This window comes from Crocuta crocuta, unplaced genomic scaffold (genome assembly GCF_008692635.1).
Source record: "Crocuta crocuta isolate KB4526 unplaced genomic scaffold, BGI_CrCroc_1.0 scaffold3, whole genome shotgun sequence".
In the NCBI taxonomy this organism is placed as follows: Eukaryota; Metazoa; Chordata; class Mammalia; order Carnivora; family Hyaenidae; genus Crocuta; species Crocuta crocuta.
The window spans coordinates 14,515,439-14,587,527 of record NW_027529934.1 but is presented as its reverse complement, the minus strand read 5'-3'; positions in this window follow the sequence as shown (position 1 = coordinate 14,587,527).

Here is a 72,089-nt window from a genome sequence, read left to right as displayed (position 1 = left end):
CCTATCAGCAGTCACTTTCCATTCCTCCCCAAGCCCCCACCTTTGGCAAATACTCATCTATTTCCTATCTCTATGTATTCACCTATTCCCCCAATTTTTGTACAAATGAAATCATATAATACATATGACATATAAATATTGTACAATTTACAAATTTCAGTATTTTCCACCAGTGTGTGGATTTTCCTTTTACTTTCTTGATAGTGTCCTTTGAAGTACAAAAGTTTAAAATTTTGATGAGGTCTAATCGATCTATTCTTTTGCTGCTTAAGTTTTGGTTGTTATACTTAAAAAGCCCTACACTTATATCTAAGTTTTCTTCTAAGAATCTTATCAGGTTTAGCTCTTACCTTTAGGCTTCTGATCCATTTTGAGTTAATTTTTGTGTATGGTATGACACAGGGGTCCAACTTCATTCCTTCACATATGAATATCCAGTTGTCCCAGAACAATGTATTGAAAGACTTTTCTTCCTCCAAGAAATTGTACAGGCACATGTGTCAAAAATTGAGTGACCAAAACAATATGGCTTGATCTGGACTCTTAACTCTATTCAATTGATTTATATGTCTGACTCTATGTGAATACCACAGTGTCTTTATTATTACAGTTTTGTAGTAAATTTTGATTATGAGACTGACGCACTGCCCACTGCACTAAGAAGATGACTATTTTTGTAGTAAATTTCAAAATTAAGACATGTGAGTCCTCTTTCTCTTTGTCAAGACTTTATGGCTATTCTCAGTCTCTAATTTCCATATGATTTTTCAGATTCAGCTTGTCATTTTCTGTAAAAGTACAAAAAAACAGACAGCTGGGATTTGATAGGAATTATGTTAACTATATGGGTAAGTTTGGGGAGTATCATCATCTTAACAGTATTAATTGTTTGATACATAAATATGGAACATCTTTCTATTTAAATCTTTAATTTCTTTTGATGATGGTTTGTGGGTTTTGGTCTTAAAAGTTTCACATTTATTTTGGTACATTTATTCCTAAGTGTCTTATTCTTTTTTGATGCCATTATAAATGGAATTGTTTTCTTAGTTTCATTTTTGGATTATTTATTATTTGTGTATAGGACTACAACAGATTTTCATATATTGGTCTTGTATCCGGCCACCTTGCTGAACTCGCTTATTAGTTCTCTTTTCCTGTGTGTGTGTGTGTGTGTGTGTGTGTGTGTGTGGCTTCCTTAGAATTTTCTATATACTAGAGCATATCATCTTCAAATGTAGTTTTATTATATCCTTTATTCTTAATGACTCTTCTTCAATGCATTCTTGTTCTTGTTGCCTCCTGTGGGAGCAGGAGAACTTCTTTATGCTCTTACTGGAAGCATCTGAGAAATTTATCGCAGAGACATATTGGCCTATGGAAATAGATATCACCCTTAACACTATCTGTGGGCACACAAAGGCATTCAAAAGCTAACATGGTAAAAAGGTGAGCATAACCAATAATCTGTGGTGTTTGTTCAAAGCTCTTAGCTCATCTCCAAAGTTCTTGGCTGCCTCTATTCACCAGTAGCAGTAATTGGATTAGCATTAATGAATGAGAACTCACATATGGCCCCCATACTCGCCCCCATAGCTATTTAGTTCATGTATCCTTTGTGCCAGCACTAGGATTGCCAATGAAAGAGATGAGCTTTTAGCAGCTGATCAAGTCTAGTTGTTTAGTCCCTTACCCATAGTAGATGTTCTCTGCTGGTTCTTAATATGTAGTTCAAAACCTTTATGCTTCCCGTCCACTTCCATAGATCCACCCACTTGCCTTTTTCACAGACAGTCCTTGTCTCTGATAGTCTAATTTTTCTCCTTCCAGGCCCTTAACCAACTAACCAACCATGTCATTCACCATTGCCCATGAGTTCATCTATATTTTTACCTCAGGTCAGTTCTTCCTCTACACAAAATGGATGACTAATTGCACTTAACATAAAAACTCTGCTCACTGGGAGGATTTCCCCCTGATCACTATCCATCACAGCTTACCTATAAATAAAGCTTGGCCTTCCTACTTATCTGTTATCTCATCATAAAGGCTCTCCATTAAGCCACAGATGTGAGCTATGGGAGATACACTAGTGCAAACTGACTGATGGCATGGGGCTCTGGGCTACCTGCTTGATTAGCTTACATGTGCTCTCCAGCTCTGCCCATTTCAAATCTTGGATGTACATTATCCATTTTAGAATGCATTGCCACAGATCTGGACCCACCTTGTGACTTGTGGGCTTTGACTGAACCCAGTTCATGATGGATAGCTCTGGCCATAAGATCCCTTGTGTCTCAGTCAGAAGTTCTGTACTTACCAGAAGCAAGTAGCACAGTGGCAAATGCTTTTTGATGGTGATCATCTTCTGCTTTAGATGGCAGGGACTTTCTCCAGAACCCCAGAAATCTACACTGTGATTTATCGACTGGGGCTTCCCATCAACCCTGCACACTATTTTCTCCCACCAAAGATGGCTCTAGTACCATAGGGTCTCCTAGGTTATATGGCTCAAGTGTCAGATCACTTTCTCAAACCTGGTCCTTCTGCTGGGCTCTTTCTAGCTCTGGATGCTACTCAAAGTTCACAGCCTTTTAATGGTTACACAGCATATGGGTGAGAGCAGTATTTCCAGGCATAGAATATTCTCCCTCCAGAACCTGAAGAGACTATTATTCTCAGTAGTTGGAAGTGTAAAACGAAATTCTTTGTTGTTTCATTTGGAAGGGATGTTCTGGCATTCTCCAGAAATGTAGATCCCTAAGAAGTTCACTAATGTGCTGGGGTCCTGAAGCTTTAATCTCTACCTTCTGAAGCACATGTATTTTGCCAAGGATTCTACATAGTAGCCACTTCTTTTTCACCTGGTCTTATTATCATGGCATTGTCAATATAATGGACCAGTGTGATGTCTGTGGACTATGAGGCATTTCTTCCCCTTGACAGCCATATTATGACAGAGGACCAGATCATTAACAAAACCTAAGACAAGACCGTAATTGTATACTCTTGTCCATATCATGTGAATATGAACTGCTTTGGATCTTCTTTCCACATAGGGATGGAAAAGAATGTACTCACCAGATCATGGTCATTTAATATGCATTGGACGCTATATTCATCTGCTTTAGTAAAATCACATCTGGCTCTGCAGCTACAACTGGGGACACTACTTGATTAAATTCACAGTAGTTATTCACTCAGTCATGATTCATTCCATTTTTATAGGGACTATTCTGGTGAATTAAATGAGGATTTATCTTAGATCATCACCCTTGTATTCTTTGAAAGTAGCACTAATACCTACCATTCTTACCAGGTTAAAATGTTATCTTTTTATTTACTATGTTGGCTTGGGGTGGAGGCATAGTTACAGAGGTTTCCATCTGGCTTTCTCTATTAAATTTCCTATCGTACAGGTTAAGGAATCAATACCAACTCTAAGGGTTTACGCCAAACTCCCAAGTATGTCTACTCCAATTATACCAGCAAATGACCATCAGGTGGGTCTGTGAAACCAGTGGACCCACTGTGAGGCAGACCTAGGATTCCAGGATTACATTAATTTCCTGGCCCCGTACAGCCCTACTGTATGGCAATACTCCCCCCAAATCTATATTCAACTTTAACTGGAGGGTTATTATGAAATATTGAGTCCCATATTAGGTGTCAATGCTAATTCTGACTTTTATCCCACAGTCATTGAAGATTTTGGGTAGTGCCTTTTCCTAAATGGGCTGTTGCTTGAATGAATGGCTGTAGTCCACTTGGATAAGGACTAGAACATTTTCAATGGAATACAATTGCTATGGAGTTGCAGGATTCCTTTTCATAGGACTCCAGCATCTCTTTCTGCCCCAGGTGTTCTGAGTCTGAGAATTGACTGAAGTTTGGAAACTTGACAAAGCAGCACGAATTTTAACTTGAGAGATCTCCCTCAGCCTTCTTATCCATTCTTGATATCGTTTGCCTATATAAATTAAGAAATATTCCCTTTGCTCATCTAACATGTCCCTGGAAACACCATTAATATCCATTAATGGTGTTCCATTAATATCACCATAGCTCTTTGAAAGTTAGATTCTCCCTCTAGCCAAAGCCAGATGCCACTTGAATTTTGCCACATACTGTGATACCTGTGGCCACCTTGCTTTATTCCAGTAATTGCAATTCCCTTGTTTCTGAAAGTTGAGTACCATCACCTGGACCTTTATTGTTGGAGGATCTAATCAGGCTACTAGAAAGCCTAGTTCTGTATTAGCCTGTCGTATCATCAGTCTTAGCCTATAGAGAACAGCTATCACTGAGCGGATCCCATGTTCACCAGGTGATTCCTAAGAGTGTCCTTAGGTCCTCCCAAGGAACATACTCAACTCATAGGTTTATGGCCTGATATAGTATATGCACTCTGGTGTGCCAAATTCTTTGAGCTGTCTGATCTCTTGCTTCACCGTCTACCATGGCAGTTCTGGCATTTCTACTTCACATAGTGTAGGTCTTTGCTTTTTCCAGATTCTAACAGCCCTTTAGCAACAATCATTTCCAACGCCTTTGCTAAGGCATCAAATCATATAAAGAGGAGGCTATTCCCATATTGATAAACTCTTGATTATCCAGCCTTATGTTCCACTCCTCTTGATCAGGTACTCTAGGATTCAGTCCCATGCATATGCTACCAGCCACTACAGGGACATGTTAGCTATGCCTTGTAACAACTTTGGTATATATGCTCCTTCCATAAAATTCTCAGTGCATCCCTTGTCTGGTGGTACTGGAATTTGATCTTCCTTATTGGATTGTTTGCCAGCGGAAGGTGTAGGAGATATTTCATTAAGCAGTAAAGTGGTGTCTTGTAACGTGCATGCCTTATTCGGGGTCTCTGTTTCATCTTCAAGGAAGGGGAGGGCTATGATCTAGCAAGGCTGAGGGGAGGAAGGGACTTTTGAAGGTCCAGCAAGTCAAGGTACTTAGCTGCGTCTACTCAAATTGCCCTATTCCAAGTCTTGGCACCCTACTACTTTCCCATTAGGGACCTGCACTTGGCATAGGAGGCTTACTGAATCTGAGAGTTCAGTCCTATCTGAAGCTCTACTACTTTAATGATTAAGTCCTGAGCCTAGTTGTCTATTCTCCTGGTACTCTGGCTACAAGAGATTAGGGTTTCCCTAAATGCTGTTAAGGCCTTCTAGCTTTCATATTTTGTCTGGAAATGATGATTAATCATCTGAGCCTGTCATTATTTATCTTTCAAAAATCAATGGTGTTCATCAAATCACCCAATCCCCTGGTCCTTATAATTACCATCTCCCTTGTCCCTCTCACTCACAAGAAACACTGTACCAGGCCATGTATCCCTTTCCATGGATATCCTATATCAATCTACTGCTGATGAAAGTTAACAGTTGCACAGAAATTTCCCTGCTTTCAATAGCTGCACTGCTACAATATCTCACGGGCGAGTTCTACTCCACCTACAAGCAGTGGTGGGGTTTGCACTGTCAGAGAGCCAATGACAAGCCCATCTTTAAGGTCCGATTTTGAAAGCCAACTTCCTAAAACTGTTTTATCTATCAAATAATTCTTAGGTGAGAATTGGCATGCAGAAGGTTTACTGGGGGAAAGTTCTTGAGGTATACATATGTGAGGAAGTGAAGAGGGCAAGTTTGCACAGGAGGAGAAACTCACTTGTAATGAGGTTGTCACTGAGACTGAAGCAGATTCTAAGGGGAGTCCTGGATTCTCTTAAATTGAGGCAAGAGGGTTAGGCCTTTAAATCTCCAAGCAGGTAGTTACTGGCCATGGGCTACCTGGGAGACATGCAAGAGGGAAGGCCTAACTTTGGGCAAGGCAGTTCCTACTGACAGACTTAGCTGTGAGCTGTGAGTAGTCAGTAGACATTCCACAACATCTGTCACCATGACCATCTCTATTATCACCCCAGCAGGACCACTGCCTGTCTTTCACAGTCTTACCAGACTGGAATTTCCACACCTTCACAGATGATATTGCCTACTCTGGATTTGGGATTGCTTTTTAAAGCAAAAAGAAAACACTCTCCTGCCATAGTACCACTGTACACAATCCACTAAGCTTTTGGCTGGCAAGTGGAGGCTATGGGTGACAGCCTGATGACAATTAGCAGTGGGAAGACTGGCCTAGCCCTCTGCTCTGCTGGCGCTCCACTTGCAGAACTTTCCCTTTCTTTGGCTCACAAACTGACACAATAAGTCTGGAATACAAGAGAGAAAAAATTTAGTTTGGCATTACAACTTCTTGACCATGACATTGTCCTGATTAATAATCACCTTGAAACTCGAGGTCATCACCCTCTAATTAATGTTGCCCCTCTCCTGCAGTATCCTGACTCTCAAGCCTCCAGGGTCAAGTCAGAGCCCCAAACAGTCTATCTGAGTCTCATCAGAGAGAGACTGTGGCACTGACTACACGTTCAACAAACCTTTTCCCTATTTCTCCTTGACACATTGTCTGTATCTGCCCGCCTCTTGAAGTTAAGTAGAGCCATGTGCTGAACTCTGGAAAAAAGATCGCATACCCACTCCCAGACCTGCCCCGTGGGATGCTCCCACATGCAATTCTCCTCTTTCCTTCCTCTCTTGTGAGAAGCCAAGCAAGATTTGAGGAGTGAAGATTGGAGGCTTAAGGTGTAAAGTACAAGTGTCCTCTGATGTCTGCTGGGAAGAAAAGCTGTCCAGAGGAGCTGTTCCTCCAAATCAGACTGTTACACAAAGAATCATTTGTTGTTATCCCGGTGGAATTGGGGGTTGTTTGTTACAGCAGTTGGCTTACTCTAATACAGGGATAGCAAATTAATGTGAGTCAGAGGGGACCCAAGGGAACCCGAGATGTGCTTCTCACCAGCTCCAGGCACTAATTACTTGGTTACTTTTTTTAGATTCGCAGCACCCACCCAGTGACTTCAGCTAACCAAAATATTCATTTTGAAAATAAATAAATATGCATTTGAATATTACCTTGGTGGAAATAAGAAGAGTCAGAACTTCCCTATGATCAGAAGGGTCTTAATGAAGCTGTGTAGCCTGTTACTCTTTTTTTTTTCTTAAATAGTTTATTATCCAGTTGGTTTACATATAACACCCAGTGTTCATCCCAACAAGTGTCCTCCCCCTTGCCCCTCACCCCACTTCCCCTCTCTCCCACTCCCATCAGCTCTCAGTTTGTTCTTTGGATATCGTGCATGGAGTTCCCATTAGGTAGAGAACGACCCATCTTTTCTCTGCCTACCACAAGTTTTTCTCCACAGCATGAGCCACTCTGTCTAGAAGGCCGTATCCCACATCTATTCAGAAATGCATTTCCTTTTTCTTCCAAGCAATACAGAAACTGTCGATCCGTGCACGGGGGTTTGGCCAGGGCCACTCCCCAAGACAGCATGGGCACACCAACCTAAGGCAAGAACTGTGGGCTCTGGGGAAACATTTTTGCACTTATCCATGCCAGCCTGGAACTCCACAGTGCTTGCACTCCTCCAATTAAGCTGTTCGGTTCTCAATCATCTGGAGCCCCTGCCAACTGCTGGCTGCTGATAGTCAGAGTGGCTGCTGCCCGGAATGTCAGCGGTTCTGCTTTTGTGCCCCTCCTGGACTGGCTTTGCCCCACCCTTCCTCCCAGCCTCCCCATGCCAGCAAGCTACTAACCTCCCTTCACCCAGGGGACATTAAGAGGGACACTTGGGAAGGTGCAGTGGGGCTACTATGCAATGATTTCTTTTGGTGTCTATAGTCTACCCCTGGTGTTATGCCATTCCAGTGCTTTGAACACCACCTTATGCAAGTGGGGTGTCCATTTTTGTTCCTGGAGATAGCAAACAGCTTGGGTAGTGGGCAGGATGCCTGCTGAACCTACATTTCCTGCTGGCCTGAGCTGGTGCTGTACATATATGATCTCAGAGGATCTTCACATCACCCAGGAAGATAAATGCTATATATTGATTTTTACAAACAAAGACGTTAGGAAAAGCTAAGTCACCTGACAATCTATCAGTTTCTTTCCCTCTCTTCTCATTACCAACACTCTGCATTAGAAATATGTCACCTGAAAAAAGAAGTGTATCATCTTCCCTTGACCTTGTAAAAACCAGCCTCTGTTTTTTAGTATCTAGATTCCTTCCTCTAGACATGTGTTGTTCAATATTATACCCATTAGCCACATGTGGGTACTGAGCACTTGAAGTGTGGCTAGACCAAATCAAGATGTGCAAATTACTAGAAGTGCAAATTAGACACCAGACTTTGAAAACTTAATACAATAAAGAATATAAAAGATCTTATTAATATTGTTTAATATTGATTACATGTTGAAATGATTATAATGCTTATATCTGGCTATAAGTCAAATAAAATATGCTATCCAAATCAGGTTTTCTTTTCCTTTTCCTCTTTATTTGTTTAAGATAACTTATTGTCAAGTTGGCTAACATGCAGTGTATACAGTGTGCTCTTGGTTTTGGTGGTAGATTCCCATGATTCATTGCTTATACCCTTTCCCTTTTTTAATGTGGCTACTAGGAACTTCAGAGCTACATGTGTGGCTTGCCTTTGTACCTCACAGTATCTATGACTTGGATAGTGCAATGTCTAGAGATTGACCAGAATGTTCTGTTAGAAGCACAAACTGATCAGGACGCCTCCTGCTTCCCATAGCCAGTAGGACAAACCCCAAGGTCCTTAATATGGCTGGCAAGTCCTTCCATGTTACATCCCTCATCTCCCTGTGTTTCCTGAGTCTCCACATTTCATTTTACATTCCTGCTAACCTCTGCATGGGGGTGCTTCCTCACCCTCACCACTGTGTTTCTAGCACCTCTACTTGGTTCATGGTCTTCCCTCTGCCTGGAATGCCTTTCTCCCTGAGAGCCCCCTGAAAAACAACTTCCTGTCGGTCTTCTCAGATTTGACGACTGTTTCAAGAACCTTCTCTAACCTCGCCTCTTGCCCCAGGGCCACGACTAGGGTAAGATAGGCAGGGCCCCTATGGTACAAAATTTAAGGAGGTGCTTCTACAAACCCTAGAGTAACACCTCTTTACATCTGGCACCCCAGGTGCCTCTTCTTGTGATGTCCCTGTGGAAGTCTGTGGCTACACTTCAGCAATGTCTTAGAATTATCTTGCATGTGATTGTCTTGAGGGTAGGGACTATGCCTTATTCACTGGTGAAACTCTGGCAGCGTGTTTTCTACCAAAACATTGATTGCGACACTCAAGAAATAAAACTGTTCTGAAGGAGCACTCTGTTTATCAGGCACTGTGCTATGTGTTGGGGATTCAACAATGACATAGTCTATGACCTTAAAAATCATTACAAAGCCTTGTTAGGTACCCTCTGCTTTCCTACTTCAAATAGAAACTTCCAACCTTTGAAATACTGACAGCCTGTGCAGTCAGCTGAAGTAGATTCTCAGACCCCATCCCAGAGTGTCTGATTCTGTAGCTCTGCTATGGGGCCCAGATGTGCTATGATCAGATTTAAAGAAACATTCCTCTACTACGCTCATTTGGCTTTCATTTGACTATTATTGAGTGCCTACTCTGTGTAAGCCTTTGTGTTAGGGGCTGTCAAGGAAACAAAGATAAATCAGGAAAGAATAATGTCTTACAGACTCCTATAGTTTATGGAACGTCTCCATATGCACAATTTCGTTTGATCAGTGGATTAAAGATTATCTCCCTTTTTGAGATAAGGCCTATTTGCTCAAAATCACACATATGTAGGTAGTCGGGACTAGGATCAAGGTCACCATGAAAAAGCAGTGGGGAAGAGGATCAAAGTCACATAGCTAAGAAGGTAGTTGGGACGACGGGAATCAAGGTCACATAGTAAGCAGTGGGGATTGGAATGGAACCCAGTAATGCCTTCCCACTTGACACAAGAGTCTGTACTGCAAAGATGATCTTGAGATTCATAGGAACTTCATACCTAGGGACATGAGCCCAGCAGAAAGAAAGGGAGGAGAAAGGAAGAGGATCCTGGAAGTCAGTTCACGGAGAGAAGACAGGAGGGCCAGCCATCCCTGGCTGCTACTCAATTCCAGTGTGACGGGGGCAAAGGTGGGTTCCCCTGCATCTGTGGGCCTGATGTGAGTTCTGGAATCCTCTTAAATTCTCCCCCTTTCCCCCCTCCATAGCCCAAGGAACCTCTCCCATCCCAGCAAAGGTGGGAGGTCCTGAAACAGCCTGACTTCTCTACAACCCAGCTGTCTTTTTACCCCATTGCATCTTCTTCCCCAGGATGGGGGGGAGGACAGAGAACATACTTCCCTATTCCCTGCGCCCCTCCCCCAAGCTTGCTGAGTAGCCCAGGGCCGAGCTCCTGAGAGGCCTAGGCAGGGTGGGGGTAGGTATCATGGCAGCCGGCAACAGCCCCTCAGCACTCCACCCCAGGCCAGCCCTCACCTCTCCTGAGGCTGGGCTCCCAGGGCTCTGGAGACCAGGTTGTCAGTTAAGCAGACCTGACAGCTGACAGCTTTCCAGAACAGCAGGAGCACGGTTAGCTTTCCTTCACGTTTTTTTTCCCCCTCCTCTTCCTTTCCCCTGTTGTTGCAAGACTGGAAGCCTGACTGGAATTTAAAGCAAGACTCTGGGATAAAAATGTATGCTAGCACCAAGCCCTGCTCTCTCAGCTTCCTCCTCCGATTGGCAGCTGTCCGCTTTCTGGGGTCTGAGAACAGAACCTCTGCAAATTGTCAGAGGAGGAGTCAGAGGCAGGAAGGCAGGTGAGTGCACACTTGGAGGCCAGAGCAAACCTTCTCCACTGGGGCGCTGATCGTGTTTTCATTTGGGGCAAAGAAGGGGCAAGCAGTCCTCCTGGGAAGCACCTGTTATCTGTCCCCGGTCCCCAAGCCCTTCCCTCTCCCGAAGTCTGCGATGCCAGGAGGCTCCTGTGCCTGCCACTAATCCATCCCACTCACGGAATCCGTCTGTTCCCCTATCAGTTCCTGCTTATGGCAGATAGATAAATAGATGGATAGATAGGAAGGAGAGACTCTAAGCAGCTTAGATAAACTATCCTATTTACATCTCTGGGTCCAATCTATCAATCCATCGGTCTGCCCATTGTGTTTGTGTTCTCTCTCAATCTGCCACTTCAGCCTCCATTAACCATTCATCTGTCTTCCTTTTGCCCTACACTTTCCCCTTCCACCCCCCATTTCCCAGCATCAAAATAAATCCAGAGCTGAGACACAATGAGGCATGCCCTTCCACTCTAGTTATCCCAGAAGGGTGGCCAAGGCAGCTGACACTGACGGCTTCCTATGACTCACCTCCTCAGGAAACATGCAAATAAACGGTTTGAACACTCAGGAGACAAACACCAACAGTCAGGTCTGCTATGAGGTTGCTCCCAAATTCACAGTTCTGCAAAGAGAACCAATCAAAGCTCTCTTGGGATAAAGGGGGTGGTGGGGATAGCAGTGGGCTGGGGTAAGGGAGGAGAGGAAGACATTTGTACACAAAAGAGTTCGATTAATTTCCAAGTGATTTGGACCAACTAAATAAAGTGACAGAGGGGGAGGAGAGAGAAAGGTAGGAATTTCATAAATTTCAGAATTAGTACTATTTCTTGACATTCAAACAGTTCATTTCTCTAGATCCTCTGAACTTCATATTTGACTGCTAACAGTCATAAGGGGCTATTTTGAATGACCCGATTCCCAGTAAATGCAGTGAAAAGTTATGGTATTAATTGTACATAAAAATGTCTAAAAGAAAGAAAGAAAAAGGCTACCAGCCTGAGCAAATCAAGTTTCCTCTGCATGCCAGGCACATAAAGATAGAGCTATCTTACCCTTCCTCTGAGACCACCAAGTATCTAATATTGTTTGGCCCAGAAAATCCTGCAAATCTCAAGCTTCCCATTGTCCTATGAAAACCACCGCAATCCTATTCCCATTATCTATCCCAGGACCTGCATTCCCAGCTGTTGGCCCTGGGGTTTTCTCCGGTGCCTACACATTCCTTCCACTGACTTCTGGATAGATGTGAGCAAAGAAAGGCAGCACCTCTATCTCAAAACCCTTAAAAAGAGGAACTCAGTAAGATATGGTAGGACTTTGTTTAAAATGGAAAATATAAATTCTGTGATTATCCCGGTCCTCTGCCACACAGGTCAGAAACACGGGTCCTTCCAGGGGCCCTGTCCCTGCTCCCCCACCCCCCGCCATAGGATATGACTTGCCACAGGAGGGCAGCACCATCCTGGACCCTGTGAAGTCTGAGGCAAGTACCAGAGGAACAGGGATACAGGGGCTCCCAGCTGCTGCACCCCTACTCTAGCTGATCTCATGTCAACTTTCAGAACTTCCTGGAGACCCGCATCCCTGTCAGCACTGGAGGCTGCTGGTGATGAATAGAACAGAGAGACACAGTAGAAACAGGAGAAGCAGGCCTGAGGGGGTGGGGCACTTTCCACTCTCCGGGGCTAGAGAAACTCCCGGAAAAACCCTCTAGGCCCCATTGCAGCCTAGGAAAATAAAGCACAGCTAACAACATTTTACTCATCCACCATTTAATAGATGTTGGCTGGCTCAGTTTCGGGGCATGTGGTATTTATTTATAAGCGTACACTAGTGAATATCAGAAGATGTCGATAACTAATTATGAACCCAGCAGAAGAAGAAAAGGCCCATTGCTCAAGCCAGCCAGATGCATGTTTGAAAGGTGGTATTTTTTAAATGGGAGAATATTGCTCTCAAATACATTATTTTAGAATAAAAACAGTCTGAATAAACATTGCTTTAAGAAATAAAAGGGGACAGATAGGAGATCTGAGCCCTACATTTCCCAATTCTGATTTGGGAAAATCACTTAATATTCCTGCATTTTATTTAGTTTATTTGTAAATGGTGAATTGGGGATAATGCAATCTTACATTTTTGAGGACTGGGTCTCTTGAGGTCCCTCCAAACTATATGATCCATGATTCAGAGGAATTCAAGGACTCATCATTTACGGGAAGAAAAGCTTCCTTCTTACTTTAGAGATAATCTCTGGAAAAGAGAAAAGCAAACAGTAAAGCAGAAAGGAGAGTTTTTCTATATCTCTATTTATTCAAGGCCAAAAAGGAGAAGTAAGAGGTTTTAAATCATGGGGTTTGCAATGACAGGGGATCTCCTGAGAGGGTATGCAGTGGAATAAGTTAGCACAGTGTCAGGCACATAGTTGGTACACAATAAATGTTTGTTTAAATCGGGAAATGAATGAATGAAAGAATAAATGAACCAAGATGCACTGAGTTGTGGCTCTCTCACATGACCCCTTGGTACAAAGAACATGTCTCGTGAAGGAAGTTCCAAAAATTCCATGGAAGTCTCTAAGAAGAAAGATTATTTAGTACAATGCTTTAGAAGTGTTTTCGTACAATGCCAGTGGGAAAGGCTAGATCAGTGTACTAGATCAGTGTGCATCTCCTGGGAGCTTGTTAGAAATACAGATTCCTGGGCACCACCTCAGATCTACTGAATCAGAATCTCCAGGATGGTGTATGGCAATGGTATTTAATGAGCTCCTAGCTGATTCCCATGTAGCCAGCTACATTCCCATGAGCCTTTGCTAGTCCTCAGATCAGTGCTGGGGGGCTACTGCGCTGGATGATATCTCAAGGGCCCTTCCAGCCCAAGGGTCCCATGATTATGTGGAATGGACACCGGGGAGAAGGGATCTAGAGAAGGGATTTCGTTCATCCCACACTTATTGAGCATGTAATAGAAATATGACAGTGAATAAGCAAGCACAGTCATGTGGCTACGATCTCTCACTGAGAGAAAATCTGACCTCCAGAGAAGACCTGTAGAAACATACCCCCACCATCATTCAGTAGGACAGGATGTTCTCTCTCTCTTTTTATTTTGGGTTTCACAGAATAAAAGTAATTCCTTAGATTGTGTTAAGTTTTACATTTAATGAAGTGCTTCTGCACTTGGTATTCACATGCTATAACCAGGTAAGTATGGCTATTATCCCCATTTCATGAGTGCAAAAACCAAGGCTTAGAAAAGTTTAATTACTTCCCCAGCCTCATTTAACTTGTATGTAGTAGGGCCAGGAAGCCAACCAAAATTTGAAACTCCTAATACAGTGCTATTTGAACTATTCCTGAGAGATACATCGGCTGTGGAGTGTGGCTTAAATGTCCCTGTGAAATTGCTGATATTTTTAAATATTTTATCTGTGTAATAATATTATCCCCTGAGACAAGGAAAGTGCCATCTTTCTTAGTAAGATAAATCCCAGATCTACAGGGAGGAGGGCTAGACTGTTTGACTTTGTTTTTTTCCCCCAAGATTCATCTTCCCTTGGTGAAATTTTCCACAGTGTGTTCTTCAGAACACCAATGCTACAGAAGTTTTCTGAATGAGGATTGCTTTGTCACTGAGGTTTGAGAAACATTTGACAACTCTTACTGATCCTAGAGGTGCACAATGCTTGTGATGTATTAAAGGCTGTGGTAGGATCAGTGGTTACCCTACAAACACATATATTCACTTTATAATCCTTGGAGCCTGTGAATATTACCTAATATGGCAAAGGATATGATTAAATTGAGGATCTTGAGAGGAGGAGTTTATCCTGGATTAACTAGGTGGGCTCTAAATGCAGTCATATGTATCCTTACAAGAGAGAAGCAGAGGGAGAGTTTTCTCTCTCTCATTCTCTGTCTCTGTCTCTGTCTCTCTCTCCCTCTCTCTCTCCCTCACACACACACACACACACACACACACACACACACACAAAGAAGTGATGTGAAGATGGATCAGGGAGATCTAAAGATGCTGTCTTTGGGGCACCTGGGTGTTGCAATTGGTTAAGCTTCCAACTTCAGCTCAGGTAATGATCTCATGGTTCATGAGTTCAAGCCCTGTGTCAGGCTCTGTGCTAAGAGCTCAGAGCCTGGAGCCTGTTTCAGATTCTTTATCTCCCTCTCTCTCTGACCCTCTTCTACTCACGCTCTGTCTGACTCTCTCAAAAATACATAAACATTAAAAAAAGATACGGTGTTTGAAAACTGGGGTGATAGACACAAGTGATGAAATGTGGACAACCACCAGAAGTTGGAAGAGGCAAGGAACTGATTCTTCCCTGGAGCCTATGGAGGGAACATGGCCCTGCCAACACCTTGGCTTCAGCCTGGGGATACTGACTTCAGACTTCTGGGCTCCAGAACTGTGAGAGAATACAAGCCACCAAGTTTGTGGCAATTTGTTACAGCAGTCACAGGAAATGAGCAAAAAGGCCTTGAGGAGTCTTTCTAAGAGTCAACTCATTTAAGATGTTTAACCCAACATTCACCAAATGTGGTTGACCATGGCATCTTTTCCCCCATAAGTTTTATTAATATCCAAACAGAACTCATATTATATGCAGCCCACTTTGGAAAATGCTGCCTGAGGGAAATCTTTTGTTAATTACTAGGGCTCCTACTGCCCATCTGGGACCAGAGCTGCTCCTAGTTAATGTTCTGACCAAATATGAGCCAGTACCCTGTCCTGCCAACTCTGTAGTATAGCTAAGACCTGGAGAATATTTCAGCAAGACTTTCCTGAAGGCTGGGGATAGCAAAAGAGGAAAGCCAATGAGATATGAGTATAACACTGGATCCTGCCGCCAAATGACTTTTTGGGGGTGGGCCCATTGGGATCTGCTGTAGGGATATGGTCTTGCCCAGCTCCTAACTACTCCCACACGGCTCTAAATATCTATAAATCCCAATACCCTAGAGCAAACTGAAATGTCTCTAGACGCCTCTCTAGAAAGCAAGGCCCGCCTGTGCAAGGAGTGTGTCTGACCAAGATGACTTGCAATGACCAAGACTTGGACGATGTTACTCGGTAGAGTAACTGCGTCTGCCTACAGGGTGCCTTGGCATTACACCAACATGGGAGAAGGCAAGGGAACCCACTACTTCCTTTCATCTGCTCCAGAGGACAGCTCCTTCCTCACCTTGCAGCTCTATATATTCAAGGACCATGTCAAAACAGGAGGAAGGAGGTCAGTGAGTCAGTGAGGGTGCCCCAACCCAGGAAGGAAATACATGATTCTTGCTTTGTAGGAGTGATATAAAGAATCACCATAATGGGAAAGACACATTTAATGACAGCCCCCACTTCCAGCCTGCTTTTCCTAATATCTACTTGTTGTTATGACTATTATCATTATTTTACACACCTCTTTCACATGAGTGCTTGGCTATAAAGCAGCACTTGTTTTGCTTTATTGCCATTTGCCTTGTGTAGGCCATTAAGACTTTACCGCTCAAGCAAGGAGGCTTAATTTTATTTTTAAATAAGAAGGTTCTATGACTTCAAGACATTTATAAACTCCAGCTGGAAGGTGATTTAACCTTTCTGTGGAAGGCAAAAGACCTGGTGTCCTGATCACTGAGCAACGGGGTCACCATGGCATTTCAAGAGCCCCTGTATGAGTTAGCCTGGCTGTAAATTTGTAGGAAAAAACCCACACACACCAAAAAAAGGGAGCAAGAAAGAAAGATAGCTGCTAGATAGAAACAATGTTTAGAGAAGACAGAACCTGTGAAGGACACATGACAGACAGAAAAAAGTGGCTGCTGGCTCAAGAGGCCAGGTTTCAGAGCAATTACTTCAAGCTAGGCTGCATGCTCCTCACTGAGCTGATTCCTCTTGACAAGAAGGGAAAGGGGCTGGGGAGGGAGGCAGACTTATTGTCTCTACCATGCGGGTGAATACTATATGAACACTCCTTTATGTAGGGAGAATGGTGATGTGAACTCTATTGATATTCATAATGTGCCAAAGCCAGCCTCCCATAATAGACTGAGAGCATTCACAAAAGCCCTAGCATGAGGCATGGATAGAGGTGTGTGTCTCCTCTTGGGATCTGAATGGAATCCTTTTTTCAAGGAGTGACCTCATGTTCATAGCAGGTTATCCGCCCAACTCCTGCTGCCCCGGAAGCTGCAGAGTTGCTTTATTCGCAAGCTAAACGGGTGAGCCAGAGGGGAACACCTTTAAGGGAGTGTGTATAATTCCTCTTCAACGATGGAAAGGGGGCGACTGCTTCCCACCAGGGCAAAAGATGGCAAAGCCTCCCCGGGAAGCCTCCAGACGGAAGGAGAATGCATTGTGGAGGCTGGCAGGGGGGCTCAGAGGAGGGAAATGTCACTCTGAAGGCTGGGCAGCAGGCAGCGCTCTCCCCCTCTGGCTGGGCACCCAGCAGCTTTGTGGATACTCCTCAGAATGGTGACAGCTAGAAACAGGTGAATTGGTACAGATAAAAGAACCCATCCCTACCTCTGGAAGCATGAAAACAATGTCTGCTAACCTTTATATGAGGCATTCGCTCCCTTTCTGCCATTGTCTCTGCCTTTTCTGAAGCCCTGGACAGAGCCAGCCTCGTAAATACCAATGTGCCGATTAAAAACGTAAGGATGCAAGCCCAGCTGTGCCAAAGTCTATTGGTCTGCCATGGGACAGCGATCAGCAGGAAACAATTGAAATCTAATGGACCCCCTTGGGGATCACCTGTCTCTACACATTGTTCCCCGCAATCATCACTGACCCAAAATGGGACCATCTGACAGGGAATGGGCTGTGCAATCCATAGACAGAGTCAGTGCCATATGGAACAGGCATTCCAATTGCCCATTGCAATACATAAAAACAATTCAGGATTCTAACTCTATTTCCCTGGCAATCGAGTTTAACTATCACTGGGCTCGCTATAATCAGATTCTGCTGCTGTATTTATTAAATATAAGTCGCTAAACATATGGCTCAAGGGATGGATAATAGGACATCAAGTCAGGCATAGCAGGAGTATCATTTTTCAGGCCTGCCCCCAGGTACTCGAGGCTGATGGTATCAACCAGCCGATGGTTGTTCACAGCCTAAGAAGAATGGGTCTTCTTAGTCACGGAAGTGGGTTCTCTTAATGGTATATGTAGTTGGTTAGAAGTAACAACTAAAGAGGTCAAGATGATGGGCTCAGTCTCAGTGCCAGATAGCTCTGCCTCCCTTTATTCACCCACCATTTTAGTGAACACCTATTATGTACCACGGCAGTGTTATGACTTGATGTTACCAACCTGAGTAAATAATGGCCAATATGTCTGTCTAGAAGCCACTCGGTCTAAAATGGGAGAAAACCCAGAAAATATAAATTTAACCCTAGTGTAGTTTAGGCTGTGAAACAAATGGGCAGAGGCTCATGTGTTTGGGAGCCCAGAAGTGGGAGCAACTAAAATTTAATGTTTCCCATCATTTGTACAGAACTCTTCAGTTCCCTAAGCCTGACACAAAACTTAGAAGCACAGGTACCTTCCTTTCTCAAGGGAAGGGGCTGAAATCAGAGACGTAATTGGCCAAGGTTGTATGGCAGGCATGGGGAAAACATGCTGTTCACCTGAGCCTTGCTGTCTGGCTCTACGAATACAACTTGCCAAGAGCTATGAGAGCCTGTTGGCATATCAGGGAAATCCCCTGTCAAGACTCAAAGCTCAAATCCCTCACTGATGACTTGAGGCAGCATCTTCACAGACTAAGAAAATCTATTTATTAATTATCTGGGTGTGGACCCTCACTATTTGTGGCTCACCATGCCATGTGGGACCTGGAATCATGAGAAACACATTGATAAGAAGTATAATTGCAAAGAGCAGCAGAGAATCACACATGTGTATGTGTCTCCTCCCGCAACTCCACAAATGGGGCAATAAAAGGATGTCTTTAAGGCTGCATACAGTCAGAAGGGTCAAGAGAAAAAGAAATGGGGAAAATGAGCACAAAATTTTAGTGCTGGAGAAGAGCTGAACAAGTAGTAGTAAACTCAGCGTGTCAGAGGAGGCCCAACCCAAAGCCCACAGTGAGAAAAGCAGGCAGGCCTGTACTCGGGAGGTTCAGCAAAGCCCAGGAATTGTGAGCCATGATACCTCTGAAATGAGAGTGAGGGCAGGGCTGAAAGTATTTGTTAAAATGTCTACGTGGGAAGCAGACAGGTTCCCAGATTCCCTCTATTGGTCTGCAGAGCTAGGTGGCTGGCTGTCAGATGCGGAGTTTCTGAAGAGGGACTTCGAGCTCCTGGACATGAGACCCAGCACAGGCAACTAGCTGCACATACAGAAAACAATGGACTGAAGAGGAAGTTTGCGCAGTGCGTGGGAGAACCTGGGTCCCTGACCTGGCTCAGTTCCAAGAACCTGGAGCTGCCAGTGCGGGACCCCTGAGACAAGACCCTAAAGCAGCCCACGACTTATCCTCCTTGGAGTCTCTACAGTGAAATGTCCAGCAGATTACTTATCATGAAGCCCCTGAGTGAAAGCCAGCTGCAAACACACAGAGAATCCAATCAGCATTTAGATTCCTGTTAATGTGTCATGAGATATTAGAGGAAAGCCTCATGAAAGAGAGAGACCAAAACAAACAGAAAAAAAAATGCAGAGACAAAGCAGGAAGCATAAAAAGATTTTCAAGAAAAAATTTGGGGAGCACCTGGGTGGCTCGGTTGGTTAAGCATCCAACTTTGGCTCAGAGTATGATCTCACAGTTTGTGAGTTTGAGCCCTACGTTGGGCTCTGTGCTGACAGCTTGGAGCCTGGGGCCTGCTTCAGATCTTCAGTGTCTCTGTCTCTCTCCCCCACCTCCCCTGCTTGTGCTCCCCCTCTTCTCAAAAATAAATAAAAACACTTAAAAAGAAAAAAGAAAAGCTTTTATGATTAATTGCTTCAGAAAGATGAGAAAATACAGCACGTACATAGTAAGAGTTGACATGTGCTGAGCACTTTCAGTGTGCTAGCTTTGCTCCAAGGGCTTTGTTAGTAATTTACTGAGGCCTTGCAATCACCCTACAGGAAGACTGTGTTGCTATTATCCCCATTTTACAGTGGCAGAAACTGAGATGCAGAAGGTTTCAGCCCACTGTTGAACGTCACCCAGCTGGGTGAGCTGCTGAGCTGCATTTTCTACCCAGTCTGCCTCTTTTGCTTATAAGCTCAGCTGCCCTCCCTGCAAGGTACACTGCCCTAGATGGCACAAGAGGCCACTAAAAGGAACATCGTAGATGGGGCAAGAGGCCACTAAAAGGAATATTCAGGGAACAACAAAGAGTTCCTCGGAATTAAAGCCACCATCGCAGAAATGAAACACTCATAACTGAAAAATAGAGTTGAGGAAATATTCCAGAAAGCAAAACACAAAGGAACAGAGAGAAAAGGAAGAATACGTATGCACCCCCCTCACTTCTCGGCACAAAAATGTACAGATCTATAGGATCAGTACAGCAGGTCTACCAAAAAAAAATTTTTTTTTCAGAAAAGGAAAAGAGAATGTGAGAGGGAAGAAATTATTAAAGAAGTAATTCATGAAAATTCCCCAGAAGTGAAAGACCCAAATTTCTAGAATGAAAAAGGATATACAGGCAGAGTGTTATGACATTTTAAGATGCTGGGGAAATGAGAAAATCCTAAGTGTTTACCATAGAGAAAAAACAGGTTAAACATTTAAAAACCAGGATAAAAAACAAGGAGACTTTTTCTTTTTTTTAAATGTTTTATTTATTTCCAGGAGAGAGAGAGACAGCGTGAGCAGGGGAGGGCCAGAGAGAGAGGGAGTCACAGACTGAAACAGGCTCCAGGCTCTGAGCTGGCAGTCAGCACAGAGCCCGACGCGGGGCCCGAACCCACGAACCGCGAGATCATGACCTAAGCGAAAGTCGGACGCTTAACCGACTAAGCCACCCAGGCGCCCCAACAAGGAGACTTTTTCTATAGTCATAGAAAACTAGAAAACGATGGATAGATAACTTCAATGTTTGGAGGGAAAGCCTTTCTATGTTCAATTTGTCACAGAGAGTAGAGATTTTTTTCAGATATGAAAGTTATCTAACATTTATTTTAGGAAAGTCACTGGAAGAGCTGACAGTAAATCAAGAAAGAGGTAGGAATGGGATCCACAGAGTCAAGGTCCCCAACATGGAGGAGAGTGTAACTCCTGGGTGGCCTGTGACCTCCAGGAGCCAGGAGGGTGGCTGGACGCAGACCCCAGAGCCAGCAGCCAACGGCAGGAGGGGAGGGCTGCTCCAGGAGGGATGCTTCCAAGCAGAGAAGTGACACCCACAGATCACTCCATGTGTTTCTGGAGCCCTTGAGACGCGATCTGATTTGGGAAGGGATGAAAGATATTTGCAGGCATAACTGCGTGAAAAGAAGATTTAACCAAATTGTTCATTTTGGGGGAAAAATCGTGTAAGACAAAAAAAAAAAATTGTAGTACTCCACAGGACTCAGCAGGTGTAAACATCTACCTACACTAAAGCTAAGTGACGGCTTTATAGTCGTGTAAACAATGATCCAATGAAAACCAATGGTACAACTATAGTGGGAGAAAAGAGGAAGAGAAGGGTGTGTGCACATGTGCCTGTGTGTGTGTGTGTGCGTGCGCGAGTGCACCTGTGCACGTGAGTGTATGTGCATACATTAGAGAGCCAAATTTCAATTTTTATAGTAGGAAAATCAATAGATTATGACTGAAATTGAAAAACTAGCACTATACACATGTTATTTAAAATTACTGAGGTAAATAGGGGCGCCCGGGTGGCTCAGTCAGCTAAGTGTCCAACTCTTGGTTTCGGCTCAGGTCATGATCTCATGGTTCATGGGTTTGAACCACATTGGGCTCTGTGCTGATGATATGGAGCCTGCTTGGGATTTTGTCTCCCTCTCTTTCTGCCCTTTCCCCTGCTTGTGCTCTCTCTCTCTCGCTCTCTCTCTCTCTCTCTAAAATAAATAAATAAATATTTTAAAAATAAAAATTTTGAGGTAACTCCCAAAGGAGTAAGTAATTGCAAGTGACCGCCTCTGGGGAGTAAGAATCTGGGGTTGGGACAGAGGATTTTATTGTAAACCTCGTAGAACCATTTGAACTTTTTGCACTATGCACATCTCGTCAAAAATAATTTTTAAAAACAACTATAACTGTCTTACTGAAGCCGTATCCAATGGTGAGTAGAGGCTCATTTCTGACTAGATTCCTACTGTGGCTCCCTCATGGGAAAGCTGCCCCCAACAAGTTCCTGAGGAGGGTGCTTAGCCAGCCAGTGCTGAAGTGCACCCCTCAGTGTGCTGGAGCTTGTCCGGCTCCGGTGATCTCATTTCTGCCAGCCACAAATGCCAAGAAGCCAACTGCTAATGGATCCTCTGGGCTGCAACGGGAAACACTGGGAGAAAGGAGGATTTCCCTGTATGTGAATCAGGGCGGTGCCCGGTCTGCTCTCCCAAAGGATGGAGGGCTCTTTTCCCCCTGCCTAGGATTTTCCTTCTGTGCAGGAATGACGGCAATGTTTAGGGAAAGAGGAGAGGTTTGGGATAAATTAGGAGAGAGGTTAACTTTTCTTATTGGCCTGAACCAATGTTGAATAGCTCTGTTCTTATAGAGCTCATCAGTAAGTCAAACAGCAAACTCTTGAACTTCTATGATGGCAAGGAGACATTATGGGTAGAAATGAAAGCAGCCAATGAGGTTCACAAACTAATGGAGAGGACAGAGAATGAACAGGGTGCAGCCACATAAGTGCATGCAAATAACCACAATAAGCATGAACGAAGGATTTCGCTAAGTTAAATCCTTCCAACGAAGGATCCGCTAAGACCTGAGCTTCGCTTATCTCCTGTGGGGTAGCATTTCCTCTTGTAAATCTGGCTTAGCCATAACTGTGATCAAAACAGGAAGAACCTTGACTCTACCAGTCTCTGCCACAATCCCTGATGGGTGCTGTTGGTTGGCACCATCCAAAGAAACCAATGGTACGGACTGTGGGAGCATTTCTCCCACCAAAAGTCCCAATCCTTTCCATTCCACGGTGGTTACCTTATTTCTTCCTTTCTTCCTTCTCTAGTCTAGACACCCAGGTAGGTACAAACTCAGTAGATATTGTGGAGGAGCCTCTTCCTCTGGCTTCAAGCCTCCGAAAGGAGGGATTACCATTTGAATAAACTTCCTGGCCTCTGCTCCCCTGGGAAGAACAAGTTCTTATTGATGGGTTTGGGAGAAGGAATTGAGCCCCCACTTTTCTCTGTTTTTGCAGCCTGCTCACTGGGAAGACTCCTATTCTCTGTTCTCCCACGGGGCAAACTGGGAAAGCTGGTATCTCCTGACTGGGCTGAGACAGCAGGTTTAACTCTGAAGTGTGTTAATAAACCACCTACCCACAGATCTAAGACACACCCTCTGATCTAGCTCTTTTCGTCCATAAAGCTGCCATTTTGATCTCCACCTGCCTATGGTCCCCTCATACCTGAGCAGTATCACATGTCTCCCACCTGGCTGTCTGCTGCCGGCTCCTGGAACACACCCAACTGCTTCAGCCTCTGGGCCTCTGGGCCTGCTGTCTCCTTTGCTTTCACTGGGTGCAACTCCTTTCTTACAATTCTTTCTCTGACTGACTCCTTACTTTTCAGTTCCCTCAGTGAGGTCTTCCCAGGTCATTCTAACTACTGTAGGCCCATCTCTGCTCGTTTTCCTCAGTCGTGGCTCCCTGTTTGTTGTCCTTATGGCACTAATCATAACATACATTCTTACATATTTTTGGATGTATTGTATCTTTCCAATGTGATGAAAACCTCCATTGGACAAGGGCTTTATTTTGTTCTAAATTGTGTCTCCAGCACCTAGCATCATGCCTTGCACGTAGCAAGTCCTTAATATTTGTTCAATCAATGAAATTAGTGGTTTCTACAAAAGAAGTTAATGTTTTCTATGTGTTAAAACATGGAACAGCTCTGTTGCTAATATTGGTAAATAGTTAAACATTCTTCTGTTCTTTCCCATTTCCTCTGTTTCCCTAGTTTACCTTATACTCCTGGCACTGGGGCATGTGTCCTTGGTTCTTGCCAGGGACACTCTGACTTAGCTACCTGCTTTCTTCACCCTGTCACCTGACTCCTTTGGCAGACTGTAGTAGCTTCTACACAATCCAGCCACCACTTAGTTATTATGTACCGCCTCGTTCCATTCAAACCTATGTTTTGTTTTTCCCTATTTAAATCCTTTCTTCCTGTTTCTCTTCTGTCTCTTTGTCCAAAGGGAATTCATAGCCCTTCTTCAATCAGGGAACTTTTTTTTCCCTTAGGATTTCTCCGTCATGGATTCACAGTACTTGCATTTAAAAATTAATATCTGTATATCTTCAAAGATTTTAAAAAATCATGAAGACACCACACTTAGGTTTTAACAGAAATAATCTTCATCCACAGTCTAGATGGCTTCCCTGGAATTTTGAACCACAGCTCTAGGAAGACTCTATGGTATCTCTTAAAGGACTAAGTGAAATGCTGGAGATGGAAGGAACTAATGAGGTCAAAGGGCTCCCTCTGGAGCCAGAAATCTCTATGACCATCTGTCTTTGACGGTCCTGCCAGGGCAAGGGCAAGGGACAAAGCAAATCATGAGAGGTTTGGTTCTCATGGGACTTGAGTTTGGCTGAACTATACTTGACCTATAAGGTCCTTAGGTAGTTCAAAGTCATTCTTAAGACTTTTCCAGAACTAGTATGAGATATAAAGTTTATAGATGTTTTACCCATAATGACTAATTGTCTTAAAAGCCTTCTGCCTATGAATCAGAGCTATATATATGTATATATGGATATACTCATGAATATATATATATACACATATATATGAAACTTATTTAAGGCAGAGCTGTAAATGGCCTTCGAAAATAGAAAATTATATATCCAATTGCAAGCAATGTTCCAAATTAGAATATACTTAATTTGGATATTTTCTTTGATCTTTCCTTCCTAAGAAGAGTGGTCTGGGGACAGGCTACTTTCCCAGTAGACTTTTCTGGATTTCAGGAAATTGTCATTCTTCTTATCCTGAGCTTGCCTGGGAAACCCAGAGTCTTAAATAGGTGCTAGTTTAGAAAGAGTACTCTATTTAATACATACACGGGCCCATGTGGTACCTCTAGTGATGCCCAGGTAGCACAAGAAAGTCCTCAATTACTGGCTGCATTCATGTTCTACAGTTGGAAATATATGTAGCAAGATACATACATTTAATTATTTTTTTCTCTATTTTAACTAAATTTTTTAATTCTAATATCTTATGAACAGAGCATATTTCTATTATGTCCAGTATTATAGACCAGCAAAAACAATATCTACATTGTCTTATGTATCATTATACATGTGTATATATGCATATATATTATATATACATATCTATATATGTTTGTGTGTGTAAAAAGAGAGAGAGAGAATCATATAATAATTGCACATAGGTCCAATAAAATATCCCTGTCGTGACAGCTTGGCCTAAAAAAAATTCTTCGTTTCCATTTATGAGGACTTATTGTCTCCTGGTTATAAAAGTGGTTGGAAAATGTTCTGTGATGAGAGAGCCATGCTATGGAAATCACATCTTGAAAGGAGAAGGTCTGTCTGAGGATATGCTTAAGCCAAAGCTATTGCTAGAGATAACCTGTGTCCCTAATGGTAAATAAAGTATTGATCAGAATTTGAAGGGCTTATCAAGAAAAAAAAAGTGTGTGTGTGTGTGTGTGTGTGTGTGTGTGTGTGTGTGTGTGTGAGGGGGGAGGGAGCAGGGGGAGGGAGGGAGAGAGAGATGGAGAGAGAGAGAGAGAGAGGGAGAATTATTGCACTATTGCACTCAAGGGATAAGCAGGCCTAAGGCTCTGTTACATGGCTTTTTTTTTCTGTGTCAGCCTAGCCTATATGAGAGAAGACACAGGGGCATCAGAAAGAGTAAAGCTGAGACCTAGAAATTTAAAGGACAAGTGAAATCTGTCCCTCTAATAAAAAAAAAAAGGGTAGCTGGTAATAAATAGCTAGAAACACAATCTGGACTCAGTGGTCTACCCTTCTTCCCCTACTCTCGTGCAACTTCCCAAAGAGCGAGATTCCAGGTACCTCCAATTCCTAACCTCAAGCTGGTAGATGCCATATGCCCCAGGCCTTCTCAGAGCAGTGCCAGATTCTAAGTGGCATACTACGTAAAACAGGATCTCAGAAGAAATTTCATCCCCTGAGAGATAAAGAGAATGTCTCAGACCTTGGCTTAGTAAATCTCTTCTTCGAGTGTGGTCCGTTTAGATCATTCCTTCTTCACTATGAGATGGCAGCGTGGCAAGGTAGAAGAGGTGAGAGGGCACGCAGTTGCAGCTGAGCCTGGTGCCCAGCTCTAAGCTCCAAATGACATGAATGGATCAATAATAAAGGGGACAAAGGCAAAAAAAGTCCTGGGGTCTCTGGCAGCTGAGAGCTGCTCAGAGGGGCTGGTGGGGTAAAAAGGCTCTAGAGTAATGAGCCAGTTCGGAACAGCAGCAGCACAAGGGGATCTGGAGTTCATAACAAAGGAAGAAGGTAATTTTAATCAAGGTACGAGGATAAGACGAGAATTAGATTACCATAATTTGCAAGAAATATTCTATAAGAGCTTGTTCTTTCTGATTAGGTACATCATCAATAAATTACAAGTTGGTAGTATAAAGTTTCTATATAAATGTCACCATAAATACATGTTTATTTTCTTCTAAGAAAAATTGCCAGGGTGTAAGTGGTTATGCCTTGCAACATTCCTGGCACATAGTAGGTCTACAGAATATGTGCTGAATTAATGAATTAGTGAATGGATAAGCTATAATCCATATTTTTTAACTTCACGGTTTTATAGCACTCATTTTCATCCAGTGGCTGCATCCCTATTTGTAAGCAATGTGCCAAATGAAAAGAAATTAAACAATTCTGAAGTATTAGTAAATACCTACTGGGAAGGGGCTTGTGGGTTTATTTGCTTTGTGTCTGTGTTTGTTTTAATAAGGAATTAACTAACCGTAGAGCATATAAATGTTCGTATCGTTACTCGAGATGATTCGAGCACCAAAGCACCGAAGAGCACCAGGAGCACCAAAGAAAACCTGTTTCCGAAGTTCTATCTTCTTTACTTGGAATTTATCTTGGCCTTTGGAACATTTTCTCACATTTAGGACTCGGAAACAGTGAAACTCTCTTTATGATTCTAATCTCCCTTGACTCATAAGTCACAGGAGAACTAATGACTTAACACTTTCAACTTCCCTAAAGCATTTGAGGGAAGATTCATTCTCCAACATCAGACAAATGCACAGGTCCAGTGGGCTTAGGAACCGCCTCCTGACAGTGATGGACTCTGCTTCCAGCCAAGAAGAGAACACAGGGGGCTGACACAGGCTTTCTATTTTTTACTCTAATGAACGCTATTTTCATTTGCTTTAGAGAGCAGTCCCTAAGAAGATTAGTGACAAGATGAAGGTTCACTGGTTTCCTTTTTCCCTGACAGGTTCAAAAGTGTGGTGCAGGTGGCAAATTAGACTTGGCTTCCCATTAATTGGTAGGAAGAAACTTCTCTCCTGCTGTTCAAATTGTCATTGGATCCTTTAGCACACATTGAGGTTTTGTGGAATTATCATTATTATATTTATCATTGCTGCTGCTAATGCTGTAGGCAATTTTTTTCTGAGAAAATGATGAAGGGCTGATGTCAACTAGAAGCCCCTGTGAGTAAATGTCTTAAGGTAACTAGAAAGTTGAGGTACATGTTTGCTGCTGTGTGCGCAGCAAACCAACTGATATAAATTCTCTGCTCTGGGTTTCATAAAGAACTTATTCTGTGATTTTCTTTAAAGACATTGAGAAGATAATAAAAAATAGTATTGAGATGATAATGATTATGCTGTGTTTTTACTTATCAAACTTCTACTGTGTGCAGGCAACATACAGGGTTTTACCTTTATTTGGTCACTGGAGCTACAGAGCTACTCTGAGAGATGATTATGTTCTGAGCCCTGGAGAAGTAAGGGATTGGCCCAACTTCACACAGCTTGTAAGTGGTAAAGCCATTATTCAACTCCAGTTTATAACTGGAAGGACTACAAAAACGCAAGCCACTAGGATGAGAGCGTAAATCCTTCCTTCCTAGGATATTCCAGAAAACAGAGCCAAAGACTGTCATGGTGAGACTGGACAGGATTTACAACCAAAGAAGACAAGTATAGGAAGAACAGAAGAGGAGAGTGTGTCTTTGTAAAGGCTGGCGGTCTTTTCCATGAAATTCAGGGAAGATTTTTCTGACAGACCAGCCCTAGATGTGTGATGGGAATAAGAAGGACACATGGGTAAGCACTGAACACTGTGATGGCTTTGGGATGTACCAATCTGGCTAAGCTAACCTACATTCCTCCAAACTCCCTTTCTAGTATGTTTCTGATGAGGGTGGGCCACACCGGAGATTCTTTCATGAGAACCAGAGTGTCAAAGCAGGAAGGTAGCCATTTTGTAACACACACACACACACACACACACACAAATTTCCCCAGTTTTTTAATTAAGCATTAGTCTAGATGCTACAGTGAAGCAGTTTTTGGCTGCAATTAAAGTTCCAAATCAGTTGATTTTGAGTTAATCAAAAGAGATGATCCTTGATGGGCCTGACTTAATCAGGTAGAAGCCCTTTAAAGAGGGACTAAGCCCTCCTGGAATAGAAAAGACTCCAAACATTAGAAGAGAAGGTAAACCGTAAAATATTTCTATGTTCTGAGGTCTCTATACTTACCTTATTGTTGCAGATCTGCTGACTCACCTCACTGGCATGAAGCAGCAGCTGGGGCTGCTGTTGCTCCTGCCTGCCTGCCTGCTCTGTGGACTACAGGATTATGAGGCCAGCTCCTACAGCTGCATAAGGCTGTTCCTTGTAGCAAATCTCTCTCTCTCTTTCTCTCTCTCTCTCTCACACACACACACACACGCACACACACACGCGTGCGCGCACGCACACACCTCCTACCATTTCTCCTCTGGTTACTGAGGGACAGTAGAACCAGAGCACATCTGGACACCAGCGCTGTTCAACAGCCAAATAAACTTATATAAGAAATTGTCTTTCCAGGAGAGGAGGGGACATTGATTGGTACAGCATTCTAGAAGCAGAAAAAATTAATATAAAGCCACATCCAACAGGTAGGAAGTGGGTGTTCTTTTAATGGAACAACACACTGTATTAGCCTGCTTGGGCTGTCAGAAAACAAAACAAACAAACAAACAAAATAAACAAGACTGGGTGACTTAAATAAGGAAAGCTCATTTTCTCACAGTTCTGGAGGCTGGAAGCTCCCAGCATGGTTGGTTTCAAGAAGGGGCTCTCTTTCTGGATTGCAGGTAGCTGTCTTCTCACAGTGTTCTCACATGGCCTTTCCTCTGTGTGTGCAGAGACAGAGAACCCCTAGGTGTCTCTTCCCTTCTTATAAAGACACCAACCGTACGTATTAAATTAGGGTCCTACAATTATAACCTCATTTCGAAGAGGTTTGTGGAATTTGACAAACTTAACAGATGAACACAGAGGAAGGGTAGGAAAAATAAAACAAAAGTAGAGGGGGAGGCAAACCATAAGAGACTCTTACATACAGACAACGAAGGGCTGATGGGGGTGGGAGTGGGGAAAATGGGTGACGGCCATTAAGGAAGACAGTGTTGCAATGAGCACCGGGTGCTATATGTAAGTGATAAATCACTGGATTCTACTCCTGAAGCCAAGACTACACAGTATATTAACTAACTTGAGAATTTAAAAACAGAGGTTAATTATCTCCCCAAGTCCCTATCTGCCCATACAGGACCACTGCAGGTTAAGACTTCAATCTACACATTTTGGAAGGACACGATTCAGTCCGTAACACACATCTAGTGAACAAAAAGAAGAAAAATTTTTGCCAAAACTAAGGAAGTTGAAGGTTGGCCATTCTTCCTAAAGAATTAGCTAGCTATTGGTAGAAAGAAGAATTCTATTGTTCGGGTCATCACTGGGTACCTCAGCACATTTTTTTATTCCAACTTTCCTTTTGCCCTCTGCCAGATAATATCACAATACTGACTCCACTGTTGTTTTTTCAAAGTCCAGTTCATGATTTGTTTATAGATTTTACTGACGAATTATAAGAAAAACAGGAAAGGAGAGTTTACATGACACACTCCAGAGCAAAATATTTCCAGTCCTCTCACCAGATATAACTCTCCAATACTCTTACTATGGTCCCTTACACAGAATTCCCACATGCAAAGTCACCCTTTTGTTCCACTATTGTCTCAAGTAATTCTGCCTCTAAACTCCCTAATCAGGCTATTGCTATTTTATATAACAAAAATTTGTGGTCTCAACCCTCCAAACCAAGTGATTCATCAAGCAACACACAGTGGTCTCCCTCAGAGAAGTTCTAGTAAAACATAACTTTTCTCCACCTTGCTTCAAGAATGAAAAGCACTGCTAAAGGAAGTTGATGCCTGTGCAACACAGGGACCCTCAGTCCAAAAGATACTCCCAAAGAAAGGGCTGTGGCACATCAGTTTGCTGGTCATGGATGGAGTGGAGGCTGATTCAGGATGGACAAACGTACAGAGAGAGGTAGGCTGCATGTGACCAAAGATGAGCAGATATTACTTCCCAAAAGCCAGATGCTGCCAACCTAGTATCATTATAGTCATCTGCTCCTAATCACTGGGGAGCAACAGGCACTGTCTTGACAGCCTGTTGGGACAGTTGGGCTCATGCAATATAGGGCAGCTCCCCCTGAAGGAATTCTCTCTGCTGTTCATAAAAATGGCTAATTTAACACAGCATCAAATTAATAATGGAACGTAACTTTGCCACAGCCCTGAATGCCTCACATTTGTTTGCTGCACTGTTGGGATGTGCCCTCCCTATGCCCTTCCCTCATCTCATTACACAAGTGCCTCTTTCTGGCACTCACCGAGAATCGTTCCCTGTGGAACGCTCATCCTTGGGTGCCTGAGAAATGTTTCAGCAGTTCAGTTTGGAGAGGCACCATGGTATAACAGGAAGATCTTGGGGATAATGTGTGTGAATGTGCTTTGTTAATGGTTAAGATAACACATAAGTGTAAATTTTTCTATTATGAGTCAGTGGCCAACGGTACTTGTATCCATTCTACTAATGACCTTCAGCAAGTCGCTTTACCTCTCGAGAATTCAGTTTCCTTATTTGCAAGACTGTAGTATTTACCTAGATGCTGTCTAAGATCCATTCTGGATCAATAATGGCCACTGTCATAATGATGACTTGATATTTATTGCATGCCCAGGGCACTCTTCTATTCCTTTTACATGTACTATCTCATTGGGTCATCAAAACAATCCTATCAAAATAGTGTTATTATCATCTTCCCCATTTTTCACATTAAAAAAAAAATGAGGCACAATGACGTTAAGTAGTGTGTCCAAAGTCATGCAAGGAAAAGAGTTGAACTACAGTTTTAACCTAGATAAATGTGCATACTATACTGCTACCCTTAGTATATCTTAATGATACATTCTATAAAAACAAAAACAGATTAAAAAAAATAAGATCTTTGAAATGGCCAACACAACATCAGTAGGCACAGCCAGTAATAAACTGGAATTGTGGTTAATGGTGGTGGCAGATTTATCATAATCCATTTATGTTCCTGCCCAGGTTTCTTGGGACTAGCGTGGAACTCTTGACCCAGGGTTAACAGCACAAACCCATGTAGTGAAACAGGCAAAGCTAACTGGCCTACCCAGGACTGAAATCTTGACACCTGATCATTTGGACATATTCCACTTCCCAAGTTTTTGACAGATACGTATTCCTGCTATGTCTACAGAACCAGGCTCTAAGATCGCCAGCACCATCGGCTTGGATTGCCTAGGCCTGGGCAAATGGCATCTTGACATACCTTCACTGTGGGAACCTTCTGAAGGGGCAAAACAAAATTCAAAAGAGGCAGCCTTTCACTTGGTATGTAGAGATGGCTAAGGTGTATGTAGGTTGGCTGTGATTGCTACTACAGCTGTGGGCACTTTCCATTACCTTGACTGGCTTTCCCCTTTTTCTGCTCACTCCGAACCTGCTCAGCACAGCCATCCAGATTGGTTTATTCTTCTTTGAACTCACATATCCCTGTCAGCTCTGCATCAAAGTTTGGTGCCCAATTATGAGTGTTATCTTGGTGCTTTGTGACGGTTTCATGTGTATCTGAATCTCATTTGCCTCAACTGGTAGGTACCTCAGAAAAACTGAGGCATACTTCTTTAATTCTTCCGCAGCACCCAGGTCAGTAATATACAGAGCACGTGGTTCTCTTACCACCAGGAGAACATTTGCTGAACTGGACTGAAAGGAGGAATTACACACAAGGACCATCTTCTGAAAAAAAAAAAAAAAAAACATTAGAATTCAGGAGTCACTGGAGAAATGAGAGCGGCTGACGACAATGTGCATGGAGGCTCCTATCAGCCTAACCCCTTACTTGGTGTGGCCACCACTGACATTTCTTCAGACTGTGAACATCAACTAAAGCCTTTAAAGACTAAGCGCCGTCGCTAACTCAATTCTAATTAGGCTGGTTGAAAACCAAGAGGAAAGTTCCACCCCCATGGGAATCTCTTCAGCAATGTACAAAGCTCACGGTTAAGGAGGGAGGAGTCAGCTCCTGGACCTCAGTAACACAGAAGGTGAAGAGGATGGGAAAGTATGAACACCAAAAATAGTAAGTGAGGAAGCCAATGGAAAATGTTGTTATTAGGCCAACCTTCAGGAATGCCTCTTGAGCACATTTCTTTGTAGATTCAAGGCATTGCATTTCTTTAAGCAGGAGACACCACAAAATAATACCAATAACACATTAGTTTATAATCTAAAGGAGTGAAAGACTCTCTTTATGTTGTGTTGATCTGATTTGGCATCCTAGGCCCCAGTGGCATAGTGATGTCTTATTTTGAAGAAACCACTTTCTGTAGAGATACTAGAACTGTGGTTCTCCAAGAGGATTTACTGGGTGGAAGGAATGTTTGAACATCTTCCCTTCATGAGGTTTCCCGTGGTGGGTGGTGGAACATCCGATCTGCTCGGCTGAATGTGTGTGAGCAGAGTCCTCTAAGTGCATATGTGCCCAGGCAAGAGTGCATTTGATTATTTCCATCAGAGTAGGTGTGAGGTTGACTGGGAAACAAATGTAGGCAGTTCTGGGCCAAATGGCCATTGCTGTCCAAGGCATCTGCAAACCACATTTGTTTTTTGGCTGTGATGGAAAGGGTTGGCTATCTCTGTCTTGTCTTCCTTTACTGCCCTGATCCCCTGAGCCAGAGGAAGGTGTTGCCAGTGATGTCTTTCCTAGGAATGGTTTGTTGTTTTTCTTTGTAGATTTTATGCATTGGTGGCCAAAAGCCTTGAGTAAGGAAATGATCCTTTAGGAACAAAAAAGCTCTTTTGTGTGTGACATTTAGGACATTAGGCAGAATGGTCTTTCCAGACAAAGTTGGCTACCGGTGGGAAGAGTGGCATCTACGGGTCATAAAGCACCATGTTTATACACATTTCCTGCCGACAGACACTTCCTCTGCATGCCAATTCCATGTGTTAATGTCAGTACTTCCTTCCCCATGGGACGTCCAGGCCTTTTTGCTGAATAATTCTGCTTATGGAAGGTCCTTTGGTGGAGCTAGGAAGGAAGAATGCCCTGACCATAACACCTTTTCAAAGAATTTCATTTATTAGCTTGCTATTTCTAAATGTTTACATTTTTCTAAGAAGCAAAACAAAAAGAACAAAAAGAAATAAGCAGTAGCCACCTAGTCATTCTTTCATTTATTTATTTTTTTTACTGGACTCAGAATTTAGAATTTGACTGGGTATTGAATCTAGTCCTACTGCAAACTTTCTGGAATACAAAAATATAGCCAAGAAAGTCCACAATCTCCTATGGTACCAGAAGTGTCACAGCATAAGTGGGCACAAACATCAGCCACGTGCTCGAAGAGGAACATGTTGTCAAAGTGACTTGACTGTGTATGGAGACCTCTGCTCTTTTCTGTTAACCTTGTCATATCTTCCAACGTGTTTTTTCTCCCCCGAGGGCATTTCTATGATCTTTTGTGTCATGAAAAAATATATACATGAATTGTACTTTTAAGCTCAAACTGGAATTATCTCTCAGTGATTTGGAAAAAAATAATTTTGGGTTTTTGGTTGGGAGAAAGAGGGTGTTTTACTCCTCCTTATAAGGGAAAAAAAGAAAAGCTACAGAGAGATGGAGAAAATGCGAGCTTATCCGACCAACCTTTTCCCAAGATAATGGGGAGCCATAAATCTTAACTGAGCAATGGACAAGAGAAGTTCGATCACTTTCATTGATTTGCATAAATAGTGTGTCATTAGGATCAGTGATTTAAAAAATTGTTGTTTCAATTTTTATATGCTTTATAACTTTAGGTGAGGGATTTTTTTTTAATATAGATAAAATGTAGGGCAACAAGGGGAAATTGAAAATGTCTGTTTTCATTCTTAAGCAAAATCAGTTGGATTCTTAAATAATATTTATTCAAAATATGTCACATTGAAAAAAGCAGATCTTTGCAGCTTCTCTGTGATGCTGTCCTCAGGGTCCAGGCCTCTGTCTAAAAATATTTCATAATTCTGATGCTAAAAGGACAGAGCATTCAGTCTGAGGTAGGAGGATTCTGAAGACAGACATATGAATTGCTTTCAATTACAGGGACCATTATTGCATGAGGGATGGCCGTCAAATGTTCTCTATCCCTAATGATGAGAAGAGGGGAAAACTGAATAAAGAAAAGCTATAGTTAGATCCAAGGAAGAACTAGCTAACCGTGAGGCTTATTAAAAATGAGAGAGAACGCAGGGTATTTTCTTGTCTTCCTTCGAGAATGGGTTTTTTTTTTAGATTAGAAGATACCAGTAAGACTGGAAGGTCCTTAGGAGTTTCACCACAGTGCAAGTGAGGGACTAGGTTTTCTCACTCACAAAGTCTAAGGAACCGAAAAATTTAGTACAAACTTTGGTGTCACAAAAAATCATCTGGGAGTTTAGGGGCGCCTGGGTGGCTTAGTCGGTTAAGCGTCCGACTTTCGCTTAGGTCATGATTTCGCGGTTCGTGGGTTCGAGCCCCGCATCGGGATCTGTGCTGACTGCCAGCTCAGAGCCTGGAGCCTATTTCAGAGTCTGTGTCTCCCTCTCTCTGACCCTCCCCTGCTCACGCTGTCTCTCTCTCTCCTAAAAATAAATAAAAAAATATTTTAAAAAATCATCTGGGAGTTTAAAATATGAATCCTGTGGCCCATTTCCAGAAATGGTCATCCAGAGGATTTGGGGTGGTATCTGAAGCATGTCAAGGTTTGAGATGCACAGATATAGTGCTAGGGCCTCTGACTTGAGTGCTGGGAGCCTGTGCTCCTCCCCTAGTTTGTTGCTAATTCATCCAATGATCTTGTCAACCTGCAGCTTCCTTAGTTGAAAAATTCTATTTCGCTTGGTCCTTCTATGCTGAGAGAGGGGCTGCGGAAGGTTTTGTAAGGTAGGAAGGCATTTTATGAATCTGATGGCATATTCTTTTTTATCAAATTTTACATTCCTCGTTAATCACTCTCTGAAATTAATCAGAGAAGGCCCTCTCTTCTCCCAGCTAATTTTGCACTTGGACTCTCAAATCCACAGATATTAATTAGGAGGGTGCCCTGTGCGCAGACCTACAGAAACCAGGTCTGCTACTGCCTACCTCTGTGATCTTGGGCAAATTATTCAAATGACCCGAGTTGCTATATCCTCATATGGGAAATGGCAATGCTCTCTCCTGCCTCCCTGGTTGTCATGAACATAAAATCTGTAAAGTCTCTGCTTCCTTACAGAAGCCTGATTCTCGTTACCCACAGTCCTTCCCTTCCTCTTTGGCCATCTCTTTCTGCAATGGAAAATGTCTTGTGACAGACACATTTCCATTGTATTTGGCAACAATCACGTTAATGGAAGGATACCCAGGATGAACAGAAAGAAGCTTTTTACTTTCTCCAAAAGCTGACGAGAGTTCTCATTTAAAAAAAAAAAAATCAATCTATTTCCATCCCTATCCCTATCCCTATCTCTGTATCCAGAAATATCCAGCAGTGTCTATACCTGGGTCTGTGGCAAGGGATACAAAATTCCCTTAGGGCTTCTGCAAACTCAGCTTTATTGAGAACTCAAGGTCCTTCAGCAAACAGAACTCATGGAATTTCCAGAGGCTCCTGTAATGATGCTAGAAAAGCAAACAAAGGTATATTCAGGGACCTTTCCTGGGTTCAGCTCTAGGATATTTTTTGCACTTGTTCTGCTAAGAAGAGACTTGAAGAGGAAATAGCTTGTGGAAGTTCCAGCATCACATGGGAGAACCTGACCCACGATCTGGGTGGGGCTGGGAGAAGCAAGCTATGGAACATTTCGTCCATAAAAATCTCTGACATCAATAGAGAGCAGGTGCCTTTGGGTTTTCTTTCTTGCTTTCATTTTCTTTTTTGGAGGGAAGCCTTGTTGTTTAAAATACATTGGTGGATCTGTAGCCTGTTGTGGGCATAAATGCAGTCCTCAAAGAGAATACAACACATGACTAGAAATCGCCTACCATTCTCTCTCATTGCAGACAGGCCCAGCACAATGGGGGAGATGTGCTTGCAACTTCGATCTGACAGTGTGTTTGTGGAAGGTGGGGCACTGGGAATCAACTGAGTATCTGGGTGGTTGTTATTGAAGCCACTGTCACATCCCCAGTGCTTAGTGACAGAGGAGATTCTGAGGCACAGGCTTGTCACATCCCCGAGTATGGGGACGTGGCAGGTAATCAAACTGGAGCTCACACTCCCTGGAGGGACACTGGAGGCCTCTCCATCTTATCCTTTCTTCCTGCCCCCCTCCTCCACAGCTCGCTGCGGCCCCTACTCATCAGATGCAGTTCTGTGTGGGGCACCTGCTGCCCTCCTGCACCCATCTACTTGGGCAATACTTTCTCTTCTTTTAAATTGAACCTTCTACCTCACTTTCTCCCAGAAACCCTCCCTGACCAGCCCCCCTGCCAGCCCTCAAACTGCACAGGAACCTCTCCTGGACAGACACGCTTCACTCTCAGTTGTAGTTGTTTATATACATGTCCTTCCCCCATTACACCGGGAGCTCCTTTAAAAACTAGTGTTTGCAAGTTCATCTCTGTTTCCAGAACCAGCACTTGTTCTAAAAGACTCAGTAAAAATGTTAACTTGACTGATTACTTGAATGAACTGATGACTCCTCCCCACCCTTCCCCTTCTCCATCTCTCAAGATGCGAAGATTTTGGAAGCTGGAGCTATTGTGCTTTACATTTTCCTAGACCTAAGAGACATTTGGGAGGAGGAGTGCTGCTGACAGAGGATCCTCTGAGTTGATCTGAGCTAACACTCTAATCCCATCCGGACCGGCAGGTACCGGACACCACGGACTGAATGCTGCTATCTCCCCCATTCTGTGTGACGGTACTGGAGGGAAGAATTATTAGGGTTAGACCAGGTCATCAGAGTGGAGCCCTTGTGAAGGGATCAGTACCTTACAGAAGAGGAAGAGACACAAGATCTCAGTCAGCCATGGGAGGGTGCAGAGAGAAGGCAGCCATCTGCCAGTGAGTCCTCGCTGAATGGAATCAGCCCACAGTTTGATCTCGGACCTTCCAGCCTCAGAACTGTGTGGACTGTTGTTTCAGCCACTCAGGCTGCGGTATTGGCACCGGGTAATGAGTAGAGGCTGGAAGAGTTTCGAGCCGCTGCTGCCAGGAGAGGACGGTGAAAAGCCATTCTGGAGAGTGCGCACTCACACGGCAGCGGGAGCAGCTGGCTCTGCCGCCTTGCTCTGGAGGCCCTGAGATCTGCTCACAACCACGCTTCTGCCACACGGAAGCCTTGTCTGCTGCATGGTCCCAGCGGGAGGCCTGGGTCTTCCCTCTGCTGGTAGTAAAGCTTGGCTGCTCAGGTTCAGCTCCGGAAGGGGGAGAGGGTTCTGGAAACCCAACTTGGCATCTGTTTGCAGCTTGGAAAATAGAACATTTTAAACAGAGAGAGAAAGAGAGAGATCTCCTGGGGGAAAGAATTCTGTAAGAGGTACAAGTGTGGAGAACCGAGAGAGGGAAAGGACAGTTTAAAAGGGAGGCATCTTGCTCTGTGGTGTTTTTGGGGAGTTGTTGCAGAGCACGGCTCAGGCTCACTCAGACCCTGTGCTGGTCTTTGCTGCCACCAACCCCCACCCTCCGACTTGTTACGATACTTGTAGTGATCCGACAAGTGGTCGCTGTCTCTTCATGGTGCACTCAGCATTGTGCTAAGCCTGTGGGCTGCACAGAAAGCACAGGAGACTCAGTGATGCCTCGAGTTGTTTATGGCTTCATGGAGGAAAGCAGGTTGACTTGCGTGCAAGCAAGCCTGAAGACAACAGAACACGATGCTAAGCGGTACAGGTTACAAAGTGCTCCAAACAGTGGTTCTTTCCTGTGTCTTGGAATCACATGGGGAACTTTTAAAAAGCTCGAGCCCAGGCCCTGCCCCGTATCAATGAAATCAGAATCTCTGGGAGTGGGACCCAGACATCAGTATCTTTTAGTTTCCCAAGTGATTCCAACGTACCACCAAGTCTGAGAAGCCAGACCGGAGAGTGTTAGCTGTAACTGAAAATAATCTGAGCTGTCCGTTCATAAGCTCTGGATCAGGGACTGGCCAGTGAATACCTAGCCATGAGGCCTGGCTATTCTGGAGATTTTTGTAAGTCTCATGAGAGACACTTTATAGCCCCAAAGATCAGCTTAATGACTCACATGTAGAAGGTACTCAAAAGAGATGTATTTAGGTAAATGAAAAATATATAGGGAGTTATTCAAGCTTGTCAATGCATATTATTAAAAGTACATTAATAAATATACATTAATAATAGTACTTTTGCGAAAGATCGTTTAATGATAAGATCAGTAATAATGGCTGTATTATCAGGTTCCAAGATATATGGTAGAGAGAGCTCCAGCGTTTAACATGGTGGCTGTGCCTAATGGTGCTCTACACATGCCTGTTAAAGTGACAGGTGCCTTGGGTGGATTAGAAGAATCAAGAGCAAAGCTTTCTCGTTCACCTTGGGAAATTGCCTGCCTCATTGCTCTGGTCCTTGTTCATCTGTTCAAGTACCAGTGAGATGTCAAGCCAATAAACCATGTGGCAGAAGTTCAGAAAAGTCTAGAGGATGAGAGAAGGAGACAGACAGAGAAAAGGCAGGAGGAGGAGGAGAGAGAGAAGGAGGTAAGGAGTCCTAGGAAGGACAGCAGAGGAAGAGTGTGACAACATTAATGGGGTGGGATGTGGGAGAGGTTGGAAGTGTGGAGAGTGACCGAAGAGACACAGGATGGACACAATGGTTCAAGGGGAGGAGGTGACAAGAAAGGTTTTATTTTATGATGATCTGAAGGTCCCAGGAGGCGGAGGCAGAGGAGAAAGGAGGTTGGACTTATAAAAGGTTGCTGATTAACCATAAGAATTCAGAGAACAGGGATATATAACCCACCAAGAGCATGTCAGGTTTTACTTTCCTGACACTTTGAAAGTCTGAAGGTTGTTAAATTGCCTCCCATTCCTGAAAAAGCCCGGGCAGGCAGCTCCCTCTGGGACTCGCATTAACCCTCGGTCTCCACTGCCAGAAACATGAGCTCATTCCGCTTGTCCGTCTGCAGGCCTAGCAAGCACGATCAAACTTTATGAGGCTTGTTACAAGCAAATTACATGGGAAGCTGCAAAGGATTGGAGGGCGGGGGACAGCGGCGGGGGGCCAAGCACACTGCCGGGAACGGGTAGCAGGGGTAGGCATGCTGGGCACAGCCCAGACTTGGAAGGCATCGGAGCCCATCACTGAGCAGCTGGCAGCTTCTGCCTCCAGGGCCCAATTTTCCAAGTGATGACTTGAGTGTTCACACCTGCACTGGCTGGGGCTGAGGCTCTCCCTCCGCAGAGTTAATGGAGCAAGCAGAACCCAGGAATGCTTTCAGCCGCAACCACGATTTCTCTCTTCCTTGGCCCCACCTTCTCTACTGGCAGAGCAGAGTTCTCTCCACCTCTATGGCAGCTTCACCTTCCAGAACACCTCTTCTTGCTCAGGTGTGCGGATGTCCCAGGCAAGGCGGCATCAGAGGGGCTGCTCCAGGGCACAAAGGATTCCAGCACTTGTTCCCCTTAGTGGAGCAGCTGGGTCTCACCTCCTTCCCAGTTAGCTTCCTCCTCCCCGTCCCAATACACAGATCCCAAACTATTTAACGTGTGACTTCTTTCTCCATTATGTGAGCTTGGACAGTTCCTCCCTGGTGCATTTTTCCGGAAACAGCCTGGGTATGGAATAACTGAGAATACCCGAGGAGCCGGGATTCCTGTGGCTCTGTGTGGCTCCTACAGAGAGAAGCACAAAACTCCTGCTTAAGAAAATTTTGCTTAAGCCCTTTCCCAGAGCAACGGCTGCTTGGAGGGTTTCCATCACCAGGGATCCTTTCTCTTCAGTGCTGGATCCTTGTGCATGCACATGCACACACACATGCTCGCTCAGAATCTTGCTGAAACGGACCAAACTGGAGTGTGCGAACAGGCACACTCCATGGTGTCTGGACAGCTGAGGAGGTGGGTGCAGGGTACGTTCAGCCCCAGGCAGGGATCTGAACAGACGCCTTAGACCAACCCGAATGCAGGAAGCCAAGGAAGCAAAGGAAAGATGCTATGTGCATGTTGTTATATAAATTTCTCTCCCAGCACTGCCCGAGGTGGTTAGATGCTGTTTCCATCCAATGGAAGCTCCTTAAGCTCTCCCACTAATGCTGGAAAAACATCCACTTAACAGGCTTGTCCAAACAATTCTTTTTTTAATTCAGACATGATGAACTGCAGAGGGGGGGAGCGGAGCCCTAGGACTGTCCGCCCCAATTCCATCACTCCTGACAGGACACAGAGCCACATGTTCACCTCAGCGGTCTATTAAAAAGCCTGATGGGGAAACTGCATTTATGGTCAGGTTACAGAAACAGGAGGGAAGCAATTACTGCTTTTTCCATTGCCCTGTCCTTCTTTTTATCTCTCCTTCCCAACACCCACACAACCCATGTGCATAAGCCCAAGTCCACTGCTTGCCTGCATGGAAATTCTCTTTCAAAGGCTCTTTCTGACCACCACGTCCCCCGCACCTCATCTTCTTGCACACACTCCCTTGGGCAATGGCTCTCTTGGAGTGCAACGTGCAAGGAGAGACATCTATTCACACACAGACCACACATTCACACTCACGCTCAGATCACAGCTGCACCAACAGCCTCTTTCTGCTCTCTGCTGACATTCTTTCCACACCTTCAGTTGCCATTTTGTCTCTCTGACCTCGAACCCACTCCCATCTTCCTTTCTCACACGGTATTTCAGCAGAACATCGCTGCTCTTCCCCCTTCCCACCTCCCATACCTCCCCCATGGCTCTTCTCTCTGTCCACTTTCCAGCAGTCACATCAGCACCCCCTCCCCAGTACTCACAGGGGCTCCTGCACGAGGCAGTGTTAGAACTATTTTATGGTTCGGTCTTTCTTTCAATACATTCCTATCCTTCTAACTGAACTAGATTCCCCTGAGTTAGAAACCTAACTTTGGATTATGTAACAAGTTCCTTGGGGAATACATGAGGATTCAGCCAGTCACTTAGAAGTAAAGCAAACTGCCAAAAAAAAAAAAAAAAAAAAATTTTTTTTTAAATGGCTAGTTTACCCAGGAACCTAATTAAAGAGAGATCTAGTTGGTGGAAAGTAGTGAGAATAAAGGCAACTCTAGGCTGGGTAATGTTAGCTTCTTGTCCACCAGCCATTCTCCAAGTATTAACTGGATAAAGAACGCCACTGGGGAAAATGTGCATCTGTGAATACCTAGTATGTGCTTCACGAGGTACAAACTGTATCGAATACAGCAGTATTTGTGTATCAATATGAAATTATGCCACAAGTGTGATTTATTAGCCAAAGACAATCTATACCATATGATATGAAGCATTCACTATTGTGATGAAGTTTGATAATACCACATGTCATTCTGTGATTAATACACAGTTGATTATTCAAACATGGCTGGGCTGTGCTTATAGATTCTTTGTAAGAAATGGAAATCATTGTAACACATTCCACACATATTTCCATATATAACTTTTTTTTCCTGTGATATTTCAGAAAGTTGGATGTAGTCCCCATGTGACTGCTCAAATGAAAATCTCGTGTACATTGAGTTTCACTGGCAGGCGGGCTTCCGAAAAGAGCAGCGTGAGCTGAGCAAAGTGCTGTGCAGGCGGCTGAGGGGCAGAGCAGAATAGAGAGAGGACAGGGGATGCTGCTCTGCACTTGCCTTTGCAGCCGTGGCCCCCAACTGACCAGAAAGGACATGCAATAACAAATAATTGCTAAGCGCTTCTTGTTGGGGAAATTTAGCCTACTAAATCGAACTGACAGGCCAGTGCTTAGGATACTCTCTAGTGCAGGGGTCAGCAGATAGTAAATCTGCCAGTAAAAGAGCAGATAGTAAATTTTCCTGGCTTTGGGGGCCATATGGTCTCCGTTGCACCTGCTCAACCCTGCCGTGGAAGCGAGAAAACAGTGGTGGGCAATAACCAGCCGGCGTAGCTGTGTTCCAATAAAACTTTATTTATGGACGCTGACATTTGAAATTCATATAATTTTCACATGGCACAAAATATTATTCTTTTGATTTTTTTTCAGCCACTTAAATATGCAGAAGCAATTCGTAGCTTGTGGACTGCATACGAACAGGCAACAGACTGGATCTGGCTCGCAGACCATGATTTAGAGTGCTTTACAGCAAGATATTTCCTGACTCTGCCAGTCCTTCCCTGCCCTGCCTTCTCCTCTGCCCCTGCCCACCTCTCTCCCTTTCCCTCTTTCTGTACCTCCCACCTTCTGCTGCCCCACCTCGCATCGTTGGCAAGGGCTTACTGGTAGGCCAGATACTCTCTGCAGCAATGGAATCTGTGTCTTCTTTGTGATTGGGATGTTGTTGAGAGCAAATTTCCAGTTATCTCCTCTAGAAAATGCCACTGAGGAAATGCCCTTCTGGACCCCCTCATCAAAGAAACTGCTCCTTCTCACGTACAGAAGACAAGAGCTTTTTGTTCCTGTTCAGGAGTAGGGAAGGTGTGTAACTGGTGCCCTAGCACTGGCAATGTTTCTAGATGTTCCTACAGTACAACCAGAGCCAACCCTTTGCGGAATGTGTGGAGGGGAAGGGGACACGGTCAGTCATTCTTGCCCCCTGAACAGGATCTCACAAAGCACAGGTACTGATCTCCCCACACCGATTCCCTGCTGGAAGACCCAGAGTCCACTATAACATTCACTCTGCACTTTCGAGCTATAGGCAAAAAGGGGGCACTTGGAGGCTGCCTGCGTCTCCGTCTCTGAGGCCCCCACCCGCGCTCAGAGCATTGGAGCTGGAAGTGGGCCCCCAAGGGTGGCGCATATTAATATGGCCTCGGGCCAACCCCAACTTTCATAGGCTATGAGCCTCTGCTAGAGCTAGACCATATGTGAGGGGCCAGGCAAAGTGTTACATTATCCCCAATTTACAGAGTGACACTGAGATTCAAAGTCATAAGTAGTATGTCCACAACTGGAACATGAGATCCAGCTGTATTTGAAAACCAAAAACACTTCTATGACTGGCCTTTTGTCTCTATTACAAAAGTCCTGTGTGATATTATGTTCATTTATTTGTCCCCAGTGGGCATTCTGGGGTTTCTATAGTCCTGAAGTTTGCCAAAATGCAACTGCACCAGCTAAATTAATGTCATAGTCTAAGCACTTCCCAGTTCTACCCTGGGTTCTAGAGGGTGAGAAGGGAAACATTAGACTAGATCTAAAACAAGCAAAACCACAGAAAAATACACATTATAAATAAAAATGTGAAGTCTTAAGTTCCTGCCTCGGCGTTGTCCTTCCCTGGATGACCCAGGCTCCCTGCTGAATGAGCCACGCCCACAAAAACACCAATCAGCAAGGGGAGGTTTCTGAGAGCTGGTCAGTATCTGAACATGTCCATGTCCTTGGCATTTGAAATCTCTCTACATAGTCTGATGCCACTATAAGCCCACATTCTCCCTCCAAATAGTGATTTTTAACCACAGCGGAACAACAGCAGCACAGCTCTAAGGATGGGCAGTCAGGAAGGGGCTGTACCAATCACCAAACTTCCCTTCTCCCTGAAAGCAGACAAGCAAAGGGTTCTTCCTCTGCACGGAGAATGCATCCCTCCAGGGGCCTAAAATTCATATCAGTATTAAACAATTGGTCGAGTCTCCTGGAACTGGTGGGGAAACAATAATGCCTTGTTACTCTGCATTGCAATTGCAAAGAGGTCAGGACAGATTTAATAAAAGCTTGTATTATGTGGGCAAAATGCAGGAAATCAATATAAAAACAAAACTGATATGTGGAAAGGGATAATGATCACTCAGCATCTAGTTACTCAGAATCAAAAACCACAATCACAGAAGAGCATTAGGCACTGCCAAGGCACATTTGAGAGGATCTTGGTAGGAGTTTCTAAGTATATTCCTATAAAGTAGGAGCTCTGTGTTAAGCAAAGATTCTCAAATGTTCCATGAACCAAGCTAGCAAAAGTCAACTGTTGAGCCTGTGTGCCATGCTTTAGAAAGACCCAGAACAGATGGTCAGTCTGGATGCCCAGTGTCTAGGATGTTGGGGAAGAGAGAGGGATATAACCAAATCACATCATTCAAGGCCACCTGAACAGAATTGTGCCTAAGTAACTCTTCAAAGAAATGATTCTGACATGGAAGACCCAAAGGAGAATAATTCAGAAGCTCCTCATGGCAACTATTTCAAGTGATTCCACCTCTTCTGAGCCAGTAATGAAGAACACGTTGGCATGAGCTACCAAGCAGGGAGAGTTGCCCAGCACTCTGGCCTGGGAGGAACGTATTAATACTTACTGTGGATGCACTCACTTTGAGAAAGTCACATATTCCTTCATTGAGCAAATGTTCATTTAAACACCTACTTTGTGCTAGGCTTCATCAGAGGGGCTGACAGAAACAAAAAACAAACAAAAAGGCACATTCCCTGCTGTCAGTTAGTTTACAACCTGATAAGGACATGGACACGAGAATAGTTACAGCACAACGAGAGAATACTAGAAGAGAGGTATACCAGGAGGAGTTACAACCTGTGTCAAGCTCACTGGCTGATGTAGGGTCGGATTATTTATATCATTCACATGAAATTAAAAAGGCATGAGAGCCCAAAACAAGTGTCTTAACCTTCCTAGGAAAGCCAGGGGGACCTTCTCAAAGGCGATAGTTAAGTTTTCCCAAAAAGCGTGCAGGACCGCACGCGTCCCAGACAGAAGAGATGGCAAACACATAAAGACCAGAGTGGGTATGGTGTGTGCAAGCAGCTGCTAGTAAATCAGAGGCTTCCCGAGGGACCTGGCACAGTGAGATGTCCGTGAAACAGCACCTCCCAGGAAGGAGGTGAGAAGTTATGCATAAAGGCCTGACTGCTTTCCTCCAGTGGGGGATGTGGCTACTCCAGCCAGGGGCATGTATGCTCTAAGGTCCTAGGGTACAAGCATACTTCACTGCTGCTATGTCCAACTCTTAGTCCTCAGTCTCTGTTACTTCTGCTGACTGGAAAAGCAGCAATTGAGATGCAGTCTGATGTGAGAAGGCCACAGGATCTCTGGGGGGTCTCGTATTAATTAACCATGGTTCTTCCATGGCTCTTAACCAATCTGGACCTCTGTCTCCACATCTTTAGAATGGATGGATTGGAGCAGGTGACTCCCAAGGTCTTTCTAGCTCTAAGACTTTCTGAGTTATTGCTACTCATGGGACACAATAGGTAGAGGGTGTCATCATATTCACAGTTCAGCCAGATTGGGCATGATGCAAGATTATTCTAGAACAGAGGTTGGCAAACTACAGCCCAGAGGCCATATCTGGCCTATAGCCTGTTTTTGCACATCTAACAAGCTAAAAATGATTTTTACATTTTTAAAAGAGTTACAAAAAAACAAAGAATACGTGACAGACCACATGTGGCTCACAAAGCCTAATATTGACTATCTGGCCTTTTACAGAAATAGTTTGCGGACGTCTATTCTAGAACACACAAAAACTGTCTGTATTGAAGATCTTAGCCATTTAATATTCTATAAAACACTGTTTCCAAACTCTGCTCAGGCTGTGAAGTAGATTAAATGTGGCCATGTTTTCTTTACATTTTTCCCATTGGGAGGTGGGTCAGTGTCTTGACCCCTTGGCTCTGGGTAGGCTCTGCAACTGCTCTGTTCAACAGAATGCTGGCACCATGTTGGGGTCTAGGCCTTGAGAAACTGGTCTCTTGGGACACTTCCTCTTTCTTGGGATACTTTCTAGGAGACTTGAGTTGTATCGCTAGAAAGGGGACAGACATGTGAAGTGAAGCCATCTTGGGCCCTTCAGACCAGCTCATCTGCTAGCTGAGTTTCACCAAGTGACCTTAGCACCACATGGAAAAGAATTTCCCAGTCAAGCCCAGCCTAATTCCTGACTCACAAAATCTGCATATATAATGATTATTTTCAGCCTATAAGCTTTGGAGTAGTTCATTACACAGCAAGAGATAACTGGAATAGATCAGAGTATAGGCTGCTTATGCAATGCAGAGCTGGTACCTCCTTTAACTTGGGGTGGGGTCCCGGACCCATCTCCTCTAGGAGATTCACACTACCACACAACTTTGAGAATTAATCTTCATACTGGCTCTATTCTGATAGCATGATTTTCCAGGATGTGCTTGGTATTATTTAAAAAAAAAAAAAAAAAAAAGCACCTAAAATCTTCTGTGGTACCACAGGGTGGGGTGGGGGACTCTAGGTATGGCCTAGATCTATGATCTATTCACAGGCCACTCACTAATGCTAGTCACCTCCAGGATACTGGGTTCTCTCTTTGGACCAAACTCTATCCAAGATACTATGGGGATTAAACCGATTCTAAGATGCTCGAAAGCCAGAGAGCTTGGTGTTATTTGTCTTTGTATCCCTTGAACCTAGAAGCACTTATCAGGGAAAAACGTAGCTGCTTCACATATATTTATGGATTGAAAGCAAATACTAACAACTGCCCTAAATTTATTACCAATGATCATGTCATGGTGGCATGACATTAAATGTTTTATATGGACTGTTTCATGTAATCCTCTCAACCCCAAGAGGCAGATGTCATTAGCCTCATCTTAGAAAGAGCAAAATTTGGGGCACCTGGTGGCTCAGTTGGTTAAAAGTCTGACTCTTGATTTTTTGGTTCAGGTCATGATCTCACAGTTTGTGAGTTCCAGCCCCTCACTGGGCTCTCTGCTGTTAGTGCAGAGAGATCCTCTGTCCCCCTTTCTCTGCTCCTCCCCCCTCTCAAAAACAAACAAACAAACAAATAAAAAGAAATCACAAAACTGAAGTTCAGGGGATGGATCTGCCCCAGACAGTGGATACAAAAACTATCCAGATAGTGTCTATTTGACTTCAGAGCTCTTAACCACCGCATAGCACTTCCTCTCACAGGCCAGGCATGCCGGAGTCCCAGCCTCCAAGGGGCTTCAGACCTGCGGAAGCCAGAGCACAGCCACATGCCTGCAGATGCAGTGCCAACTGTGTAAGTGGCCCAGCTCTGTCAGCAGACTGCTGTGGGGGTTCCCGAGAGTGGTGCTGGTTTACTATGCTCCAGAGCCAATAAACACAAGCCTAATGGCTTAAAAGAAATAATTTTATTAGCTCACAGCACTGTAGGTCAGAGGTCCTCACACGGCACATCTGGGTTCTCTGCTCAGAATCACTCAAGGCTAACATCAAGGTGCCGCCAGTCTGCCTTCTTGTCTGGAGCCCAGGGTCTCTTTAAGCTCACATGACAATTGTGGCAGAATTCAGTTTCTTGCCATTCTAGGCCTATGGCCCCTATTTCCTTGTTGGCTATCAGCCAGCGGCTGCCCTCAGCTCCTAGACATCACCCATGTTCCTCACGCCTGGCCGCTCCACCTTCAAAGCCAGAAATGGACAGTCTCCCTGGTATGAAATCTCTCTCATACTTCAAACTCTTTGGGGGGAGCCCAGTCCCTTTTAAGGGTTCCTCTGATTAGGTCAGACTTAGCCAAGACACTCTCCTTTCCTTAGAGTCAACAGATTTGAGATCTTAATTACATCTGCAAGATCCCTTCACACAGCACCTACATTAGTGTTTGCTGAAACACGTAAGAGGAGGTATGTGTGCACCTGAGGATGGGGATCTTGGGGACCATCCTTCATTCTGTCTCGCACAAGAGCACAGAGCAGAGGCAGACGGACAGAGAGACGCTATCTCCCAGGCATGTCCTCGTGCAAAGGCTTTATCCTTCTCTGTACTCAGAGGCCCCAGGGGAGAGGGATCCACTCTGGAACCTTAAGGCAGATAATTATATGATGGTTTCTTAATCTGAGAGTGGAGTTTGAAGAGGAGGGAGTGCTGGCCCATAAAACAATGACTCTGCATGTTAATGTGCGTTACAAAGGTACAGAGGCTGTGAAGAGTGGTACCCCATGCTGGTTCCCTGTCTTTCTGCTCCTAATAAGGTCTCTGTGGAGAACATTCGCCCCAGAGGGGCAAGCTGGGCAGGGTCTGGGTTTGCCTTTCCTCACAGCCTTACATTCTCTGCAGAAGCTGCTGCTTTTGCAGGAGGAATTGATTACTGAATAATGAATTATCATTCTTTTTTCATTTTCCAATCCTCTTCTGAAATGTGCTGCTACTTTTCTACTTATTGAGGCTCAAAAATGGGAAAAAAAGAAGATTCTTTTTTTATCCAGAGGAGGAAAAAAAAAATAAACCCAAATCTTACTTAACAGCCCTAGCTCATTCTTGGGGATGATAGTAATAACTGTTTTAAGCAATTCAATTTCTGACTTCAGAGTAATTTTATTTCTTCCTTGCCCAGACAATAATGTTTCCAATGAAGTGAAGCTTCACTAGAGAATACCAGGTAAGGCCACTTGGTCAGATCAAAGAAGTTCTTACCCTCTTGGGGCACATGAAGAGGGATCCTGGAAATAAGAGCATGACTCAAGGAGAACGGAGGTGTTCCTGTGTCAGAGACCAAAGGCACACTTGCAAGTCCCCATGAGGCCATGGCCGACAGCTGCCCTCCACATCCCAGGCGGTGGAAATTCCATACGGTAAAATTTATTCTCCCAAGAAGAAGGGTGCATACAGGGGAACCACCATAAGAGAAGAGATGAGTGGATTAGGTGAGGCAGCCACAGGGGAGGAAGAGGTAAGTGTCACCCACAGACAACTGACTGAGGAAGGCTAGGGTTCTCACAGGGCAGTGCTATCAGAAAGAGCCTGAAGGCGGCTTCATGAAAACTGCCTTGTGACCTGAGTTCAGTCCTTAACTCACCACATTCCAAAGTGAATACTCAGAGAAGGAAAAGCTAAGAAGTGGTTGATTCTGTGATAGGACTGCTTTGGAGGACTGTCTTCAACAGCTAATTTCAAGTTGTAAGGCTTCTCTGAAGCTCTATTACAGGGATTTCAGTGTGTTTGAGAGCATATATGAAGGTGTGCATGGGTGTGAGAGGGTGGATGCAAGTGTGTGAGAGTGAGTGAGGGTGTGAGAGGGTGGATGCAAGTGTGTGACAGTGAGTGAGGGTGTGTGAACTTTGTATGAGCATGTGGAAATGTGTGTGAGAGTGCACATGTGGGTGTGTGAGACTGAGTGTGAGAGGGTGTGTAAGAGTATATGTATGTGTGAGTGTGTAAGAGTGTGTGAGTGTATATGTGGAGTGAGGATGTAAGAGATTATGTATGAGTGAAAGTGTGTGTGGGTGTGTGTGTTAAGAGGGTGGGTGTGAGTGTGTGAGGGTGCATGTGAGGGTAAGTGTAAGAGACATGTATGAGTGAGTGAAATGGTGTGTTCAAGTGAACATGTCACTGTGTATGAATATGTGAACGTGTGTGAGTGTGCCAGGGTGTGCAAGGGTCAGTGTGTGTATGAATGTGTGTAAGAATGTGGATGCATATGAGAGTATGTGGGAGAGTATGTGTGAGGAGCGTGATGGTAAGTATGTGTATGAGAGAGAGTGTGTGGGGCTGGGAGGGACCATGACATCAGACAGGTTGCCGGACTGACTTAATGTCTTTAGCACTAACTAGTGGTCGGGGGTTGCGGGGAAGGAGGTGGATCGGAGCCTTGTGATGAGGAGTTTCCTGCTGTTTGAGTGAGAGGAACAGAGCCAAAAATAAAAAAAATAAATTAAAAATTTAAAAGCCTGTGGTCTCAGGGATGGGGAGCAATGCACAGATCTTAGATGCTGATATTCAGATAGAAGTTACAAGAATGTGAACCTGAAGTCAGTTTACAGAATCATTTCTTTTCTGCAGATAAACATCTGCTCAGGCCTATGGCCCTCAGCGCATAGGTTCTTCTTAATCCTTGGAGGGAATTAACCCACTGGATGGTCAAAGTCTGTTTTTAAAAACATTAATGTGTGGTATCTGGATTTCTTGCTTTCTCTCATAATTACTCATCTCGAGTGTATCCCTCCTTTCCTTTGTCCTGGGATTTTGTAAAATCCCCAGCCAGGGGGAAAGAATGGTTCATTCATTCAACAGACATTTCTTCTGGACCCTTCCTTTGGGTGGGCTTCAATTTTCTCCTTGGCACCTACCGCTGTGTGTCGTTTTTACTTTTCCTCTTATTCACCCCCTGGATCCTAGCCGCAGTGTAAGCTCCATGAGGACAGAGTTTTGTCTGTAGTTTTTCGCTACTACATATCCACTGTTGTTAACAGTGCTGAATGCATAATAGAGGAGGAAATTTGATGAATGCCTGCTAATAATGGCCTACTATTAATGCTCTGAACCCACTGCTAAACATCAGAGAGAAGGAAATAAATGAGACCTCTATCCTTTCTTTAGTTTGTAGGTTGGTGGCAGGATCAGAATTGTATTCAAATGGTTAGAGCCCAGGAAATGACGGGTCAGCAGAAGTTCATGCAGTGATGTACGAAGGAAGCGAGGGCAGGGGTGCCCTGTACTGCACCACGTAACAAGCAACTGATGGGAAGCGTCACAGAAAGGGGGATATTTGAGTGGGTCTTTAGGGATGAATTGAGTTTGCCTGGCATAAACAGGGCTAGCAGGTGCAGGAGCAAAGGAAGGGCGCTCCGGCACGGGGCCTGCGCATTAAAGGGGACGAGTAAACAGAATGGTATGCTCAAGAAGCTACAAAATCTAGTGTGCCCAGAGCGGTGATGACAGATCAAAGGATGTGTGCCAGTCAACTGTGTGCCAGTTCAAGGTTAGGGGGTTTGGTTCTGTGGGAACCTGGGAGGTTTTGTTGGTTTTGTTTTGTTTTCTTTAAGATTTCAGGCCGATTATCAATGGGATCAAATTGGCAGTTATGGCAGAAGGTGAGCTGAAAAGGGAAAAGATGGGAGGGAGAGGTGAGTTAGGAAGGTTCTGGATAGCCCTGGCAGGGCAGTGGAGGAGAGAAGTGGAGTGCATTCAACACTCAGAAAACAGAAGCAATTGAATCGGGGACTGGAGAAGGTGGGGAAGTAACAGGAGAGTAGGAGTCAGGAGGAATCGAGCTTCGGGCTTGAACAGCTGGGCTAAGAATGGCTTCATTAACACAGAAGAGAGAAAAACAGAAGCAAGGTTGATAGGACAGCATGTGAAGTGAGTACACACTGTTGAGGGAACCACATGGGTCTTCAAGAAATAGTTCCTAGGGTGCCTGCGTGGCTCAGTCAGTGGAGCATCTGACTCCTGATTTCAGCTCAGGGCCATGGGATCAAGCTCTGTATAGGGCCCTGTGCTGAGTGTGGAGCCTGCTTAAGATCGATCGATCTCTCTCTCTCTCTCTCTCTCTCTCTCTCCGCCTCCTCTCTCCTGCTTGCACACACTCTCTAAAATAATTTTTTTACAAAATGCAAAGAAAGCAATATTTCCTGTCCTCAGAGTCTTCAAAAACGTTAGATCTGCTATCACCTGCAAACTGAACCTCCAAGAACATTACTTCCTGCCTCAATCATCAATCTGCCTTCCTCTCTGTCACCAAATTGTTCTTTCTGTACTGCTTCTGAGCTTTGCTTTTTTCCCTGCCCACTGTGTACCTGTTCTGTAAAGTCAGCCTTAATGCCACATTTTGTTGCCTCCAAACTGAACACAAGCATGGCCAAAGCACCAAGGAGATACCCCAGCTGGCTGGTGACTTGAACAACATAGAACTTAAAGATCCCAAAGAGAGAAAACTTGTTGTCTGTCGCTTTTATATTGTCTAAAACTTTCTTAGCCTGATACCTGTTAGGGAAGTTTAGGAATACCAAAAAATAAATAGAAGTGAAAATGAAAGCAGTGGTTTTTTCTTGCTTATGGGAGACCTGGCCCCTCTCAATGCTTAGGTTATTCATCTGACTGTCATTAGAACCAGCATTCTAGGCAAGCTGGCAGTCTCCAGTGGTTTAAAAACATTGTTAAAGGGGTACCTGGGTGGCTAGTCAGTTGAGCATCATGGTCATGATCTCTCGGTTTGTGAGTTCAAGCCCTGCATCAGGCTTTGTGCTGCCAGCATGGAGCCCACTTTGGATCTTCTGTTCCCTTCCCTCTGCTCCTCTCCCACTTGTGCGCTCTCTCCCTCTCTCTCAAAAATAAACAAACATTTGTTTAAAAAATTGTGTTAAGGATGGGGGGAGGTGAGATGGCATCACTCTCCAGCTTCAGTCAGGGACCTCCAGAAAGGACAAGTAGCTGTGAAACCGGGAGCCCAGAAGAACAGGTGGGGGCAGCTTCCCTGAAAAGTGGCCAGGCAGGCTCAGCCATTAACAGCAGGGCACATGACTCCTTCCTAAGTCACAGGAGGCTCCAACTGAGAGAGAGACTGTCTTTTCAGATGGTCCATTACTGGAGGATCACAGTTTAAAAAATTAACCAGCCCCCTTATGAGAGGGACCAGATTGAAGACAATATGCTGCTTTGTTTTCCTAGTTTTCTCCCATTGCAAACAAGGCCCTAAAAATGCTTTGCAGGATGAAACCATGAATCATGCAGGAGAGTGCAGTGAAGTCCAGACAAAGAAGAGGCTGCTCTAGCAAGCTCTCAAAAAGCCACAGCAAGAGTGACCACCAGCAGGAGCTGAAGGGTCACAAGTCTTGCATCAGGAGTGGGAGAAGCATGTGGGAAGAGGAGGAAAAGAAACCCGAGAACTGAGGATACTGGGGTGGGGGTATCTGGTTACAAGGAGCAGTTGGAGGGGCCAAGAACATCACTCTACGAATGAGAAGTATCCCTGTGACAGGTCCCGGAATGTGGTAGATTGGTGCCTGGAAGGGTGTGGAGAGTGTGCTTGCATGTCATTGGTCAAGTCACTTTCTGTCACCCTCAGCCTTTCCTTCTGGCACCTAGATCATGAGAGTCATAGAGATGAGTAGTGAGCTAAGTCTTCTGACTCAGCCATCAGAAAAACAAAACAGTAGAGTGCCCAGCAGGCCATATAAGTGAGTGCACCTAGCCAGGTACAGGAGAAGCCATCTGGATCTCTCCATAGATGGAGACATGGACACAGACAAGTATTTCTCTACCATCAGGAATGATAAAGGGCCACTTGTACTCAGTCTCTGTGTCAGAAGCCACTCGGAGGTGGTGGGAGAGGTGGCAACCCACATGGCTCATTCTAATGGTGGGGCCACACTTCCTACAACCCACCGGCAATAAAGAAGACAGCGTGCCCTCGGGCTGGCACAGCTGACTTTCACAAGAAGCCATACTAATTTTGACATGATGTCTGCCGATTTTTAAATATTCAGATTTTTTAAAGACACAAAGTCTTCAACCCATATGCAGTCTATTTAAAAGCTCTGATCTGGTCCAATATTCTCTCATTGTATAGATGAGGAAACTGAGGCCCGCAGAGACGTGTCCCGCCCTCTGCTACACTGTGAGCTGGGGGCAAGACCACACCCGGAGCTAGCTCTCCCCGTGTCCATGCCCCCTCCACCGCCCACTGTTCTAGGCTACTTCTCTGGGGCCCGTATCCCCACTCTGGGAAGCTGTCCCAGCCTCTTCCGCTGCTGCCTGGCTGTCAGCAGCATCCCTGCACCGCCCATATTTCACCTGCCAAAAGAAAATAAACCCAATACCTCACATGCTACAAATGCCATCTTATTTGGGAAAAGGATCTTTACAGATGTAGTCAAGTTGAAGCAGCTGAGATGAGATCATTCCAGGTTATCCAGGTGGGCCCTAAACCCAAAGACAAGTGTCCTTACTAGAGGGAGGCAGAAGACGATCAGAGACAAAAGAGGAGGAGAAAATGTGAGCAAAGGGGCAGGGATTGGAGTGATGTGGCCACAAATCGAAAAACGCCGGCAGCCAACAGGAGCTGCATGAGCCAAGAATGAATTTCCCCTACGGCCCCCAGAGGAAGTATGGCCCTGCCAATACCTTAGCTTCAGACTCTGGCCTCCAGTACTGTGAGAGAATAAATTGTGTTGTTTTAAACCACCTAGTCTAGGGTAATACAGCAGCCACAGGAAACCCATACAGGACTCTTCCTTCTGCTAGGGAATAGGCATTTCCTGTGAGACTAATAACAGTAATGACTACTGTTTGTTGAATGCTTCAGCTATACCAGCTCCACAAATTTTCCCAGTCCTCACACCACTCTATTATGTGGTGTTATCTCCTCTCCTTCCCTCCTTCCCACCTATTACACAAACGGGGAAACCAAGGCACTGAGAGGTCACACAGCTCTGAAGCAGTAGCGCTGAGATTTGAAGCCTATGCTCCTTACTCTCACCATCTCACCCCCGTGGGACTCCCTGGGGTAAGCTCTGGTAATGAACAGTGAACTTCCACAGCTCCAGGGTGGGACCCAATGGTGGCCACTTCCACTGTTGGAACAGATCAGTGCGGACTCTTTTTTTGGACAATGGCTGAGTTCCTTAGACTTCATATTTTAGACTAAGTTATGCCAATATTGAAGAAACTGCTGTGCCTGCTGCATAGATCTGGGGGCAAGTGTACATCACTTTCGGAGGCAGGCATTGCTAGACTGTACCAGAGGATGAGCAACCAGGAGGAACGTCCCTGACTATTCACGCATTGGTAACTTTGTTTCTTCACACCTTTGGGTACAACTGCCACACAAATGCACAGTCAGGAAAAAATGACTTCACACGAATAGAGCAGAGGCAAACCACAGGTTGGCCAAAAATAGAAAAAGTTTTACTAGAAAAAAGGGGAGGTACCTGGGGCTGTATGATGTTTAGGTAACTAAAAATATTTTGAGGAGTTGATTTTAATCCAGAGAGTAAGATGTAACTGTGGATTTTAAATAGTAATCTTGAGCACTTAGACAATTGAAGTTAATCTCTTTGAGCGTCAATTTGAAAATCTGTAAAATCTAAGGATAGAAATAGTGTGTACATATCATATGGACCAGTATGCGGCACATATCTGGTTCTTAATGAACAATAGATAATTAAATTATTATTATAGTTGTTGCTAATTGTCCTTGACTCATCCCCTGTTTTATGATACAAAATTTTAACTCAAACATTCTGTAAGAGGATATCACAAAAATTATCCAATCAACAGTTTAATTTCTTTTTATAGTTATATAAAAAATTGCAATTCCACACCAGAAATAAGCACCCTTTCAAATTATCCTTTAAAATAACCTGTTGCAAGCACACATAAATTCACTCCACGTATAATATTCCTTCAATTGACTTAGAGATGTGAAGGCAGACTTGTTAGAGGAAAAAAAAAATCTATAAAGGCTGTACTCATTCATCCACCAGATATTTATGGAGGACTGTCTCTAGGATCAATGCAAAGTGCAATAATTGCCATAAGAGCTATGGGTAAAATGCTGTAGGATTATACACAGAAAACCACAGTGGAGTTTGTTAATTAAAAAATTAAGTGTAAACTCAAAGGAGGGAGAATTCCTTTTCAATATGAAATGGAGTTGTGGGAGGGGGGAAATAAAAGCAAGCCATAAGGAGATGCTCTAAGAAGGAGGTAGCCTTCTGATTGAGTCTTAAAGGAAAAATCAGATTTTGACATGGGGTGGAGCAAGGGTTTTCTAGACAAAAAGATGGAGACTGAAAATTTCTATGCGCGTATGGGAAGCAGCAAATGAGTCTGTTTTGATGGAACAAAGGAATGAATATTTGATTTAATGTTGGAAAGATAGATAGTAGAGACCCTAAATTTGGCCAGAGCATTTTGAACCTTATTTGTTAGATGGTGAACATCCTTAACATCGTTTATTAAGGGGTGACATATAATCAGAAATGGGCATTTTGTAACTTAGGTGTGTAGCCTATGCTAGTGGGAATAGATAGAGAGACTAGTTAGGAGGCTAGGTGATAATCTAGATGACAGGGGAATGAATAATCAACTAGGGGCGGGAGTGAGATGGGAAGGGAGTAAAGACAAAAAGGAATCAGGCGAAGGACAATTAACTGTTTGGATTGTTAACTGTGGTGGGCTGAGGTGGGGAGTTAAATATGACTCCGAATTTTAGATCTAAATGCCTAAGAAAATCTCATAGTCACCTGAATAAGGACCACAGAGCAAAGGGCAGACTTTTCTGGAAGAAATGATATGCTTAATTTGGGATGCATGGAGATGCCCATTATGCAAATGCAAAACAAAAACAAAGACAAAACACCTTTAGTTCAGAAGAAAGTTTGTCTCTGGAGACTGAGAAGGAGAGAGTCCTACATTAACATGAATGGCTGATAATCTGGAGAAAGCTTCAGATGACTAAAGGAGCACATAAAGAGAAAGATTAAAAAAAAAAGAGACAAGAATAGTCGCTGGAGAACGGCCTCTAATTTCATGGGGTTTGGAGTAAAATGGCATCCAGAGAAAGAACAATCTGAGAGGTAGGAGAAAATAAAATTGGTCCCATGTCTCTAAAGTGTTTGAAAGCCAAGAAGGAACAGATACTTTAGAAACTAAGATATTGGAGAAGGCTGTTTTTGGCCAATGCTGGTTGTCTGGAATGCACGCCCTGCCGCCACCCCTCTCCATGTAGCCGATTCCAATTAATCCGTGAGGCTCACTATACATGCTGCCTCCTCTGTGAAGTCGTCCTAGGCCATTTCCAGAGAAAAGATAGTTCCGTTCTCTCTCTGCTATAGGAGTTTTCACTTTACATTACCGCTGCTTCCAGTCATGTCGTCACGTGGTAGACACTCTTTAAATGGGTGCCAGGGCTAGTACTAGAGGCATAAGAGAAGGGGCTAGTTTTGCTCAGCAGGAATGATACTTTTCTTCTCAGGCAGGCCAGAAGGAAAGACCTTTAGGCTCAGTATCTATGACCTACAGGCTTCTTGATGACTTCAAAATGATTTGAGATCCCCGAAATAGAAACAAAACAAAAAACACCTCCAAAATTTGGAAACAAATGTGAAAGGGCAAAAATAAATGTTTAAATATCCACAAAATCATGATATCAAATATTCAGCCATAATTTAAGTCAAGTCTTCCGTAATCACAAATAAAGCATCAAATAAATGCATAACCTACAAACAGGCTTAACATGGTTTGAGGTGATGCATCCAACAGTATGCCTGCCTAGACCCTTGGGAAGACCTCAAGCCATACTAAGAGATGACCCCTGTAGGAATTTTGAAGCAGAAAGGAGGGAAGAAACAATGCATACTTTACAGGTCCTCTATGTTGGCCACTTTATTTCACATGCATCACTAAAATAAAGGCGTGAGGTTATGGTAAGCACAGAGAAACCAATCCTCTAAAAATGTTCTATTCCTCAAGCCTGGTTATTACCTTCTATGCACCCTTGTATCACTTGTAGTGGTGACTGACCTGGAGGCGGATCTACCTTGACCTTAAGGCACAGAGACCACCCATCTACTGTCCTAGTAGTCTAGTGATCTCAGTCCAAAGCCCACAAATAACTATCTAATTGTTACAAAATGCTTAAATTATTAATAAACACGTATAGGAAAGCTAGCCCTCAACCTCCCACAAAGAATAATTATGATGGTTTTAGAAACAAGCTATGACTTGGCAGAAAACTTGCTAGGCAACTTGCAGTCCAGAGCAAATCTATATATTTAGTTCTGTTATCTTTATAAAGTATATTAACAAAATAATAGCAAGAGGGCTCTGAAAAGGTGTAATTCCCAGATGAAACCCTAAGAGGGTTTTATGGAGAGAAGCAATCAGAGAAAGGTAAGCAGTGCTTTTTCCCTTAAAAAAATTTCAACGAAGTTTTTTATTAATTTCAGATTTAAAAATTATTAAAAATGGGACTTCATGCACAAAATATAATCTCATTTATGAAAATGACAGCCTAAAATCCTATTTCAAACCCAATTTTCAATACATGGAAGTTGTTCCTGAGCATCTGAGTCATATTAGGATATTCTTGTTAAAATTACCATAGTCTGTGGAGAAAATTAACTTTCTGAAGTACCCCATAGGTGCCAAAGTTATAAGCTTTTTAAAAACTAACAGTCAATTTTCTGAAATGTATTGCTCAGTTTTCCTAGGACTGTGGCTTTAAATAAAATAGGAATCATATATATTAAATGTATATAAATTTAACCTGTACACAGTTTTTAACTATGGTACGATCATTTTATCTTAACATATCTGGCATTATATCAATGTCTTTACATATGCATCTTTGTCTCCTGTTATTTAAAATGGAGCAGCTCACAGGTGTTTTATTAATGTGTCTCTGAGAAAAGAAAGGCAGTTCTTTTCTGCCACGTTATTTTCAAATTTTCATCATGAAATCGCATCTGTGAAAAGTAGCCATGGGGGCAGGGAGGGATGAATATAACAAGAAACCAAAGTGAAGAGGCAAAAATAAAGTCAGAACCCAATGATCATTTTGAGGGGCAGGTTTAAGGCCAGGCTAATTTTTTTGAATAATCAAGCATTATCTTAACCTCTTATGTGTTGTTCTGGATATAAAGATGTGGCTTGGAATACCTCCCTTCCCTGAAACCACACCAGAGAATCAAGAATATATGTCAGCTAAGTTTCCTTTGCCAATGAGAAAGAATGAAATCTGGCCATGTGTAGCAACATGGATGGACCTTGAGGGTGTTATGCTGAGCAAAATAAATCAGGTAGAAAAGGACAAATATCATACGTTTGCACGTATAGGAGGACTGGGAGGAACTTAATGGAGGACCATGGGGGAGAAGAAGGGGAGAAATGGTGGGGGAAAGGGAGAGAGGCAAACCTTGAGAGACTCTTGAATGCTGACAACAAACTGAGGACTCATGGGTGTGGGGGGGAGGGGGGAGATGGGCATGGAGGAGGGCACTTGTGGGGATGGGCACCAGGTGTTATATGGAAACCAACTTGACAATAAACAATTTGTAAAAAAAAAAAAAAATTAAAAAAAAATTATATATATGTCAGCTTCCTCTCACTGCTGTGGAGTTGGCCAAGAGGCAGGAGTCCGGTGGAGTGACAGGGAGAGTAGCCTGGCAGTCCCTAATTACCCTACTTGCTCTTTAATGGCTCTCTCTGCTGACTTCTGTTTTGTAGAACTTCTTTTAAGGATCAACAGGCTATATGTACAAGGTACTTACTGTGCTTTTAAAACTTTTTAAACTACTTATAGCCACTTGCACATTTGGGAAGAATTTCATTTGCAGAGACCAAGCTATCACATTAGTTGAGCGAATATGCATTTTAAGGAATGCATGTTAATGAGACCAAATGAAATCTGGTCATTTGAACAACTGACCAGGCATGCAAATGCTGGGGCTCTATGTACAAAAGGAAGTTGAAGATTGGGTTAATTTGCATAACTGAAGTAATTCCCTTGGTGCTTTGCTTCACTCTGACCATAAAAGTTGCCAAACCATGGAGGACGGTCTACATGTCAATCAGAATGAATAACAGACTGGAAGCCTTCTTCTGCCCACCAGACACTTAGTACTTAATTTTCCAGCATTGCCTCCAACTCAACTTTATAACTTACCATCATCTTGCCTCCTCTTTCTCCCTTTTCATCAGTTATCAAGGCCTTCTGATTATTCTTTCATAATTTCCCTCCACCATTGCTGTCACAGAATAGAGGCAGGAACTAGATAATTAACCCACTGCCACCTGAAGACACTGTTACCTCACCAGCCCAAGGAACGCTCAGATAATTTCCTCCATGTTCCATATCATTTGTGCCTTAGACTTTGCCCTTTGAATGCTAAGAATTCAAGATCATCAGATGAAAACCAAGAAAACAAAGCTTCCCTGGAGTTGTGTGGCTTGTGGTTGCTGGGCTGAGGAACTGAGGTAGAAAGGGGCTTTTGTACAGTTTACTTGGGAGATCCAGACTTTAAATTTGCAACACTAAATAAATGGAAAACCAAGGAATTTCAAGGAAGAGTAGAGAACTCTAAGAGGAAGATAGATTTGGCCCTGAAATCCCAATTTGCTGCAATTTCAAATATTATTTTAGCCCTTAGGACAAAGAAAGTGATACATTGCAACTGTCAAAAAAAAAAAACAACAACCACCCCTACTCCATTTTCTTTTCTATTTCTTCTTTCTGAGCAGAGGTATAGGTGCAATTTGCTGCTTCAGACTGGGCTGATGGTAAAAATAATGTAAAATTTTACATAAATAATCTCAGTTAATTAGATGACTGGGGACATAGTATAGATGTGACCATGGACACAATGGAGAAAAAGTGGGCACCACGAAGATGCTCAGCACCTTTAGGTTTCAGTAATTTGTGGTAAAATTATTATAATAACCAAGTATGTCTACAGTGCATGTAAAGATTATAAGGACAGGCTAAATCAGTAGACAAAAGGACTAAGTATACTGACGTGTATGTTAGAGAGCAATGATGTGTAAGTTATCATAACCACATATGTCCAAGCAATGATTATTGCCTTCAAATCCTGGCATGTTATTTACAAAGGGACAATAGAACACAGAGGTTCAAAGAAGAAAAATTCATACCGTACAGATTTGGATTTGAGCTTTGTCTTCTGCAAATTACCATGTTACTTAATTTTTAGACTTTAATTCCTTTATTTCTATAAAATGGGAATTACTTATGATGTCTACTTCATGGGTTGTGAGGATTTAATGAAATGATGCATGGAAAGCACTTAGCTTTAGTAAACTTCAGTAAGAGCACAATTACTCTGAGTTTTTTAAATTAGTATTGGCATTCAGTTTTCATGTAAACATGTACCAAGAAATCAAGTCAAGCTGTGGACTGTGCTGCTGGTTTAGGCAAATCCTTGAACTTCTTACCCTAGAACCATGGATACACTGGTGGGATATAGGCAGATGTTGGTAAATGCTGCTTTGTGAATTGGTAATAGTCTTACGAGATGGGTTCAGAGCTCTTTTGTGCTTAAGCACAATAATTTCGTGTGCTTGAACATCCTACAACACATTTTAGCAAATTATCATCCATTCTGGCATATTACATTGCTGAGTGCTTTAATGAAAGCATGATGTTTGTCAGCTCTAAGCCTTAGTGTGAGTCTCATTTGAGCCAGAAAGCCATGGTTGGGATCTAGGCAGACGCACGTCCCTAACATCTTCTTTACAAAGGCCACAGTGGTTCCCAAGAAGAGAGGAAGATGAATATCTCAACACAGTCTGCTTGAATTGTTACAAAACTTGTTCAAAGGGCACCCAAATGGGAAATGGGTGTTCCAGGAGAGACAGAGACAGAGAGAGAGAGAGAGAGAGAGACAAGGGAGAAGGAGTCGGGAGGGGGGAAGGAGCACCTTCTGTGTTTCCTTCTAGTGAGATGGAAGGAATGGAGGATTCTCTTCAGGGGCAGTGTTATGACATCAAAATATTAATCATCTGATACTGTAAACAAGGTATCCGAGGGGAGACCATGAAACTTTAGTCTTTCACAAGGAGAAGGCTTAAAAAAGTTTAAAGGATTTTTTTTGTAAATTACAAATACACTTATTATTATTTATTTCAGAGATCAGCATTCACTAAAGTTAAATGCACAGTTAATGGGCCACTTTGTCTTTATCTTTTGCATTGTCATTAAATTTGAGGGTAGGCACATGTATTCCCTTAAGTATGCTAGAAGGCAAAATGGTTTCAGTTTTTTGTATTTATTGTTGCTACTGCTGTTTCATTAGTAGCCAATTAATTGCTCCTAATGAATTATCAAAGGCACTCAATATCTGAGTTCTTCTTTCCCACTAACTAGCTTAACTATAGAAAACTCAAGATTTTCTGGAAAGCGTTTTTTTTTTAACCCATTTCTTCTGAGCTCTATTGAACTCAAAAGGACTCCTCCCACCCTCCAAGAAAGGCTAGAAGGAGTGAGGAGACGGTTGGTAGAGCATAGGGGTGGTAGCAGCTCTCCTGCACTTCAGCCCAATGCCAGAAAAAGGAGCTTCAGTAAGTAAATCAAGTCAATACCACCCCTCCCTTTCCTTTGCCCTTTTATATACAATTGTTAAATTAGCTCTAAGTTCCCTGAGGGCAGGAATAAGGTCTACTTTCAAACTGTGTTCAGGATCTAACACCTTACTTAATGTTAAATAACAACAATGCATTTTAATTGGCCTACTTTCAGAGCACCAAATCAAATTATTCTCCTAATTAATTGGTTGATCTCATATTTCACTTATATTGTCAGGTTATTATTTTTCCCTTTAGGGCTCAAGACACCACTGACAGTTTGAATACTTCTTCATTAATTACCATGTCTTAGATTCCATATAATCTTATTACAATTATTTTTGATATTATATTTATTGGGGACCAACATGTATTAGGAGCAATTAAAAACAAAGAATTAGGTTTCAACTCTTCCCACTAATATGCACACTGAGTTGATGCTCAAAATCCAATGGAAGGTGTACTTGGCTTGGCAGATGAGAGGCTTCAATTAGGTTTAATTGGGCAGATTTTAAACCAGTTTTGTGAAAGTGATCGATACACATTTTATAACATGACCAAGTTTCTTTTTCAACAGCTAAACATTTCTTGTTAACTGGCTCATCCTCTCTTCCTTGGGTTGCCGTGATACACAATTGAACCAATTCCTACATTTTAAGAGGGAACTAGGAGGGCACCTGGATGGCTCAGTCGGCTGAGTGTCTGACTTCGTCTCAGGTCATGATCTCGCTGTTCGTGGGTTCGAACCCCTATCAGGCTCTGTGCTGACAGCTCAGAGCCTGGAGCCTGCTTCAGATTCTGTGTCTCTCTCTTCCTCTGCGCCTCCTCTGCTCATGCTCTCTCTCTGTCTCTCAAAAATAAATAAACATTAAAAAAAAATTTTTTTTTTAAAGAGGGAACTAGGCAAAACTGGTAGTTTTCAAGAGAAAAGGAGGCAGGAGAGAGGAGGGTTTGAAAATCAGCACACGACCTTTACACGGTTAAAGGACTCTGGATGTTTAGTCTGGAGAGCAGATGCGATGCGATCTAAGCCACATGAATATTTAAATGAACTTCCCTGGATAGGAAATGGGTTAATTTCATATAACAGAACAAAGTCCAATGGGTAGATGTGGTAGAGAAAGAAACTTTTGCACAAAGGAATAAAAACTAAACAAACTTTTGAAATCATATATACGCTGGGTACCCTAATGCAGATAGTCCCTTGTCACTCTTAAAAAGGTAAGAAGCTAGATTTTTGTTAATTCAACAAATAGTTATAAATGCCTAATATGTGAGACATGTTTATAAACAGACATGACTGGGGGTGGACAACTGGGTGGCTCAGTTGGTTAAGTGTTGGACTCTTGATTTTGGTACAGGTCATGATCTCACCCATTGTGGGTTCCAGCCCTGCTTCAGGCTCTGAACTGTCAATGTGGAGCCTGCTTGGGATTCTCTTTCTCCCTCTCTCTTGGCCCCTCACCTCTCTCTCTCTCTCTCTGTCTCCCTCTCTCTCTCTCTCTCGCTCTCTCACACACACACACACACACTAAATAATAAACTTAAAAAATTAGGCATGAACAAATCAAAGTGCAGGCTGCCAAGGACCCTGGTTTTGAGTGTGTGTTGTGTTGTGGTGTGGGGGGCGGTGTTTGGGGACAGTACCAGAACATAAGCAGTCAAACCACTCTTCCTCAGGTAGAGGTATGTGCTGCACCAGGAGCTCAGGGGAGTGAAGTCAGAGAGGCTGTACAGGTCTAAGCATGTCAGTGATTTATGGAACAGGGTAGACAGCTGGGATTTTAAAGGAAGTGCAAAGAGGGCCTTTGGAGGGTTTTAAGTAGAGAAGACATGATTTGAATTCTGTTTTTGAAAGACCACTCTGTCAGTTCGTGCAGAGAACGAATGAAGGAGGAGGAGAAGAAGAATGGAAGCAGGGGCACCTGCAAGGAGACCATTGGTGGAGACAGGTGAGATGTGGTAGACAGATCCAGGGAGAGTTCTGGCAGTAGAGGTGCTGCCAGATAGGAAGGAGCAGATGATAAATGGTAGGAAGGTGTCTCCTACCTCCAAGGGACGCTTGAAACAGGAATTCTGACTTTAAGTGGGAGGTTGGAGATGAAGGTCTCTGAAGGCTCCTTCAACCCTGAAGTTGTGAAATTTTGTTGTCAACTTCAGGTGTGGCAACTCTAGATCCCCCATTTAATCTTTCTGCTAATGCTGAAGCACTTTGTGAGGACAGGCACTGACTTGGGGACTGAGAGAGAACCAGGCATCTCTGAAGGCAGAGAGGTCCTATTGTTTTCTTCACCACTGCATTTCTAGTGCCTGCTACCATGTCTGGCAAATACCCAGTGTTTGGTGAGTGAATGAATAAATGATGAAAAGTCTATACATTGTTTAAACCCATATTTAACAGTCAAACCAATTCATTCCTATACAATCCACCTTGCTCTTCTTGTGATGTAAGAGCTGTACTTGGTACCAACATAAAGAATAAAGAGTTACTGGCTTGTGTATGTAGGTTTTCAAAGAATTACAGTTGAGGTGTGTCAGAATGCTCCCCTCTCTCAAACTTACATGTCTTGAACTTGTCTCTTCTTGTACAACTATGCCAAGTCTTCCAAATGAAGAAGTGCTATAAAAACAGAAATAAGTAACAAGCTGACGTTAAGCAAATCCATTTACATAGTGTGTTTGTGCTTTAAGGACATGTGTGCTATATGGACACTAGGGAAGGTTTTTGCCAAACTGTACTGTTAACCATAGAGCCTTGTTCTGAGCAGGCCCTCAGTAAATGTCAGCGGGTTCCCAAAGTCTAAGTTCATTGAGGGTGAAAACATATCAAGTGTGGTTCCTCGGTCTACCTGGAGGAGATTCAGCTCTGCTTAGGACACCCCCTGTTCTTATAACTCTCAGTTATGGAGATGGAATTAGACCATCACATCACGATCTCTACATACTGCCTTTACATCATTCTAGATAAACTGCTTCCTGGTTTTTTGCTTTTGTTTTTGTTCAAAGCATAACTACCTGGTAGGCTCTAAAGACCAACAGTGACCCCTCTAGAGGTTTTCTCTGCCTCCTCTTTCCTTTCCCTCCTGTCACTCATTGGACTATTTCCTTTGTTTTGCCTGACTCACAGAGTTTATTGCCCCTCTTGTACCATGAGGCAGAGGGAAAAACAACGATGAGGACCCAACACTAACCGGAACCTGCAACAAACAGAAGTTGTTGCCAAGGCAACCAAACCAGAGAGTCCTGCATCCAGCCATCACAGGGTGGGGGAAGTTTGGGATGAGATCACTTGAGGGACAGGGGTACCTGTCAGGAAAAAAGCTGACCTGATAAAGGAACCAAGCAGTTGCCATTTCCAAGTGATGTCTTTTTCTTTTTTCCATTTCTCAATAAAGAGAACTTGCGAAAACCTTAAAAGATAAGCAGGCTGAATAAACTAGATGGGATTTCAAAGGCTCCTGTTCAATTAATCTGACTACAGCTGGATCAGAACAGCTGTGCTCCTGGGTACAAGCAGAGGGGAGACTGTAGGGCAAGGAAACAGGAGGAAAGGGGACAAGGCATTAAATGCACTTTTGAACCACTGTGTACACCATAATAGGAGCGATTGCCTTTATTTATACAATGTCTTTTGTCTAGGATCCTGTGAGCACAGCATAGGCACTACCTCCCTGGGCTTCCAAACACCTCCATGAGCTGAGGATCAAGGATAGGGATTATTTTACAGATGGGAAAACTGGCACTCAAAAACAGCGTATGTGCCAAGACCCCTTTACAAGATAGCAGCACAGCCAGAAACAGGATGCAGGTAAAAATAACGACAATAATTTTTTTTTAATTGCTTCTTAACATCGTCCCTGCTGGAGGGAGATCTATTTCATGGAACTGACTTTGAAGGGCCAAAGTCTCTTTTTTCCCTGTCCCAATGAGGCTGCATGCTTAGAATGTCGTTGTTTAAGCCCCTGACACGTGGACTGAGGGGTGTTCCAGATGGTCTTGTGGACAACAGTCATCACATTAAAATGCTCCTGGACCTCGTTCTCCTGCCCTTTTAGAGGATTCATTCTGGTGCCTTTCTGCCCTGTGGATTCTCAAACTGGGAACCTTCATCAATCAAGCAAATGTTTACTGACTGCCTACCATGTTCGGCCCCGGTGCTATGAATGAATAGCAAATGTCACCTATGGTACTCATCTGCAAAAGTGACCGTGTATTCCACAGAGCCTTCTACAGAAGATGGAAGGAAAACATGGAGGCAACAAGGAATAAATGAATAGGAAATGAACTGTAAGATACCACAGACCAAGTGGTGGTAGCAGGTGTGGCAGGATTCTGAGAAAAGCAGAGTATGGTGACCTGAGGTCAGAGAAGCCTTGACCAAGGAAGGCCTCTTGAGCTGCTTGCTAGAGATTTGGTCTGTGAGGGGAAGGAGGTGGTGCCTCTGTGAAACAGACCTCCACACACACCATCACATGATCTCCACACGGGCTCCATGGGTAAGGACCTAGCACGCTATATTGTGAATATTTATTGATTTACCTTGGCAACCTAACTCCTTCCTTAGACTAGGTCCTCCTGAGTAGGGACCACACTCTATTCTTTGCTGTATCCCCAGTGCATAGCTCTGTGCCTGGCACATAGTAGGTGATCAGTAAATCTATGATAAATGAGTGGATGGGTGAACCTGTGAATAAAAAAATGTCCTGAGATGACAGCAGCAAAAACAATGATATCTAATACTAGTTTCCATGCAGCGAGAACTCATAGCTAATGTTAAATAAATAAATGATAGTTCTAAGTTCCCACAGAGTACAGTAGGCTATGATTTGGGAGGGGGTTGGGCCTTGGCTTGGCTACATACTACCCTTATGGCCTTAGGACTAGGCTCCAGATCTCTGCTTCCTCACTTATAAAATATGAATGGAATAATTATATTTACCTCACTGGTTGTGGTAAGGCTGAAATTAAATAATGCATGCAAAAATGCTCTGTAAAGTGTAAATCAGTTTATGAGTCTCAGTCATTATTGCCTTCAATAGTGTAATTTAGCATACCATTAATTTATGTCATCCATTACGAACATTTCCCACCAAAGTACTATTGTAAATCATGGGCCTTTTAAGGTTGAAATGGCCTAATCTGAAGATAAATAAGCCAAAGTTGACATAAAATAGTTTCTCCTGAAATCCACCTGGCAAGGCTAGAACTCGTCTAGTTGGTAGACTCGTAACCTGTGCTCCTGCCACAAAGCAGCTCTGAGAAGCCCCCCTGAGCAGATTAGTCTCATAAAGATGGAAGCTATGTGGTTACCTTTCTCCCTTCTCTGTTCTCATCATTCAGCGTCACCACATCAAAGCAGAACTGGACACATTCCTGCGGTCACTGCTCATCTCTACCCTCACTCAAGGCCAGAAGCTACATCTCCTTCCTGAAGCTACAGCAGTGCAGGGCCAGCCTCCCAGCTCCAGTCCTACTCCCCACCTCCAATCTGGGCTCTGATGTCAAGTCATCTTTCTCGAGCACCATGTGAGCAGGTGACTGCTCATCTCAGATGCTTCAAAAGGCTTCTGGTTGCTTCTTTTCCTGAAAGCCTCCTTCATGAGGTTTGAACTTCTGAACACGGCCTTCCCACTCTTGTGGAGCCCCTTGGTTGGGGGCTGGGATAACATCCGTTATCACGATCTACCAAGCCCCCACTAGATCCTCGGTACACCTTAATAAATGAGAAGAATCATAACAAGCCCTACAAAACCACCACCCTCCCAGCCTCCTCTCTCAGTTGTGACACACAAGCTCACAAATTTCCCACCAAGCCTTCCTTCCATGCACTGGTTCCATGGGATAGACTCCATGACACCTGATAGAGGCAGCACCCCCCACCCCCCAGCAGGATGATCACTCATCATATTAACCTTCTTTTCCCTTCTTGTCCACCCCACCCACTTTCCTTAGCCAGGCAGCAGGAATCCCCTTACCTACCAACCCCACGCACATACTCCCACCGTTCCTTTGTGCTTTGCACAATCTACCTGCCATAATCCCCACACAACCACCCATGCTGGCCTCCTTCAGCAAAACAGGCTCTTTTCCCATTTTTTAAAAAAAATGTTTTATTTATTTCTGAGAGAGAGAGAAAGAGAGAGAGAGACAGTGTGAGCAGGGGAGGTTCAGAGAGAGAGGGAGACACAGAATCCGAAACAGGTTCCAGGCTCTGAGCTAGCTGTCAGCACAGAGCCTGACGCAGGGCTCGAACCCATGAACAGTGAGATCACGACCTGAGCTGAAGTTGGACGCTCAACTGACTGAGCCACCCAGGCGGCCCTCTTTTCCCATTTAGAACAGTGCTCAGGAGGAGGGGCCCGGCCAGACACCCTCACCATGTCTTCTTCCACATGGTCGATTTCAAAATGGGATTCTCTTCAGCAGCTGCTGATTGTCCAGAGTGTCTGTTAGAGATGGCTCTTTGCATTAGGTGCCAAAGTCCCTGTCTTTGGGGGCCTTATGATATAGCTGGTGATACGAGAAATATGCAGAGGATAGTTACGTGGCTCACAAGGTCCGTACATCTGCAGGCATTTCTCTTCCTCCCTTTCACGTAATTTATTTATTCAGCTTGAGCCAGCTGCCTACTGGTTATTTTCATGTCTGTGTCCTTTTTGCACTGTGCTTGTTTGTGAAGGTTTCTCTGAATGTGTCACTTATGCTCAGATGTATTTCTGTACATATATTTTTTTTTTTGTATGCCCAAGCCCTCCCAGAACATAAGCTGGAGGCTTGTGGTAATTAGGTCCTTTCTATCACACCACAGACTGCTACATGCAGTGGCTTTCAGGAAATGCTAGTGACAGAGGCTGGCTGAAAGAGGTCATCTGGCTCAGTTGTTACTGTCACACACACACATACACACGCCCACACGCGCGCACGCACACACACACACACACACACAGATTTAGAAGTAGACTCCGTTAGAATCACAATGCTACCTCTTCCAGAGGAATGTTAATCAGCCCACATCAACTTTCCAGTGATCAAGGGGTTCTATAACTTAACATGACACCAGATGAGAAGTGACTATGTATGTCACCAGGTGCCTACGGTCACAAAAATTGCTGGAACACTCATACCGTGCTAGCAACACAATTTTACCATAGAACCTCAGGGAATCACTTTCTCCATTCCCTTCTAAATTCAAAATATGCTATTGCTTCTATGTTTTCCTCATGTAACATATGCTACTTCTTACTGTTGATTCATTCATTCATTTACAATACTTGTTGAGCATCTTTCGATGCTGGTAATAAAACAATGTGGCAATCAGTCTCTGCTCTTAAAGAGCTTACTGTCTGATGACAAAATAGGCAGAAATGTAGGATATCACAGAGTGCAAAGGTAAAGTCAGAGAAGGCCTTGGTGAATGTCAATAAGAGAATTACCTAACTCAGAAAAGGCAGATTTCCTCAAGAAAGTAACCTTGAAGTCTGACCTATAGATGATAGGTCTAAGGCGAGATGTAGGAGGAAGGAGAGAAGTGTCTACAGATGTGAGCACCTTGTAAGCCACATAACTATTTTATGCATATTTCTTGTATCATTCTAAATCATAAGGCCCTTGAATATGGACTAAAACTTATACACCAGGTTACTTCCTTGGCACCTAAAACTCAGACCTGTTTATAGCAGTCACTCAATACCTACTGGCTGCTGCTTTAGAAAACCCTAATTTGATGTACTGCAGCTCTCCCAACTCTGAGGAAAAGTACTAGCCCTCAAGTGAGATATCTCACCAGCCCGTGTGGCTTAGTTAACAAAATGGTGGTCGTAACATGCATCTGATGGTGGAGTTCTGTCATCCTTTCTTCCTCAGAGAGTCTAGTAAAAAAAACGAGACTGCCCCACATCTCTTCTTCTGTCTGCTGTGGATCTCTGGAGAGCGTGAGGTGGTGAGAGCTGGGAAATCTAGAAATGTCGGAAAGTAAGAGGAGCCATGGCTGAAGACTTTCTGGAGAGCCTCTGTTGTCTGGTCACTTAGAAACCTTGTTCAGAATCACCCCTGCTACGGACTTCTTCTTCTCATGATGTGGGAAACAGCGTAGGGTAGGGTGTCACATTCGGATAGGCACCTCCTGTGATCACCCCCAGATGCAGGCAAATGGCCCAGTGAGGAGTCAAGAGCTGTCAGGGAGGTTTCAGAATCCTACCCCTCTCCTCCCCATTCAGCCCTACCTGGCTCTTTACCAAGTCAGGCCAGAAGCACTGCTGGAGACAAGGCTCGGCTCCACTCCCAACCACCCAGGGCAAACCATTTCGATGATTTACTCACATGCTGATGATACAAACTTCGGAGAGCATAGGTTTTAAAACACACTACTTTTCTGAAAATGCCTGGATAGTGTGAGCTGTAAATAACTAATACTCAGCAAGTGAAACATGCTATCTAAACAGTAGGATTTTGGCTCTTAGGAGATTCTACCCATAAGTCTCCCAAGGCAAGATTCCTCGCAAAGTCATCTTTAGCTAAGCTAGGAAATCTATTGAGAGAAATGGAAAAGATATATATATATATAATATATATATAATATACATACACACACATACACACATACATGGCAGCTGGCAAGAGGCAGGATTAAGAAAGCCTGCTTGTCTCCCTTTCAGGAATGTGGGCTTTTAATACCATGCTTACCACAGGGCTGGTGTATCATGGAGTCATTACAGAACACAGCAAACCGTGAGATGAGAATTAAAACCAAAAAAAAAAGAGAGAGAGAGAGAAGAGAGCAAAGGGCATTTAGAAAACAGATAAACTATAAATTAGAATATAAAAGACCAGAAACTTTAAAGTGGGTTAGAGACAACTGCAAGCAATAAGACAAAGGAAAGAGTTAAATATTGGGCTAAACATTTTACACGATTAAGAGTTGAAAAATAAGACCAGGCAAACAGGCGAGAAAACAAAAGTTCAGAGCTATCAAGGTGAGAGATTAAAATGTGGAAGTTAAAAGATGCAAGGTTATGATAAAACTGAAATCCAAAGACAAGTTTAAAGCTGGAGGAAGTGGGACTAGGAATCAATAGAAACAACAAGGGTGGAGGGTGGGAAGGAGAGGGGAGGGGGGGGGGGGAAAGAGATAGAGAAGAAAGGTGGGCACTTGGGGTGGAAGATAAGAGGAGAGGGTCTCAGGGAGGGTCCTGAAGCCTCAGCTTCCAGTGCACAGTGGAGACAAATGTGTCCAGCTGCTTCTCCCTTGGCCCCTGAGGATGCTTCCAGAAACCGCTGCCCAGTGCCAGGCTTCCTGAGCACTCCGCCTGTGGGGACGAGCTGGGCAGCCGAGAGAACCGACCCCCTCAGATCCTACAGATCCCAAGAGCTCTGCAATGCTACCTTTTCCCAGAGCCAAACCTCTGTTCTGGCCTCCTTCCCCATCTCCTTGTGACTGTCAGCCCTGCACAAGAACACAGGCTGAGAGTCAGAAACCTGGTGGCCAGGATCCCACACTGACAGTTGCTATCAACCCCCTAACCATTCTGGCTTTCACTATCACGTCTCAAGTAGCTAAACTGTACCCAGCCCATCAAAGACAGCACAGGGCCAAGGAGATGCTGTGGGGGTACAGGCACTGGGATCTCCTTAGCTCCTATCTCTCAGAGTCCCAGCTCTTTGCTCCCCTTTTGTCCTTGATCCCTTTACCTCCACAGACCAATTTGGTTTGTCTCATTAT